Consider the following 72089-nt stretch of genomic DNA (forward strand, 5'->3'; position numbering starts at 1 on the left):
TTCTTGCCATAGCAAGCTTGTCTCCCTGAATAACTTCTTTCCAAATATAATTTCTTTCTATTTGAAGTTGTAGTTGTCGTTACTCTTTCTGGATAAGGAAATTCATCGTCAGAGTCTGAGTTACTCTGTTAATCTGAGATCTTTGAGATGTGACATCAGAGCTTCTGATAGTCCTGGTCTTTTAGATCCTCAGCGTTGATTCAAGAGGAAGTTAGAACTTCTGATATTCTGCTATGCTGTTTTGCTTAGAGTCAGAACTTCTAGAGCGCGCTTCTTCTTCAGATGCTTCGGATCTTCTGATACTTTGTATCTGATTTGATTCTGTATCTGATAGACGATCAGATTCCTTTGTTCTTGTTTAGAGTCCTGCACACTTAGAGAAATTTCGTTAGAGTGCCATTTTTAGTTTCATCCTTTGTTATCATCAAAATCCTGGAATCTGTTGTAGAACAATTTTTGTTCTTACAATCTCCCCCTTTTTGATGATGACAAAACAAACTTAATTAATAGATGAAACATTCAGATATAAGAGTTTATCAGATCAGATAGAAGTGAGCTCCCCCTGAGATAAGCTAGGGAGTTCAGAAGTTCTTACCAGAGCTTCCAAGCAATGAAGTTTATAGATACCTTTCTGCAACTTTCTAAGTCAAAGGGTGTTAGATAGATTTTTATTGAATAGTATGTTTGCAGAGTACTTAAGGAATTAGACAATTTTTCATCAGAGCTGTTTGATTTCTCCCTCTTTTTGTCAGAATCAAAAAGACTAAATAAAAAAGATAAAGATATATATATATATATATATATATATATATATATATATATATATATATATATATATATATATATATATATATATATATATATATATATATATATATATATATATATATATATATATATATATATATATATATATATATATATATATATAAAATCCAGATAGAAAAAGAACATCAGAGACAAACAATAAACAAGCAGAAACAACAGGCAAAAGCAGGAAATAAGCCTAGGTGCCTAAGGGTTGGGAGGAGGAGGCATTCTCTGAAGCAGTTGAGTCAGCAGATTCTGGATGTTGGCGTTGACTGTGTCCTGTTGATCCAATCTGGCTCGGACTTCCTTCTACTCTTTCTGAAGCTCCTCAAGGCTCTTGAGAACCAAAGGGGCAAAAGTAGAGGACTCCCCCTGAGTCAGAGCATGCTGTTCTTCGGCACGGAGAGCTTCAGCTTCAGCGGCGGCTTTAGCTTTAGCTTCAGCAGCAGCAGCATCAGCTAGAGCTTTGGCTTCAGCTTCCTTTACCCTTTGAAGTTCTTCTTGTCTTGCTCTTTCTTCTACTTCCCTTCTGGCCTATTCCTCAGCTTCTCTGGCTAAGCGCTCCTGTAGTCTTGCCTCAGCGTCTCTGATGAAGTCGTTTCTGACTTGCTCAGAGAGGTTCTTCAGCTTAAAGGCCTCAGAGGTCATCCAGCCAATGACTCTGTTCCAGTGTGTCCTCACAAAGGAAGGATCATCACTGATGTCAGAGTTTATGGTCAGAGACTTGACCTTTTCCACTGATGCTCCTGCAAACAGCATAATTGCTTCTTCTAGGGTTGGCAGGGAGTGTTCAGGTTCAGATGGGGGAGGTGAGGAAGTGGGAGGGCTTAGGTTGAGAGTTTGAGGTTCAGCGAAAGTGTTTGGAGGGGTAATGTCAGAGGTAATGGGGTCAGAGGGTTGGACGTCAGAGGGAGTGATGGTTGGTTGTTCTGTGGGTGGTGTGGTTACTTCAGGTTCAGGTGGAGGTTGTTGTGGTTGTTGTGAAGCACGGTTTTGAGTCTAAAGTTGGGCTAGAGTAGGAGAAGCGGGGTCAGAGGGTTCTGTGTCAGAAGAAATGACAAAGTAGGGAGGTGATTCTGGGGCTGAGGATGAGGAAGTGGTTGCATTCATTTGTTCAGCTTCAGATATGGGTAAGGAGGTAGTGGCAAGGTTGAATTTTGGGAGTGGTTGAGATGTTCTGGTCGTTGAAGGAGGGGTTTCAGATAAGGTGTAAAGAGGTGTTGGTAGAGGAATAGAAGAAGCAAGTTGCTATACAGAAGGAGCAGGAGAGGCAGACTTACCAGAAGACTCATGCAGAGGTGCTGGTGGTCTTGAACCAAAGGATTCTCCTAGCTTCGCTTTCTTCGCCTTCGATGTCTGCTCAGATGGACCTCTTTTGTGCCTCATGAAGTTGGGAGCTTTATCTGGCAGTTCGCTCAACTTGAATTCTGAGATATCTACTCCTTCATCCTTTAGACGTTGGAGATAGTGGAGGATTGCCTCTTTGGGTTCTTCCTTGGAGAACAGATATAGACCATGGGGATTTTTCCTCTGATCTTTTAAGGCTTCCCAAGAGGTGTCCAGAGTAGGTCTAACGTTGACCTTCTCCAGAATCCCCATGCTCTTCAGATTCCTGGAGTTCAGAGGCTTTCCAGTGTCTATTGCCATGTCTTCCATGAGCCTGAGCTTTACCAGATGGTCCACGACACCACTTTCTATCAGTACATCTGAGATGAGTCTTCCCAGAGGAATGTAAGTTCTGGGCTTCATGTGATTTCTGGTTTCTCGTACTGAATCTCTGAGGTATTTGAAGAAAAGTGCAGGGAGGCATAGCTTCAGACCTTTACGAATGCAGTACAGAATACATTTCTGATCTGTATTGGTGTAATCTGATGAATTTGACGCTGGGCGATGATGGATTGTACCCAGAATGATTTTGAGCCAAACCCGGAGGTTCTGGTGTAGTTCCTTGTTCTTTGAGGGGTTGCCTTTTGCGTGTTGTTTGAAGATTGTTGGGTTGATTTCATGAGAAATGTATTTCGCCCTGGGATTGATGTTGTAAATTCTTCTTCCTCCATCTTTCTCCATGTTTAGAAGAGTAGCGATGGACTTCTCAGTTATCACCATCTTTACTCCCAACACATAGGAAACGATGAAGTGATCGTCAACGTCAGCAAATCTCCAAAATTCTTTAATGAGATTAGGGTAAATTGGACCGTAGAGGCGTTGAAAGTAGTTTCCCCAACCTTATTTGTGAAGTTCTTCAGTGAGGTCTACGCCATTTCTTCTCATGTTTTCAAAATCCACCAAGGATTCACATAGCACTTCCAGTTTGTCAAAGGGCGTTGCAAGATAAATGTGGGGCTCACGAACAAGAATGTGAGGCTCCTTGTATACTGGTGTTGTAACTACGCCTGTAACCGTTGGAGTAGGGTTGCTTGTGCTTGGAACTTAATTGCTTGAATCCATTTGCTGAGAGTAGTTGACACAGCTTTTTGTTAAGCATCCATGGTGTTGATGAGGAACTGAGATGAAGATGAACTGTTTGCAGGAATGCCTTGGGAGAACTGGGCTTAAAGAGTGAGTGAGAGTGAAATGTGTGCAAAGTGAGAAAAGAGTGTTTAAATACCCAAAAGGGCGCATGCAAAACGACACAGAAATCAGAGTTTTAGCACATAAACCAAGTTAGCACGTTTAGAGGGAGAAATGATTATGGCTCATAAATGATGTCTAATCCCAACAGTTCGCACACTGCTCGAGGAGATCTCAAGAGTCTGTTCCTTGATTACTGCAGGACAGCTGTCTAGAAGTTCCAAGGTTAGACGCAAGTCACTCCACATGTTTTGATTTATCTGATCTTCAGGAATACCAAACGATTGGTTCTTGGAGATTTCTGACTCAGATTGCTTCTAACTAGGTAGAAGTATCAGAGTCAGAGGCAGATTCTATTTGTTTATGCCAGAGTCGCATTTAACAACTTCAGAGGCACATTTTATTCAGGGTAGTTTTGAATGTTCAGATTTTCTAAGATAAAGAGGAATCTATCTTCAGCTAAGGGTTTAGTAAAGATATCTTCCCATTGATGATCTGTATCAATGAACTTCAATGTTACTATTCCTTTCTGAACATAGTCTCTAATAAAATGATGTTTTATTTCAATGTGCTTGGCTCTGGAGTGTAAAATGGGATTCTTACTTGGACAAATGGCAGCAGTGTTGTCACAAAAGATAGGAATGTTACTCTCGAAGATTTGCAGATCTTTTAACTGATTCTTCATCCAGAGCATCTGAGTCGTGCACAGTGATGCTGAAATGTATTCTGCTTCTGCAGTGGACAGGGCGATAGTTGATTGCCTTTTGCTTGCCCAGGATATCAGATTGTTTCCCAAGAGCTGACAATTTCCAGATGTGCTTTTTCGTTCCAATCTATCTCCTGCGTAATCTGCATCACAGTAACTAAAAAGTCTATACTCTGATGTTTTCTCATACATCAGGCCCAAGTTAGGAGTTCCTTTCAGATATTTGAGAATTCTCTTAACTGCAGTTAAGTGAGTTTCTCTAGGATCTGATTGGAATCTAGCACAGAGACAAACACTGAAGAGAATATCAGGTCGAGTAGCAGTCAGATAGAGAAGGGAGCCTATCATACCACGATAGAGCTTTTGACAAACCTTTTTACTGACTTCTTCCTTTTCAAGAATGCATGTTGGATGCATGGGAGTCTTTGCAGAGTTGCATTCAGCCATGTCAAATTTCTTCAGAACATCTTTTATGTATTTGTTTTGATGAACGTACGTGACTTCTGAAGTTTGGTTAATTTGAATTCCCAGAAAGAACTTTAGTTCTTGCATTAAGCTCATTTCAAATTCTGCCTGCATTAACTCAGAGAATTCTTGACAAACAGAGGCGTTAGCTGAACCAAAAATAATATCATCAACGTATATCTGGCATATCATGAGATCATTGTTAAGGTTTTTACAGAAGAGTGTGGAGTCAACTTTTCCTCTGATGAAATTATGTTCCAGAAGAAAGTTACTTAAACGTTCATACCAAGCTCTAGGAGCTTGTTTAAGTCCATATAAAGATTTTTTAAGTTTAAAAACATGTTCTGGATAATTTGGATTTTCAAAACCTGGAGGTTGGTTGACATACACTTCTTCTGATATATAACCATTAAGGAATGCGCTCTTGACATCCATTTGATACAATTTGATAGAATGATTTATAGCGAAAGATACAAGAAGACAAATAGATTCTAACCTGGCGACTGGAGCAAAGGTTTCATTGTAGTCAATACCTTCTTGTTGACTGTAACCTTGAGCCACTAGTCGAGCTTTGTTTCTGACGACTTCTCCTTTCTCATTCAGCTTGTTTCTGAATACCCATCTGGTTCCGATAACGTGAGTGCCTCTGGGCTTAGGAACAAGATCCCAGACATCGTTCTTTATGAATTGATCTAGCTCTTCTTGCATGGCTAGAACCCAGTCGTTATCTTGAAGTGCCTCATCACAGGACGTAGGCTCGATCAGAGATACTAGTCCCAGAGGAGTTTCTTCAGAGGTCTTGAAGGTAGACCTGGTTCTGACAGGTTCGTCCTTGTTACCCAGAATCAACTCTTCAGATATGTTGAGGCGATTTTTAGTTTTCTTTGGGATTAATGGAAGATTCATTTCCTCGGGATTTTGAATGGCAATTGCTTCTGGAGCTTTGTCAGATCCTGCAAGAGTGATTTCCAAATCTGCAAAATTCTCAACTAGCTTTGACTTTTCAGGGTCAAGCTTATCGTCAAATCTGACATGAATTGATTCTTCCATAATTTTGGTTTATGTATTGTATACTCTGTAGCCTTTAGAACGTTCTGAGTATCCTAACATAATACCTTTCTGTGCTTTGGAATCAAACTTGTTCAGATGTTCTTTAGTGTTTAAAATAAAGCAGGAACATCCAAAAGGATGAAAATATGAAATGTTTGGTTTTCTTCCTTTACACAGTTCATAGGGAGTCTTTTCCAGAATAGGTCTTATGGATATTCTATTCTGAATATAACACGCTGTATTTACAGCTTCGGCCCAAAAGTGCTTAGCCATATTGGTTTCATTGATCATAGTTCTGGCCATCTCTTGGAGTGTCATATTCTTCCTCTCTACAACTCCATTTTGTTGTGGAGTTCTAGGGCAGGAGAAATCATGGGATATTCCATTAGAGTCAAATAATTCCTCAAAGAAATTGTTTTCAAATTCCCCACCATGATCACTTCTGACTCTTACAATTTTAGAGTCAAATTCTCTTTGCACTTTGGAACAGAAGCTAGTGAATACAGAGTGAGACTCACTCTTGTGCTTTAGGAATTTCACCCATGTCCAGCGACTGAAATCATCAACAATGACTAGTCCATACTTCTTTCCATTGACTGATGCTGTTTTCACAGGACCAAATAAGTCAATGTGAAGAAGTTCTAGAGGCTTAGAGGTAGAAACAATATTTTTCTTTTTGAAAGATGTTTTTGAAAATTTTCCTTTCTGACATGCTTCACATAGAGCATCTGAAGAGAACTTCAGCTTAGGTAGGCCTCTGACTAACTCGAGTTTATTTAGCTGGGATAATTTCCTCATGCTAATGTGGCCCAAGCGTCTATGCCATACCCATTGCTCTTCGTGAACGGACATCAGACACTTCACATTTTGTTCTTTTAAATCAGAAAGATTTATTTTATAAATATTGTTTTTCCTCTTGCCTGTGAATAGAACAGAACCATTGTTTTGATTTATGGCTTTACATATTTTTTGATTAAAGATTACATCATAACCATTATCACTTAATTGACTTATGGATAACAAGTTATGCATTAATCCTTCTACGTAAAGGACATCAGATATAGAGGGAAGAGTACCATTACCGATAGTTCCGGAGCCTCTGATCCTTCCTTTCTGATCTCCTCCGAAACCTATGAATCCAGCGTCTTTAAGTTCCAGGCTTTGGAACATAGACTTTCTTCCCGTCATGTGTCGCGAGCATCCAGAGTCCAGGTACCATGACTGGTGTTTGAACTTTGCTGCATAAGATATCTGCAACATAAACAATCTTATCTTTTGGTACCCAGAGTCTCTTGGGTCCTTTATGATTAGTTTTCCCAGAGTTTCTTATTACTTTGGGTTTTCTAGCATTTTCAAATTTTTGCTCTTGTGTGTGTGTATAGTGATATGAAAATGGAGATTTAGGTTGGTCACTAGTGGAAGTTTTATCTTCTTTAGGATCATACCCAATTCCTCTTCTATTGTTCTGACTGACTCCATAAATCATGGATGCCATTACACTCCTTCCTATCCCATTTTTCAGAAACTTTTGAAAGGCTTTTTCGTATTTATAGATTATCGTGTTTGAGGTTTGTGGAGCTTGAGATAACGCTTCTTCTAGTTTTAAACAATTTTTCTTTGCTGCATCTCTTAGTGATGTTAAAACTTTGTTTTCATCTTTTAGTTCTAAAATTGTCATCTCAAGTTTGCCACATTCTTCAAATTTTTCTTCAAGACAGCCTTTTATTGCTTTAAATTTTTGTTTTAGTTTCTGATATGAGCTAAGAGTTTCAGACAAGCATGATTCTAGGTCAAATCGAGAGAGTTCAGAAAATACCTCTTCTGATTCAGATTCTTCATCTAAAGTGTTCCTGGATGTGGTAGCCATGAACGCCACATTGGCCTGTTCATCAGAGTCAGATTCTGATGAGTCAGATTCACTATCATCCCAGGTGGCCATCAATCCCTTCTTGGTTCTGAGGGAGTTTTTCTTGAAGCTCTCTTTTCTGGAGTTGTCTTTCTTTAGCTTTGGGCATTCGTTCCTGTAGTGACCTATTTCTTTACATTCATAACAAGTAACATCTTTGTTAGTTTTACCTTTTGAGGTTGATTCTGATCGATCCCCTCTGGGTCTTGGTCTCCTGAAGTTATTGTTCCTCTTTTTCCAGAGTTGTTTAACTCTTCTAGTTAGGAGGGACAATTCTTCTTCATCATCAGAATCTTCCTCTTCAGAGTCATCAGCATCTTCTGTTTCGGCCTGGAATGCTTTGTTTCTGTCAGATTTGCGTCTTTCAGATCTAGACTTTAATGCTACAGACTTGTTCTTCTTCTGAGGCTCATCTTCCTCTAGTTCTATCTCATGACTCCTGAGTGAACTGACAAGCTCTTCAAGACTGATGTTGTTCAGATCCTTTGAAAGCTTTAAGGCAGTGACCATGGGTCTCCACTTCTTTGGCAAGCTTCTGACTATCTTTTTGACATGGTCTGCAGTTGTGTATCCTTTGTCTAGAACTTTGAGACCTGCAATAAGAGTTTGGAATCTAGAGAACATTACCTCTATGGCTTCGTCATCCTCCATTTTGAAGGCTTCATATTTCTGGATTAGAGCCAGAGCCTTTGTTTCTTTGACCTGAGAGTTTCCTTCATGAGTCATCCTCAGGGAGTCGAGTATGTCTTTAGCTGTTTCTCTGTTGGTAATTTTTTCATACTCGTTGTAAGATATGGCATTGAGAAGTATCGTTCTGGCTTTGTGATGATTCTTGAATTCTCGCTTCTGATCGTCTGACATCTTACTTCTGGGAACTTCAACTCCAGCATCTGTTACAGAAGGTTTGTATCCATCTGTGACAATGTCCCAGTGATCAGCGTATAGCCTAGAAAGAAACTTTCAATTCTATCTTTCCAGTAATCGAATTTCTCTCCATCAAAGACAGGAGGCTTAGCATTGTAGCTGTCTCTTTCATTTGTGTGGGCCATAGTTTTTCTCGTTCTGGATCTCTCTACACTGTTAAGTGTTTGATTAGAAAATCAATAACAGAGCCGAAGCTCTGATACCAATTGAAGGTGAGAAAAACAAGAAAGGGGGGTTTGAATTGTTTTGGAAAATAAACGCTTTTTCAGAATAAGAACACACAGGATTTTATACTGGTTCGCTTATAACACAAAGCTACTCCAGTCCACCCGGCCTAGGTGATTTCTCCTTCAAAAAGGACTTAATCCACTAATCTTGAAAGATTATTACAACCAACGTTTAAGAGAAAGATCTCTTAGTCCTCCCAAGTATACAGACTGCGCAAAGTCACTTGAGGAATAAAAAACAATTTAGATAAAACAGTATTTGTAATCTAGAGTGCTTCTAGGATAAAGCAAATATTACAGCAATTTGAGCAAGTAAGAAGTTTCACGTTATGAGCAAAAGCTCGTGAAAGACTAAGAGAGAAGGTAGAGTGTTTCTGTGCGTTCAGGTGTATCTCTCGAAGAAGTTTGCCGTCCTTTATATAGAGGTGAAAGAACCGTTGTAGTGATGGCAGAATATTTGACTTTGATTAGAGTTTAATGCCATTACTTCTGTGTTTCTTGCCATAGCAAGCTTGTCTCCCTGAATAACTTCTTTCCAAATATAATTTCTTTCTATTTGAAGTTGTAGTTGCCGTTACTCTTTCTGGATAAGGAAATTCTTCGTCAGAGTCTGAGTTACTCTGTTAATCTGAGATCTTTGAGATGTGACATCAGAGCTTCTGATAGTCCTGGTCTTTTAGATCCTCGGCGTTGATTCAAGAGGAAGTTAGAACTTCTGATATTGTGCTATGCTGTTTTGCTTAGAGTCAGAACTTCTAGAGCGCGCTTCTTCTTCAGATGCTTCGGATCTTCTGATACTTTGTATCTGATTTGATTCTGTATCTGATAGACGATCAGATTCCTTTGTTCTTGTTTAGAGTCCTGCACACTTAGAGAAATTTCGTTAGAGTGCCATTTTTGGTTTCATCCTTTGTTATCATCAAAATCCTGGAATCTGTTGTAGAACAATTTTTGTTCTTACACCTCCCTCTCTTTTCGTTTTCTTTTCTTTCTTTTCCTTTTTTCTTTTGTTGGAGAGAGAGAGTGGAGAGAAAAAAGAGGTGATTTTTCTCTGTGATGTGGAGAGAGTGTGAGAGCCTTTTATTACTTTTTCTTTTCTTTTTTTAATATTAATTTTGTTACCGTCGGAAGACGAGAGTTTTCTTTTATTTTTATTTTTTTTTAATTATTATTCAATTTATTTCTAAATTCGGATTGGATAATAAAATGTACATGGATTGTGAACTTAGACCCTTGATTAATTTGAATCAACGATTCAGATTGAATCAAAGAAGCACACCAAGAAACACACATTATTTAAATAAATCAAAATGTATATAATGCATTTTTTAGATGACTTAATCGATTTAAAATAATTTTAATCAATTGAATCAAATAAAATTCACAACTTTTTAAATAACCTTGATAAAATTAAAATAATAACATGGAAAATTTTATTTATTCAATCTGACTATTTTGACGAAAGAACAAAATTAAAATGACTAAAAATGAATAAAATTCGAGCAAAAATTTGCTCGAAAAATTAAATCGGATGCATGAGAATGATCAGTGCAAAATATACTTATTTTAAAAATACAGCGTTTCTTCAAATTCTGAAATAAATTTTCACCGGTTAAAAGGCTCAGGCGGGCCAAAACACAACTGAAACAGCTGCTGAAAAATACAACGAGCACACCAGGTTAAACTACATGAACTGTAGATTAATAATACTGGTGTCTGTAATTTTAATTCTGAAACTTTTTACCCGCTGATTTTACATGTTCTTGAGAAATGATTTAACCAATTTGTCTGTATTTTCAATAAATTTATTCTGACTGATATTTTAGTTATTATTCATGATGGAATGCACGTCATGCTGTGCATATGATGCAAATTAAAAATGAAATAGATTTTACAAAAATTTAAATATGCCCGGACAAAATTGGGGTATGACACTACCTATACCAACAAGATGCATCTTCTTTTCGGTAACCTAACAGATAAGAACTCCATAGTTAAGCGTGTTTGGCTTGGAGTAGTATTTGGATGGGTGACCTTCTGGGAAGTTTTCTGGAAAGCGTGTGAGTGAGGACAAAGCATGCTGAAAAGACCTGTGTTGGTTTGTGGGGTCAGTCGGTAATCCTAAAAGAAATTTGAGGCATTACAAATGGTATCAGAGCCATACCTCTCCCAGTACGATGTGGTTCAGGGACGAACCAAGCGGAAGCTGGTGGACATGTAACACCCGAGGCCAGAGATGGCAGAGAATGGTTACATGTTACACCCGAGGGTGGAGGAGTGACGTCACTTTCAGTTTCGATGACAAATGCAAACAAGCGTTTGACTTCTTGAAGAAAGCATTGACCTCCGCTCCCATCATTCAGCCTCCTGATTGGACCCTCCCTTTTGAGATTATGTGTGATGCTTCTAATTATGCTGTTGGGACTGTCCTTGCACAAAGACTTGACAAGACTGCCCATGTTATTTATTATGCTTCTAGGACTTTAGATTCTGCACAGTCAAATTACACCACCACTGAAAAGGAACTTCTAGCTATTGTTTTTGCTCTTGATAAATTCAGATCATACTTGTTAGGTTCCAAGGTTGTTGTTTTTACTGACCATGCAACTTTAAAGTACTTGTTGAAGAAGCCGGAAGCAAAACCGAGATTGATTCGGTGGATGTTATTACTCCAAGAGTTTAATGTAGAGATTAAAGACAGAAGTGGAGCTGAGAACTTAGTGGCTGATCACTTGAGCAGAATAGAGAGAGATGAAGATCGTTTTCCCATCCAGGATGACTTTCCTGATGAGCAACTTTTACTTGTGCATGGTATTACTCCTTGGTTTGCTGATAGTGTTAATTATCTTGTTGCTGGTGTTTTTCCTACAGGTGCATCCAGGACACAAATCCACAAACTCAAGAGTGATGCCAAATATTATGTTTGGGATGATCCGTATCTTTGGAAGTTTGGTAGTGATCAGGTAATCAGGAGATGTGTCCCCGATTATGAGATTGCATCCATTTCGAATTTTTCTCATGCATCTCAAGTCGGCGGACATTTTAATCCTCAAAGGACTGCAAGAAAAGTCCTAGACTCGGGTTTTTATTGGCCCCACTATTTTTTAAAGATGCCTATGAGGTTTACCGCACTTGTAAAGAGTGCCAGATAGCAGGTACAAATGTCACTCGTAAGAGTGAAATGCCTCAGCATCCTATGCTTTTCTGTGAGGTATTTGATGTATGGGGAATCGACTTCATGGGTCCCTTTCCTATATCATTTGGTTTTTTGTACATTTTACTTGCTGTTGATTATGTTTCAAAGTGGGTGGAAGCTATCCCCACTAGGACTAATGATTCTAGAGTTGTTGCAGATTTTGTCAGGTCTAATATCTTTTGCAGGTTTGGAATACCGCGAGCTATCATAAGTGACCAAGGCACTCATTTCTGTAACCGCACCATGGAAGCTTTGCTCCGGAAGTATGGAGTTGTGCACATAATTTCTACTGCATATCACCCACAAACAAATGGGAAAGCTGAGATCTCCAACAGAGAGATCAAACAGGTTATAGAGAAAATGGTGCAACCAAACAGGAAGGATTGGAGTCGTCGTCTAGAAGACGCACTTTGGGCTCAAAGAACAGCTTTCAAGACACCCATTGGGATGTCTCCTTATCGACTTGTTTTTGGTAAGGCATGTCACCTTCCTATAGAGATAGAACACCGTGCCTATTGGGCGGTGAAAAGTTGTAATTTGGAGATGCAACAAGCAGGTATTGAAAGAAAACTCCAATTACAGCAGCTTGAAGAGCTTAGGCTAGAGGCTTATGAAAGCTCTAGGATTTATAAAGCGAAAACTAAGCACTTCCATGATAAGATGATTTCTAGGAAGGAATTCTCTGTGGGCCAACAAGTTTTACTCTTTAATTCCCGCCTTAAGCTTATGGCTGGGAAACTTCAATCCAAATGGATTGGCCCTTTTGTCGTTACTAACGTTTTCCCTCACGGTGCAATAGAAATTAAAAGTGCAGGTACTGACAAAGTTTTCAAGGTCAATTGGCAGCGCCTAAAGCTATTTCATGGGAGTTCAGCACCTTACAATGCAAGCATATAGGAGCTTTCTTTGGAAGCACCCAACTACACTGCAACTTGATCAGGGAGTTCTTATTCCTTTCTCTCAACTTCAATAACTATGTCCTTTCATTGAGGGCAATGCTTGTTTTAAGTGTGGGGGAGGGAATTCCTTTTTTTGTTTTGTTTTCTTTGCTTTTGTTTCATTGTTTTGTTTTCAATTATAAAAAAAAAATTAAAAAAAAATGCATCTTTTTGAATGTTCTAGGCTATAGATTAATCTGAGGTTAGTTGTGGAGACTTGAAAAAAGTTCACAAGATCGGTATCGTCTTAACACCGTAAGTCTCCTGAGTATGGAAATTGTTTTGAATACTTGTTATGACATAGCCTTGAACTTTCATTCTCTTATAGCTCTTGAGTAGTTTATCTTTGCAGTCGGCACCATCTCACACATGCTCTACGTAAGGAAGCCGATGAAAATAAGTGAGTGATCCAAGTTTCTTTTGAAAAAAAAAATTAAAAATTAAATTAGGGAATGCACCTTCTAAGTTGGGTGGCCCTCACCCGGTCACTTAACCCAACGGTTGTGGAACCTATAAAAATAAAATATAATAACTACCTATTGTTGGTTGGTTCAGAGGTTTCTGGTGCTGGACTTGGTAGGGCGGATTACGGTCTGATCCCCCACAACTGCAATTGGGTAAATAAGGGGTTACCAATTTTTGTACCAGAACCCCGTGTAAAAAGGATCAGAGTCACTAACTGGTTGCCTTATTATGAGTGTATGGAGATAACGGGCTTAATGTGATTGCGCAAGAATGAAAAAGAGTAAAAAGGAGACTGAGTAAGTTAGGTTTTGGCATAATAACATGATTCAGAATGGATTGTGTGTTCGGGAGGCTTATGACTGCATAATTATGGATTAGTGTTCCTACGATATCCTTAGTGTTCATGATTAGTACCTATCGATGCTATCTTAACCAAGGACGAGTTTGTAGCCTGGAATGAGTAACTGATGTTGTGTGTTTCTCGAGTTTTGATTTTGCTCGGAGTGCAAAAGTTCAAGTGTGGGGGAATTTGATCAGTGCATTTTAATGCAGGTTCTCCTATGTTTGTTCTTAAGCATTTCTTTGATTTCCTTTGCTTACTTTTATGTTTTATAATGTTTTTATATTTTAGTTTATTTTTATTGTTATTTGATTTTCGTGTTTAAATTTCAGCTTTAACAGTCTGCACTAAAACGATCATAACTGGAGCTCCGGGAATCCGATTGACGCGTTCTAATAATCGCCAAAAATTTCGTTTGAAGCTGCAACATTAGTTTTATTTTATTTTTGGGTCGTTAGTTTTGGGCATGGGTTATGTATTTGACCCAGTTGGGTTGTAAACGAATTGCCTTGGTTTTCCCCTAATACCTAGCAGTCGAAAACACAATTCACGGTTTTTTACTATTCACGAATTATTTTTCTTACGCTTGAAAGAACTGTAATGGAGAACTAATATATCCTGACGGATTTTCTATATTCAGGTTCACTACTTTGAGATTGTTATAATTTCAATTAGAATTCTATTCCTTTCAATAATATTATATGATTGTTGTTTTCTTAATCCGATTTCCATGTAATATTGTTGGTTAAATTTGAATGATATATGTTATTGACTTTTGATCACAATTCAACTCTGCTTAACCGTTAAATTTGTGATATCTATAACCGTATGCTTAATCCGGCAATAAGAATATATACCTTAGAGTGTCGATCACGCTTGTTTAATGATATTGTGTTCAAATAGGATAGAAGTCGTAGTTGTAGCAATCGATGATAAGTTGAACCTGACACAGTGAATCCGTTTGTTTTATAATCACCTATTTCATAACAACTTATTTCAATAATCACTTATTTAATAATCGTTTTTTTCCCTTAATCGATCCTGAATCCAACCCCCCTTAAATCAATTTACCTTTGGTTAGTAATAATCAAGAATCCTTGAGAGACGATTCGAGTCATTGTCGCTATACTACATTTTCAAAATAACTCGGTTTTGATCCGCACGCGACATCGGATCATCAACACAAAGGGAAATAAGTTTGGTGTTTATTGCACATCGAGTGTTTGATAAATTGTTTGCACATGAAGTATTCGATAAATTGTCTTTGTCAATTTTTGTTTTCTATTTCATTGGAAATTGATTATCATTATGTGATTTAGTTCAAACGTATTTTGTAAAACATATTGATTTACTTTCTCATCATTAGTATACGTTTGGTTACGATTTAAACACATATTTGATTCTTTCGATAACGGTTCGAGATAGACGAGTGTCGATCCGGAATAGCTTCTGCCTGCCATAGTAAATATTTTCAAAACAATTTTTTTAATCACATCAAGTTTATTGCGATCTATTCACCCCGTATAGATTGATGTCTTCGTTTAACAAAATTGACGTAGTAAGTGTTGGTTGATAGGTGTCATCATGTAAACTATTCGTCTCTCGTTGATTCACATTGTTTGTAATGGCGAGTACATTAGTATTCTCACGTAGTAGGAGGGTGTTATACGTCAAACTCCTTGGTATAAGTTAAGTCTAGTATGTACCTCATGTAATTAAGAAGAATCAATTGAAAGTCATCTATTGTGTAAATTGGGTTTGATATAGTATGCGCCAGTTAATAAATGCCTCCAAGTAAATCATTTGTTTCTCATTGGTGTATAAGGAACTAAATGGTTAATATGTTAGCACCTTTGCGTATCATGAGGTTGGTACACCTCGAGTATCCATTGGTTCAGGTTTGATTTTGTAAGGACTAGGACCGTAGTGTCGTGATACTTCAGGATAACTCTACATCTGAGTGGACTTATAGTTTTAGTAGGGAATCCACTAAGATTGTAAATCTCACCCGATGTTGTGGTTATATTTTTCAGATAAGCAGATGTTGGATAAAGAAAAAGGCAAGATGACTTAAGGAGCTAGAAGATTTTCCTTGTCTGCGTCTTTGTTCCGCAATGTATGTGAAATTGTGTACTCATGTAATCTTGTGTACATTTGTATTATGTTTTAGTATCGGTATTAACAGTCTAAACATGATAATTCTAGACATATCTCGTTTGGATTATTACCGTATGAACAACCAACATTTGAATTTGACCATGTTTGATGATATTTTAAAGAAAATTTTACTTCATACCCCTACGTTTAGCCTCATACCCCTATAATTTTTCAAAAATACCAATTTTACCCTTAACTGGTTTTAACCAATTTACCATTTCATTTTTACCATTCAGTTGAAACTTCCAAAAATTATACATTCCACCCTCGCATCGGAACTCCTGGAAAAAGACTTCTGGTATGTATTTTTTCCAAACCGGAATACTTCAAGAAAGAGTTCCGATTCTTTAATAAAAAAGACACGTTCCGGAACACTTATTGAAAGAGTTCTGATAAACAAAGTGACACATACCGGAACTCTTTGAAGAAGTCTTTCAGTTTGTGTTTTATGTATTCTAGAACTCTTTTTTGAAGACTTCCGGTATGCAATTTTTTTTTATTTAAAAAAAAAATTATTGTGCAGGAATGGAAAATCTTCCCCAAATATGTGTAGATACTTCTGATGCGTTTATAACGACTGAAAGATTTGATACATGAGAAGAGGTAATCAGATGGATTAAAGAGGTTGGAATCGATAATAAAATAACTGTTATTATCAGTCGTTCAGATACTGAAACAGGGAAGAGAGGAAGAAGTAACAAATTAATATTTGGTTGTGATAAAGGTGGGAACACACAAGAGTACTGATAGTGGAACCCAAAGTGCGTCCAAGAAATGTGGATGCCCATTTAAAATCAGGTCGACTCCGGCGAAAGATGGGTCTGGTTGTAAGATTGATGTAAAATATGGGTTACATAATCATGGTTTACCTGATAGATTAGAACGTCATTCCTTTATTGGAAGGTTGACCACAAATGAGAAGCAACATGTCGCTGATTTGACAAAGAGACATGTACCACCTAGACACATATTGCTTTCCTTGCAAGACCGGGATCCTGAGAATGTCACTCGGATTACGTAAGTATAGAAACATAAGAGTGTGATACAAAAAGAGATAAGAAGTCCTAGAAGTGAGATACAACATTTGTTTAAGCTTATTGAGGATGCAGGCTATGTGTATTGGAGTAGAAAAAAGGATGACTTGGAAGTTGTGAGAGGGATATTTTGGGCCCATCCTGATTCCGTTAAGTTGTTGAATATTTTTCCGATTGTGTTAGTTATGGATAGCACCTACAAGACAAACAAATATAGACAACCTTTGTTTGAAATTGTTGGCATGACATCAACCGAGTTGACTTTTGTTGTTGCATTTGCGTATATGGAGTCTGAGCAGACATAGAATTTTTACTGGGTATTGGAGAAACTAAAAGAGTTATTTGTGAAGAAAGATTTGTGTCTCCAAGTGATTTTGACAGATAGAGATCTTGCTTTGATGAAACCAATTGAAATTGTGTTTCCCAGGTCGATTAATTTGCTATGTAGATTTCACATTAACAAAAATGTTGGTGTCAAATGCAAACAACATGTGGTGAATGACCTGCAAAAGACGATAGACACATTATGGATGGAAGTTGTTTGGGCTAGTGATGAGGTTGAGTATGGTCAACGGTTGCATCAACTTGAGCAAGCATGTGTTGATTATAGTGGATTTATTAATTATGTGAAAGACACATGGTTGACTCCACATAGACATAGATTTGTTGGAGCATGGATTAATCGAGTGCTACATTTGGGTAACACAACGACTAATCGGTACGTGTTATAATTTTTTATGTGTTATTTTTATATGTGATATTTTTTCTATGTATTTTTTATGTGTTATTTTCAATATTTTTAGGGTTGAATCTGCTCATTGGAAGTTAAAGAAGATGTTAGGAAACAGTATAGGTGACATGGTCAAATGTTGGGAAGCTATGAATAACAACTTGAGGTTACAACTAGGAAACATTAGAGCTTCTTTTCAAAAGAGTTTTTACGAAGTTAAGCACGCGCACATAAGTCCTTTTTATGGTTATTTGTGTGGTTCCGTATCTCGAGCTGCTTTGAGACGTATTACTGAAGAGTTATTGAGAGTTGATTATGTTGGAACTAACAGGAAAATATGTGTTTGTAATATTAGAACATCTTATGGGTTACCTTGTGCTTGTGAGTTAGGAAGATACGCACTAGGTGGTATACCGATACCCATAGATGATGTTCATGTTCATTGGAGGAAACTAACTATGGAAGTTGAGTTAGAGGTAGGTGCAGATGATGGATCAGAGATGGATATGACTTGTGCAATAGATGAATTGTGGAAACGATTTAGGTCATTAGATGTTATTGGGAAAAGGGCATTAAAGAGTAGGGTATGTGAACTAGCATACCCAACAGTGACTCCATTGTGTCCACCACCCAAGAAACTAAAAACCAAAGGAGGAGTGAAGAAGAAAAGAAAAAAACTAGCAGAATATGACGTTTATAGGGACCCTTCGTATCATGAGTATCTTGATAAGGCATCTCAATCTTCACAAAGGCAATCTCAACCATCACAGACTTCGAAGAAGTTAAAATTATCAAAGAAGCAACCACAATTCACTCTTCAATTTCCTAATCATATTATGTCATACATTGAAGATGTAGTTAATGTTGAATCAGATGGTGATTGTGGATTTAGAGTCATTGCATCATTGCATGGATATGATGAGGATGGTTGGTCAATGGTTCGCAGAGAGTTGGGGTTGGAAATAATAGACAAGGATAGGTCAACTTTGTATGACAAGTTATTTTCTAATCAGTTGTCAGAAGTGAGAGAATCTTTGATGATAGAATCTTTTGGTTCACAGCCACCTGAAAAATGGTTGACTCTACCAGATATGGGTTACTTGATAGTGAATTGCTATAATGTTGTACTTGTCTGTTTAGGCAATCCGTGCATGACTTTCTTTCCTATGACAAGTTCACATTCACCAAATGTCTCTATTTATTGCATTGGTTTTGTTAACCAAAATCATTAGGTTCGGGTACGTATTTTGTATGACAAGTTATTTTACATGACTTAATATTTTAATTATTTTAATATTTTATATGACTTAATATTTTAATTATTTCACTTTATCAGGTTAACATGAAAGAGGGATTTCCGTTGCCACCGGTCACATTAGATTGGAAGAAGTTTCGTTCTCATACAACAACGTCTTGGATGTTAGGATTTGCAGGACGTCTACAACATTGGCAACTACTTACGCCTATATTAGCATGAATATGTACTCAAAACATGAATTTTATATTATGTCTATTATATTCAGTTCTAAAACTTAATACATAAATCAATGTGAACGAGAAATATGCATAGCTTCAAATAAATCAACAAACTGTGGATCTTCCTCTTCGGTATTAACCTGCCTCAGATAACGATGAATCAATGTAGATACACGAGCCCAATCAGGATCAGATGGTCCGGCGTCATACTGCTTGTACCCGAACTGACGTAAACATCTGTTAGGCAAGTATGGAACAACTGTGTCACCCCACTTCAAACACCCCCTGTAGAGACATAACTCACCAAACTGACGCAATGCTCTATGATCCTCAAATGGACGCCATATGACGTCGGCAGGTGTCAGCTCGTCCAAAATAGATCGTAAATCATCAACCTTCAGGACTCCTTGCCTATAGGACCATCTCATCGCTCGAGGAAGACCACAATTATCAGCTGGTTTCCAATTCTCCCCTCTTTTTCCAACAGTTGGAAAGTACTTGTGAATCCAGCACTGTTACAAAATAAAAACATAATAAACAAAATAAATTAAGTTAACATACTTTATAAAATGAATCCAACAGTTAATAAACAAAATTAAATTATATACTTGTAGGAGAGTAGGATATCCAGCGAGCTGTTTGCAACTGAACATGGACGCATCTCCAAGATATAGAGTAACTAGTACAGCTGCTCCCCAACTATATCTCGAACATCTATCTAAGTCCGTAAATAGTAAGAGGTATCATGCCTCGACAAGTGTAAAGGTCTTGTCGGCAAAAATGGTGGAACCCACCAACATCAATAGATATGCTCTAGTCGCATAAGCCTAGTTGGAAGCAGCTCTATGCTGTACGAATAAATCGTATAATCACCCCAACTTATAATACGAATCCCTGCAGCTACGAACATGTGATTGTGCCTCACCCTGTGACACTCCTAAGTAGTCAACAGCAAGTTCAACAGCTACCTCTTCCGTGACATCCTGAGGACTCTAGAAGACACCCCTGATGGGCAAGTGAAGCAGACATGAGACGTCATCCAAAGTAATGTTCATTTCACCAAACGGCATGTGAAATGAAGATGTCTCTAGATGCCATCTTTTCACAAATGCAGAGACAAGATTTGTGTCTATCTTGTTCAGACTAGTTCTCTGAAGTGAAGATAAACCAGATCTAGATACCCAACTCTCCACCTGTTGTGGAAGAGCTAGTGGAACCCTAGATGCCAGCTTTAGTCCATGTCCAGCAACCTTTAACTCTTTCTTTGGACCTCTTTCCTAAAAACAATTAAAATACATATTAGAAAACACAATATAAAATATTCAAATATTATTCATTTTCAAATATATCCCGTTTATTTACCTCACCAAACCATAAATGGCGAGCAACATGATGCTCGTACTTCACCAAAAGAGACGTGTCGTACGACCCTCCTAGATATCCAGCCGGCTCTACTGCAAATGAAGATGCGCCCCGGCCTAAACTGCGGTCTGCAATCCTACCATCTGCACCTCGTCTTCGAGCCACTACAAAAAAATATTATAACAAAATAATTAAAAATTAAAAAAAAACAAAAAAAAACCCACCGAAACACTTCAAAGAAGAGTTCCAGTGTGGAGAAAAACAAGGTTGACTACCGGAACACTTCTTAAAAGAGTTCCGGTTTAGTTCATCCAAATCGGAAGTCTTTAAGAAAGAGTTTCAGTACACAGCCAACCAAACCGGAAGACTTCCTAAAAGACTTCCAATTCAATGCCCCAAAAATGCAGCGAACCAGAAGACTTTTGATAAGTGTTCCGGTATACAATTTGTGAACCGAAAGACTCACTCTTAGTGTTCCGGTTTATAATGCCAAAAAATGCCAAAATTTCTCTTCCGAAAGTCTTTAAGCGCAAATGGAAAAAACTTCCATTTTTGAAAAATATACCCTTTTTATATGAGGGTATTTTGGTAAAAAAAAATATTTGTAGGAACATAGGTACAATTGTAAGAATACGAGGTAAACCTTTCGATTTTTAAAGAATGCAAATGCTTACTAGCCCGTTATTTTATGAAGTATCATGTAAAGTTCATTAAGAGACACACTACTAATGAAGTTGTTCATGATTTAACTAGAGCACTCCATTTCTTGCTACTTTCAATATTTTTTTACTGATATTTATTTCCAAGAGTTGCTTATTAATAAAATGAATTAGTTTTTTTTCCGTAAAAAAATCACTTGTGTTTTGGTTTTGGTTCGGTCCCTTTTTTTATAATCCTTCTTTTAATTCCATTTAAGGTTATGCAATCCCTTTACATCCCTTTCTTTGTTTTTTATTTTTTTTTAAAGTTATAAAATCGTTCTAAAATAAATATATATTTTTTGAAAACATTTTAAAATAAATATTTAAGAACGTAATTGATTAGTTTCAGGAGATTCGCAGAACTAATTCCAACCTTTGAAGCACATACACTTTTTAAATCTAAAGTCCTTTAATAATCCGTGATAAAACATGCTATATTAATTAATGTGTCTATATTATTAATCTTGAAATAGTGAAGTCTTAATAACTTATATTTGCCTTAATTCCCCACAAGATAAGAGTCTCTCCATTAAGACTACACTATCATCAAGTTAAAAGTGGACAAAAGTTCAATAAAACTCATTATACAACAAAATTGAGAAATGTACTTTGCAAACAAAATGTCTTCTACACTAGACAGTTAAATCGTAACATGATTGAAAAAAAACATGGCATCATGAAATACTATATCATATATGTGCTCAATTGAGATTTTTCTCTTTGAAAAAGGAAAAGGACATTGCCATGAAATGTATACACTCCGGTTGGTAAGTAGTCCGTCCACTCATATCCTGCAAGGTCGTGAGTTCAACTTTTACTACCGAACTTGAGAACTTGTTGATAGATAATCTGTAAGTACCTATTTCAGCACTCTCCGAGCTGAATTTGGAGCGGCCTTGATCCTGATGACTGAGAATGTATTACGACTGCGGCTGCTATTGCTGCTGGTCATGTATCTGTAGCTGTTGATCTGATTGTTGAGATTGCAGTGGTTGGTCACTTTGCCACACCCAAACAATATCCTGAAGAGCAGGCCTAATATCCTCTTTCAGAATTTTTTGATATTCTAATGTATCTCCATTTGATTTTTTCACCTCAACTAAATGGAAGTTAGGAGTAACCTCGAAGATCTCTGCGTCAATCGATAAAAACCCTTTCCTACCTTCATTCAATCCCTCCAATTTCAGCAAACCAGCAGCCTTTTTCTTAATTTTCATCCTCAGTTGCTTAGCAATGTCTCCCATCTTCGAGATGATGACTGATGCAGGTAGTTTCGAACTAAATCTTGCTTCTTTTTTCTGAACATCGTCTTTAAAGAATTTAGAAAGATCGAAACCAACTGAAAGGGAAATGATATCAAAGGCATTTATGCTGATTGGCACAAACGACTCTTCCTTTGCTTCTTCTGCTTCTGGACTGTCGTTTTCGTCCTTTTGATCAGACACAGCTGTACTCGAAGAAGAAACAGAAAGAGTGCTGTTTTGCACTTGTGGTTTTTTACTTCTAGCATTTGGTTCGCTTTTAAACCAACAATGTTCCTTAATCTCAGCTATGGAAATCCTAGTATCGGGTTTCGGATTCAATATATCGCCTAATAGCTTGCAAACTTCAGGCCGAAACCAACTAGGATACTTTAATTCCGCTTTGCTTATCTTCCTATACATTTCAATCAAATTTGAATCATGAAAAGGGAGATAACCTGCCAATAAAACAAATAGAACTATTCCACAAGACCAAATATCGGCTTTCGCACCATCATACCCTTTTCTTTTAATGACTTCAGGAGCAACATAGGCCGGAGTGCCACAAGGCGTACGTAGCATGCTATCCTCTTGATTTGATTCCACAAGAGCACTTAAGCCAAAATCAGAAACCTTTAGATTCCCATTTTCATCCAATAGAATGTTTTCGGGCTTAATGTCTCGATGATACACACCTCTACTATGACAAAAATCAACCGCGTTGATAAGCTGTTTAAAATATCTGTGCGCAACTTCTTCTTTGAGTTTTCCTTTCGAAACCTTGTTGAAAAGCTCACCACCTTTAGCATACTCCATAACAAAGTAAATCTTAGTCTTCGTCCCCATAACCTCAAAAAGCTGTATAATATTGGGATGTCGAGCCAATTTCATAACCGATATCTCACGCTTGATTCGATCCATAAGACCAGTTCTCATAACCTTATTTTTCTCGATCGCTTTAATCGCAACACTCTGGTTAGTCACCTTACTACGTGCATAGTAAACCTTCCCAAATGTCCCCTGACCAAGCAACCTTCCCAACTCGTATCTTTCCATTAAAACATTCGGTTCCATATCACCCTCCATACTAGACCATAAACCAGTATAATATTTTACACTAACTTCCTAACCCCACTTAAAATTCTATATCATTTACTACACTGTAGTGTACATATCTACATACATATAAGAAAAGCATGTATCGATTTTCGATTTCAACCATCTTCGCATCGATCAAGAATCAACATAACAGGCATTATGAAAAAACTTGTGTGCCAATTGTGCATCAAGGAATAGCTAATGTAAAATAGTGATTCACTCTTTTCAACCATTAAATAAGACAGTGAGAACAAGTATAACACCTTATAGATTTCAAACACAGAATTGGAATCAATAAGTTGCATCTTTTAGGCATTCCCAAAAGTGTCTTTTTCAGCAATATTTACTTGAATTTCAACAGATAGAATCTGAAAAACAAATAAAGAAACAACACTTCACAACTTCAATAATTGTTCAAAAATCATATCAAATTGATGAACATAAATCAGCAGCAGATTTTAGAATTGAGCTGAATCACATCAACGATTCTATTAATAATCAAGAAAAATAAGGAACATGCAAAAGTTGAAAACCATAAATTGAAGCAGAAGAAAAAAATAGTAATAATAAACTAACCTTAAGAATTTGGGGATGAATCGATCGGTAGTAACAAAGGGAAGATGCAGAAACGCAGAGAAATGTGTATATGATGAAGTGAAAGATTTTGACCAAGGATTAAGAAACCGAATGGATTAATCGGTTAATTAAAGTATAGTTAATTAAAAAAGCTACTTAGGACTTTAAACTATGTTTCTTTATTTTTATTTTTATTTTAGAAAAAGTGACAAAGACCACGACTAAATCAAATATATAAAAAAAAAATATTTTTTTAAAATATTGAATAATAAATGTATTCGGATAACATGTAGATCAAATTTACTAATTATTTAATAAATTTAAAAAGTAAAAAAAATTTATAAATAAAATATGATAAAATAATTATAAAATACAATTGAAAAAGTAACAATTATTTTTATATTAAAAAATAGAATGATAATCATTTTAAAATAATTTTTATTTATTAAAATAATAAAAATATATTTATTTATAGAATATGAAATTTCAGTTAATATTGTTATATTTATTATTATTATTATTATATTATTATTATTATTATTATTATTTTAAATTGTCTTGTTTTATTTATTAAAAAAATATTTTTCTAAATATTAAATAATTAATGTATTTAAACATATATAAACTAAATATATTATTTATTCAATAAACTTTAAAAAGTAAAGTTTTGTTTTATAAATAAGACCAAAGTATAATATACTTTTTTGATTTGATTGTGAGTCATCAAAATATTGTGGAAGTGTCTGTGGGCCCTACCCCTGTCCCAATTGCTTGCTTAACGTGTGGGGTGGATTTGCCATGGCTAAATGACAATTTTTTTTTTTTATCGACATTTTACACCGTATTATTTTTTATATTATATTGAAAAGGATTACTAATTTTGTATTGTTCCAAAGTACACATGGGCGTTTTTAAGAAATTCAAGGAGAGTTTCTTTTAGCGGAGTAATCTATTCTTTTTGGCTTGTTTATAGATCATTCACCTCTATACTTCTCCTCTAAAATTAAGGAAATATAGTACTGTCCTAAAACCAAAATTAACACACCTATATTTTAGACACGTGTTTTTCTACATGAGAGCAAAAAGAAAAATAAATAAAAACAAATACAATAATGATTATATTTTAATAAATAATTAAATCAACAACGGTGTGATTTACAGTTTTAAATTAGTTTATTTATTTTTATCTTTAAATATTTTAAAATTTTATTTTTTAATCAATAATTAGTGTATTAATCGATTTATAGATTAGATACATTAATTATTTAACGAATCTAAAAAGTAAGTTGTCTTTTATATAAAGATTATAATAATTTATTTTAAATTATAAATATAAAAATATATATTTTATCTTTAAAAACAATATATGTTTATAAATGACATTGATAATTTAGTTTTACAAATTTAAGTAATTATAAAATGATTTTTTTGTAATTGATATCAGTTGAAATATGAGTATTTATTCTTTTTTATATATAATATTATTCATGTTTTTATTATATTCTCTATAGTCACTCTTACAAAAGAAAAGTATATTATAATTCACTGTGAAAATACTCTATATTCTCGTAGATGAGAAATCTAGAATTTTGTTGTTTGTAATGTAATTTTTTTTTATGATTTCAAAGAAACAAAATTTTAGTTTTAGTGTTTAGATCCTAAATGAGAAAAATAGACCATTTTGTTTTAGTGTTTAGAGGAACATACATCATTAGAGGAATGTTTGTTTTGCTAGAATATTGTTTAAAATGAGATTTTTTTATCTTTGCAATAGTTTGAATTTGTGACATTCAATAGAGAAAAAGAAATTGTATTTGACATTTTGAGAAGTAAAAATGAGTTTTTGGAGGTGTCACATATGACTATGGGATAATGTGACACAAGTAAAGAAGAGGTGTTAGCCTGAGCATACACGTTTCTGTTTTAATATATTTAAAAAAAATACATATTTGTAAATTGAAAGTGAAATTGGTAATTTAGTTTTGCAAATTTAAATAACTATAAAGTGGGTTTTTGTCATTGAAATCAATTAAAATTTGTCACCTTTAGATCTTGACGTTCTATTAATTCTAATATAACACCACCAACACCTAATACTCTTTAAATAATGTCATCTTCTTCATCTTTGTCACCATTTTCACTAATCTTTATCAAAATTCAAGAAAATTCAGGAAAAAAAAATCACTTATTTAACTGTCATTTTTCTTTTAATTATATAAACTCGCTATGAAACCTAAAAAAGAAAAACAATTATCCAAAAGGTCCTTGAGAATATTTTTTCTTCACAAACAGTAGCAAAACATCCAAAAAGAATAAGTGGGATATTTTAAGACTCCGGAGAATAATACATAGAAATTGTGGAACTCTGTACTTGTAGGTACAATTAGAAATTGATCAAAACTCATAGATAAGCAAGATATGTTTGGACTTAATAATGTCATAGTTTTGATGATGACAACACCTGAAGTTGTAACAACTATTAAAGCAGTTTTGATGACAACAACACATGAAGACAAACAAGTAGTAAAGCTAGCGCCCAAAGATAATCAAGATGGTTGGTCAAGCTCTTCCTCCAAATCAAGCTAAAGAATTAGGGTTTTATGATCACCAGTGATATCCTATGGTTATGGTGTCTGACTTGAAGACATCTTAAGTCTCATCCACAAGAAGATTCAAGTGAAGTGCTTATATGATTGATATATCCAGCAAAAGGAATTAAACCTTCAAAGTGTGAAAGAGAGGACGTGTTAAAGCTCGTCCGACCGTGTTTGGTTGACTGATCAATATTTTGTAAAAATGAAAGACCACTTTCATAAGTAGTATGGCTAAATCACATACACACGTTTAAAAATATTTTTCAAGCCTATTTTTCTACAAATAAAATCACAAAAAAGTGTTTTTAGAACTGAGTCAGATTGATTAGGACAAGTTTTTGAAATGTCTAATCAATTAGAACAAATGTATAAACGATTTGATGAGGGTGAATATAGTCTATAATCGATTATGATAGTATCTTAATGAATGATAATGGATTTCTATCAAAACCTTTCAATTTGGGCAACAATAATCTATTATTACATGTGTTATCCTGGGAATTTTAGTCTAGCCTTTTTATATGAAAATGTGATACAAAGGCATGAGATTGTTGGCCAACAGTTAAGGCATGTGAATTACTTCAATTGAGGTGGTAAGTTTGACTCTCCGACCAATTATTGTTGGGACTTAGCATATTCTTGAGTTAAAGGATTAGACAACCTGGAGACCCGCGAAGCCTGGTTTGGAGAAATCTGAGAGACAGATCCATAAGATTTGGATCACCCTCTCTTCAAAACATGTCCAAAATATCGAAAAGGTTTGCAATGATTTGACATATTCGACAGGAATGGGGGTAATGGAATAAATACATATGTTATAACAAAAGAAGTTCAATCATGTTTCAACACCATGCTACAAGATTCGACCGGGAAGCTCATCGACAAGAGCAATAAGAAGACTTGAAGATGTTTTTTTTGGAAAGAGGTAGTTAAGAGATTTGAGAGCAGTTGTCGATATTAGTAGCAATTGAGAAGCGGATTAAAAGACCAACACATGGAAGCAAAGTAGAGGATAGAAGGTTACACAATAGTGTACATGTCGAGTACTGAAGCGTATACCATTATTGAGTGTTATGAAAATGTAGAATATAAGCAGATTTCATTCATGTTAGAGTGGTTCGCTAATTTTATCAGTATTCTCTACAAAACTCAAGTATCCAAGTCACAGAGAGAAATAAATTATGAGGAAACATGTATGAATATGCGTCCATGTCCTTAAGTTTTTAATCCAAGAACTTTATTTAATTTCATTAATGTGTTTTTCTTTATTCATTTTACATCGTCGAATAACTTTGTATTGTTCATACTAGAATTCTTATCCAATTTATTTACATTCAAACAGCAAATACCCAAGCATAAACATACTTTCTTAAAGCTTTTGCACAAAATATCCAGAGGAATTTTTCAAGTTTAATCCTCCAAGTGAACGAAAACTTGTGATTTGATTTGCTAAAAGTACCAGCAAACAAACCCATTTTGACCCTTTTGTGCGAAATTTAAATTTTTGGAGAAGAGTGTTTTATGTTCTTATTATCTGTTTTGTTCTTCATACATGAAATGTTTTCAATGTATGGGTGTGTATGTGTCTAAGGAGTTGTAAAACTCTTGTTGAAATGGCACGTCCAAAAAATTATTCCCTTCCCTAGAACGATGCTCTAGATACTAAAGAACAATCGATTGAAATGATGTTTGGTGGTGCATGAGCTTCAATTTCCGTTAGAGTAACCACTCATGTTATAAGCCAAATTTTAGTTTCGACATTACCAAAAATGATGGTTCCCCTACCATAAGTTACGAGTATTCCAACTAATCTTAGGGTCACATAAACCGTTATAGGAGACTATATGCCTTATTTTCTTCCAGTAGGGAATTCCCTTATGGAATGCCAACTGCAATGATGGAAGAACAACAAACTAGTGCATCTATATATGCAGATAATGCAATGACCATTGTATCTCCTTTAAGTCCATACTTAGCATCAGGATCTACTATAAGCAATCATAGTTGATTGGCGCAACCACAAGGAGTGTTAGGATATATCCCTGAAGTTATGCCACCCCTAACCACTAGTTCTCTCATGTATGTGAGGCAAAAAATGGATGAAAGTAACCATGAGATGGTCAATATACTAACCCAACAAATTAGTATTATGTTTAATCCTTTGATAAAAAACATAACCATACTAAAGCTAGCTGAAATATACCCGAACATATCGCACGCTCAAACGTACAACAGAGTCGCCATAGAACTTTATTTACTCCCGAAGGAAAGGAAAAATATCGATAAAGCCCGGGGGAAAGAGATATGTTGGGTAAGGAAGTCGGTTATGAAAGGGGAAGGTATTAGCACCCTTAACATCCATGGTACTCAATGGGAACCGTTTTGATTGTTCTTGCTCGAATATGTGTGATATCTAAGAATTACTCGCAAAAAAATGGAAAAAAGGAAAGAAATAGATAAAGTGCTCGGTGAGGATTGGGGACCTCATACCTATGTATCCTCATAGTGCAATGAGGAAGTCAAAGCTCCATAGTTCAAAGAACTAGTGGTAGGAGATGAAAAGAATTATGATAAAGGTATGGTCTGAACCAAATGATAATATTGTTTGAACTCCAAAAAGGGTGAAATATGAACCCAAGAGTAAAACTTGTGTTGACCGATATATGGACTAGCCGGCAGTGTCTGCCACTATATGGTATAGCCAAAAACAAAGAGAATTAAGTGTTTGGGTACGAGCCAAACAGCTCTTGGTTCACAAGGTGACACAAGATGGAGCTCAAAATGATAATGTATTATGCTCAAAGAATAAGGTATATCACATGAAGTGAATGAAGGTAGAATATGAATGCTTCATGGAGAGGAATTGAATGAATGACCAAAGTCACAGAAGTGAAGTGTTTGGTAACAAGTGACTGGATAGGTATAATTTGAAACCCAAAGTAGAGTGTATTGGAATCCATAGGAGAAATGGAATTTGTACCCTAGAGGAAAATGACGTCTTAGCAAAAAAAGAAGGAATTAAATGTCTGGGTATGAGCCAAACAACTCTAGGTACAAATGCAGAGTGTCACTATATGGTCCTAAAATGGTGTATATAGAATTCCAAGGGAAATGTATTTGGGTTGCAAAGAAACAATATGTCACTAGGATGAACGGTTTAATGATTGAAGGTAGATCATGGATCGCGAAAGATATGAATGGTTCCATAAGGAGGAAGGAGGAATAATTAGAAATATGTTCGCCAAGGATTCACATCCTCGTGCCTACATATTCTCATCGTGCAATGAGAAAATCAGAGCAATTGTTTCATGGAACCACGAGAACAAAGAGATAATTAAGTGATGGAAAGTATAACTTGCACCAACCGAATGGTATCAAGGGAACCCACAAAGGAAAAGTGAACTTGGATCCGAAGAGTAAACAAGCGTCTTAGCCAAAAAGAATGAATTAATTATCTGGGTACGAGCCAAACAACTTCTGATTCACAAGGTGGACTTCCGTTATATCGTCCTAAAAGGGTATACGTGGGGCCTAAAAGAAAGTATTGTTGAGTACAAGGAATATCATATCATTGGCTGGGGAACCAACAACTCAAGATCAAAGAAGAATAGTATCTTGGATCCATGAAGAAGATAAACTCTGAACCGAAGAGCAAACTGGCGTCTTAGCCAAGAAAAAGGTGAATTAAATGTTTGGGGACGATCTAAACAACTCTTGATTAATGAGGTAGACTGCCGTTATATCATCCTAAAAGGATGTACATGGAGTCTAAGGAGAAATGTTATTTTATCTCAAAAAGATGGTATTGATTGAATAAATGAAGAATGATTGATTAATAAATAAGGTAGTTCGCGAAGAATCTGAATTCTCCTGCCTATGTATTCTCATTGTGCAATGAGAAAATTCGATCTTTCGTAGTTCAACCCACTAGGGCTGACAATAAGATGATTGAGGAGGCAAAACAATTGATTGATTGATAATAGAATATGAAAAGACTTGATAGTTGATTGATAAGAATCACACTAGAGTCTATGAATAAGGGCGAATGCTTTGAATAACTAGGGCCTACGCCCTGTATGCAAAGTCACTCTAGACAAGGGTATGAGAAACTTTGTCTCATCATTCCTTATTACCTAAGGCTCATGGCGCATGATACTTCTCATGACTGACAAGTTTGTTGGAGAAGGATCCTCGGTGTTGCTCCTTGAGTTGATGTTGTTTTGTATGAAGAAGACTTGGTAGTTTACTCGATTCGTATTGCACTAAAGTCTATGGATACAGGTGAATGCTCTGAATATTTAGGGTCTACGCCCCGTACGCAGAGTCACTCTAAACAAGGGTAGGAGAAACTCTATCTTATCATTCCTTATTACTTAAGGCTCTATCGTCCAATTTAAATTGTATTTATCAAGTGTTGACCTTTGATTTATCTTGTATAATCTGTTGCTCAATGTGACTGAGATATCTTGCATGAAAGACTGGTCTTAAATCTTGGAGATCCACATCGTTAGAATTAATCCTATCAAGTGATCAAGTGACTTTTGATCACTTAAATGAATTGTGGGGTTATAATAACCAAAGGATTTAATTGATCAAAATTACTTTTGATCAATTTGAATCATAAGGTTTGAATTGGCTTGAAATCTATGACTAATCCTAATCTAAAGGTTAGAATTGAATTCACAAGCTATTCCATCAAGGATTGACTTAAACTGATTAAAAAATCTAAGTCAAAATTCCTAAGGGAGCATGCATTTGTTATATGACTAAAATAGCAAAACCAAACCCTTAAGGGAAAAAATGGTCATTTCATAAATATTGATAAACCTAATGGTCAAAATTTTAACCTAATATTTAGAAATTAACTAAATTCTAAAATTTTACCAAAATCTAATTACTCCTTAATTTCTAATTTGATTAAAACTATATTAAGATCTAATTAGAAAACTATACTAAAATCTAATTAAATCCTAAATCCTAATTAATCTAAATTTCTAAAGTTCTAAAATTCTAAATCTAGTTAACCCAAGATTCTAGTTAATTCCTAATATCCTAATTAATCTCTAAGTACCTAATCTAACCTAACATTCCAATCAAGAACTAATTAACAAAAAAAAGAAGAGAAAAAAGAGAAAAGAACATAAGTATAAAAAGATGAAATGTGGGCCTTGATGGAGGACCGAGGGTGTAGGCCCAACATGAGGAGTACAGATAGGGAATCTATGTGGGCCTTAGGCCCAAACCCGGATCCAAGTATCACATACACACTGCTCAACATCAAGGTCAAAAGAGAGTAGGAAACGCGCTTATTTAGAAAAGCCATTATCGTGAATGAAATGGAAGAATTCTTGAACCAAAAACGCTTATGCACAAGTCGGAGCAGCTACGTGTTTCACCACCAATCGTCGCTTTTGCGTTCACGTATTCACAACAACGTCGCATTTTGCAGCAGAGCTTCACGTTCATCGACAACTTCGTCTTATTCAAATCACAACGTACAAAATGAAGAAACACGGCTCCACCTCAATGATTCACGACTCAAAATCCTCAACAATACTCGATTCGATTTACTTGTGCACGCGCGAAAACAAGGAAAAACAGAATTGAAATCAAGAAACTCACCGAATTTGAAGCTTCGATTACAAACAGGTATGAATTCCCTTTCTCTGCTCGATTTTCGATTGCTTCCTCTTCTTCACCGGTTCGATTTCCGATTGCTTGTTGCGATATTTTCCTGTGTTGCATTGAGTGTGTATGAGATGTATGTGAATTGTTGCGTGAGAATCAGTGAGAGAGAAAGAGAGTACTCTGAGTCTTGGCGAGTTGAATCGAGATTGTGAAAAATGAATCTCTGAGTCAATGAATCGTGAGATCAATCCCTATTGAGGTGAAGGATGAATGATACTTATAGCTAATGGATTTAATAGAGATCAAACTCTGTTAAATTGTGATAGCTTGAAACGGTTGGAAATTAGCTCTGTTAATTGGCTCTGTTAGAAGTTAGTTGGAAAACTGATTTGTTAGTTTCACTAAACTTTCTGTTAAAATGGATTTACTTCCAGCTGTTATGAATGAGTGATAGTTAGTGTAGAGTGCAAGCTATATTGGAATTGTTAGTAATTGGAACCCTGTTATGAATGTGGGCACCATTATTTTGTGGGCGAATGCTAGTAATCGGTTAGACTTGTTAGTTGATGCTATGTCAGTATACGGAAGTTAGGTTATTATTAATGGCTCTTATATGTAAATGTTGATGAGGGAATGATGCTTAACAAAATGCAGGTCTGCAAGTGTAATTGATTAAGAGTCAATTCACTATATGTAATGAAATACTGAGCCAAGTTATTTAGTTTAGAAACGGAAGTCAGTGCCATTTTATGGAATGTATGCAACATGTTGTTATGATGCTTGAAATGAGTCTTGTATGAATTCTATTGGGCTGGTTTTATGCAGGTCTTGGTAGTTCAAACATGGGTAGTGCAAGCATGACATTTCGTAGACATTTGGACATGGAGACAAAATGGTCAAGATTTGAAGTTGTTTTCTAAAATGTGAAATCATTTTTCTACTTGAATTGTTAACTTGTATGAAGAGTTGGAATGTTTTATGGATTGGTTGCTTGCACTTGGAAGTCTTTGGAAATGGGAAGGTGAATAGGTCATGGCCATTGGTGAATGCTTGGAATGTATTGAATTTGGAATGGTGCAGTTGAAATGAACCTTGTGAATTGATTGTATGGAATTAAATGTAAAATGTATGGAAATTGAATGAATTGATGTAATTTGAATGATGTATTATGATTATGTGAATATTGATGTATGGTTGAAGTGGTTGTGTTCTATTGTTTGATCAATGAATTGCCTTCCACATGAGATGCTAGTTTGATGTATGATATGCTAGAAATTGTTTTGTGGTTTTGACAATGGTTTATGTTGGAATGGTTGGAATGTACGGTAGGAATTCTTGAAATATGGTGTGTTGTTCATAGAATGATAGTGTGATATGCTTTTAGTCATAGTTTGAAATGCTTGGTTAGGCATGCTTGAAATGCATATGCTTGGAATGACATATTGGTTTAATTTTTTTAAGGTAGGAAGAGGATGAATGAACCAATGTAAGGATGACTCTTTCTTGAAGAAACAAAGGACTTAAGGTTTAGGGGATGTAGAAATGGTGAGTTGACTTTGGTTAGGGTTTAGGGGATGTAGAAATGGTGAGTTGACTTTGGTCAACTGGTTGACCAAAAAGTCAACTCATGTAAAATATATGTAATTTCTTTGTAATTTTCAATGAACATGTATGGACAATGTAACAAATGACCTTTATGAATGAAATGTACTTTTTAGTCAAAAATGTTCCTATACATGAAACAACTTTAAATTCAAATGAAAACCATCTTGAAATCAATGCCTTAGATAAATTCTAGAACAAATTTGAATGAGTGAATGACATGGATGCTAGTGGACCAATGTAATGCCTTGACCGAGTGTTCAAAGAAATTGAATCAATGGAACTAGCTCACTTGTATGAGTCTTGACACATCAATATAACATGAGATCATGACTTGTCAATGCCCTAGGAGAATCAAGAAAAACCATGAATGGAATGTGGATGAAATGAGACTTGGAAAAAATGGGCCACGAGAGATGAATGTCAATGAAATGCAATCCATGATTTAAGGTTTTAGCTAGGTCAAAGATCTAAGTGCCAAGCAATAACCAAGAGTTTGAAACCAAGCAATAATCAACACCAGTAGTGTACCCATGCCATGAACCACAACTAGGGTTTTGGTGCATCCCCAATCCAAAGTTAACCAACATGGAACTCGTGTACCAACTATCCCTGATTAGGGTTTCAAACACAACACAGAGCTCCACCAGCTACACCTCAGATCATGGGCCCACAATTAGGGTTTAGAAGTCAATGTCAGATACCCACAAAGTCAAACACAAGATCCCTTAAGATCAAGAATTAGGGTTGGGTGTACAGATGAATGTCATGGCATAGACCTCAGGAGTTAAGGTCCCAAAGAATCAAGCAATTAGGGTTTCGACCCACATGATGAGCAATACCATAATCTTCAGGCCAAAACCCTAATTTTTGATTAGCCAAAAATCTTGAATCTATGATACTTGTTAGCAAATGTTAATCATGAATGAATGATGCACATGAATGAAATATGAATGAGCCTCAAGTCATAAGTCAGATGAAAAACACAAAGGGGTGGGGGATTTTGGGGTACAACACATACTTACAAACATTTGGCACATCAAATGGGTCGAATTGCTTGATTCTTTGGTGTTCCTCAAGCGCCTATTCAGCCAATCCCTCAAGTCCAAGCAGTTAGGGTAATTTAAAACCCAATAGTTGCAAACAATGAAGGTCTCCCTAATAATCAAGGGCAACAACAGATTATTCCCTAACTAGTCGAATAACCCTTGCCCAAGGTAGTCAAAGTAGACATAGGTCAGAATGGCCAAGAGTTTATATTGGTCAATATAATTCAGAATGCCGACCAAGTGATTAGGATAGTCCAACAAAATAATTTTGGGAAAAAAAATAACATAGCCAATGTCATCAAGGAGATCTTGGCCCAAAATGGCCTTAATATGGGTCTTCAGAGACCAAGCGTTGTTTTTACCTTGTTTGAGTATGTGTTGCAGACTGAACTCCCAAAGGGTTGGAAAATTAAGTGTCCTTGTAGGTGATACTAATGATTCCACAGTTGGGCATATTTCTTGATATTAGTCAGAGGCAGAAGATTTGGCCAATAATGAAAATTTGAAGATGAAATACTTCCCTAATTCTCTAACCAAAAATGCTTTCACATGGTTCACGACCCTCCATCCAAACTCCATATGTAATTGGAATCAACTATGAAAATTATGTTCTTGAGGAAACAAATGTTGGACACAATGTTGGAACAACTGGTCCAACTTGTTAAACTTGTACGACAACAACAACAATACAATGTGGAAATCAATAAAATAACATAAGAGATTAGTAAGCAAGATCATATAAAGTCGGCTTGTCCAAAACTCTCCAAGAAAGGTGGCTTTAAAAGTACAAAGGAGACTAAGAATAAAAAGGCCTACATTGCATGGGATGATAATGAGATAAGTTCTTCATCCGATTCGGAAAGTGACGAATGTGAAAATCTAGCATTGATGGCTTTACACTATTCCGATGATGAAAATGGTGAGGTTAGTAGTGGATTTTTCATTTGTGATAATGATGCACGAGGTGCTATAGATGAACTTCTCAATGAATGCAAAACATTGTAAAAGACTTTGTCAAATCAAAATAAACAAATTTCATCTCTTGAAGAAAAGATTGAAAATATGGAAAAAGATTTTGAAGTAGAAAAACAAAATGTTCTTAATGAACAAAAACAGAATTTTGTTTGCAAGAATTGTGAATCTCTTTCCTTCCAAATAGTTCAACTAAAAAGAGTCCTAGAAAGATATGAGAAAGGACAAGTTGGATTGGAGGATGTTCTTAGCCGCCAAAAAGCTTCTAATAACAAAGAAGGACTTGGTTATTCTAAGTTTGATAAACCAAGTTCTAGCAAAACTATTTTTATAAAGGCGGGTGAACAACCTATCAAGGAAAAAGTGAACAAAGTTCCTAATGTTCATCATAATCATAAAATGAAAAAATGTCCGAAAGAAATCATATGTTTCAAGATATAAAAGTAACTTTATTCCTACTTGCTTTTATTGTGGGTTGTTGGCCATACACCTAACACTTGCTATGTTAGATATTTTAGTGTGGAAAATGGGTATTATGTATGGGTAAAGAAAGGTACTAACTCTGAAGGACCCAAAGTCGTTTGGGTACCTAACAAAACCTATTTTTTTGTAGGTTTGCTTGAAGACCACTACCAACCTTTAGTATCTTAATAGTGGGTGCTCCAAGCATATGACGGGAGATATTAACAAATTTTCAAATCTAGCATTAAAGGCCAAGGGTTATGTCATTTATGGAGATAACAACAAAAGAAGAATACTTGGCATATGTAAAGTTGGTTCACCACCGTTCACTTGTATTGAAGGTGTTCTTTATGTTGAAGGACTGAAACACAATCTTCTAAGTATTATCCAACTTTGTGATAAAGGATTCAAAATCAAGTTCACCAAGGATGGATGCTTGATTGAAGATGAAGTCACACATGAGGTAAAACTTAAAGGTAAAAGAACTAATAATATTTTTATAATTTCCCTTGATGATTTGTCTTTAAAGGTAAAGTGTCTCATGGTGAACAACAATGACTCATGGAATTGGCATAAAAGAGTTACTCACATTCATATGGAACATCTAAACAAACTACTTAAACATGATCTTGTCATTGGATTGCCTAAGGTAAAATTTGTCAAGGATAATCTATGTGATGCTTGTCAAAAGGGAAATCAAACCAAATAAACTTTCAAACCTAAGAATGTGGTGTCCACTTCAAGGCCACTACAATTGTTGCACATGGATTTATTTGGTCCATCAAGAACAAAAAGCTTCGGAGGTAATGTATATGCTTTAGTTATTGTTGATGATTTCTCTAGATTTTCTTAGACATTCTTTTTAGTACATAAAAGTGATGCATTCAAGGAATTCAAGAAATATGCAAAGCAAATTCAAAATGAGAAGTCACTCAAAATTGCCTCCATAAGAAGCAATCACGGTGGAGAATTCCAAAATGCTCATTTTGATGAATTTTGAGAAGAACAAGGAATCTCTCATAATTTTTCAGCACCAAGGACTCCTCAACAAAATGGAGTGGTGGAAAGAAAGAATCGATCTTTAATAGAACTTGCAAGAACAATGCTTAGTGACTCAAATCTACCAAAATATTTTTGGGCGGCTGCGCTTAGTGCGGTATGTTACGTAAGTAATCGGGTGATTATAAGACATATCCTAAAGAAGACTCCTTATGAACTCTTCAACGGAAGGAAACCAAACATTGCTTATTTTCACATATTTGGATGCAAATTCTTTGTCCTCAACAATGACAAAGACAATCTAGGTAAGTTCGACGAGAAGTCTGATGAAGGTATATTTCTTGGCTATTCTCTTACTAGTAAAGCATATAGAATTTATAACAAAATAACTTTAACTATTGAAGGATCTATGCATGTTTCCTTTGATGAAACTAACCCCTCTAAGGAGGATAATGTTGTTTTATATGATGATGATGATGATGAAATAATAGAAGTTCCTAAGGAAGATACATCAAATGTCAACGATGATAATCAAGAAGAACAAATTCAACAAGAATCAAATAACAATGATCTACCTAAAGAATGGAGAACACATCGGGATCATCCCATTGATAAAGTCATTGGTGATATTAGTCAAGGTGTTGCAACAAGATTAAAACTCAATGATGCATGCTTAAATATGGCGTTTATCTCACAAATTGAACCTTCCAAAGTTGATGAAGCCTTAGAAGATGACTAATGGATACTTGCAATGCAAGAAGATTTAAACCAATTCGAAAGGAATCAAGTTTGGGAACTTTCTCCTAGGCCAAATAGAAAACACATCATAGGTACCGAATGGGTGTTTAAAAATAAGCTTGATGAAAATGGAATAATTGTTCGAAACAAAGCAAGCTTGGTGGCTCAAGGTTACAATCAAGAAGAAGGAATTGACTTCGAAGAAACTTTTGCTTCGGTTGCAAAGTTAGAAGCTATTCGCTTATTACTTGCTTATGCATGTTCATTAAACTTTTAGTTATTCCAAATGTATATCAAGAGCGCTTTATGGAATGGCTATATTAATGAAGAAGTCTATGTCAAACAACCCCCGGGCTTTGAAGACTTCAAGAAACCGTCATATGTTTTTAAATTGAAGAAAGCTCTTTATGGCTTAAAATAAGCACCAAGGGCATGGTATGATCATCTTAGAAACTTTCTTTGTGAAAAGGGTTTTGAAAAGGGTAAAGTTCACAAGACTTTGCTTGTTAAGAAAATAAAAGATATCACTTTATTAGTTCAAGTCTATGTCGACGACATCATTTTTGGTTCAACAAACAAAGAACTCTGTGAAGAATTTTCATTGATGATGCAAGGAGAATTCGAAATGTCCATGATGGGTAAAATGAACTATTTTTTTGGATTACAAATTAAGCAATTAAAGAATGGCATCTTCATAAACCAATCCAAATATTGTAAGGAATTATTAAAAAAAATGACATGGATCATTGCAAAGCTATGTCTACTCCAATGAGATCCGAAACTTATGTTGATCAAGATGAATCCAATGTGGAAATATATATTACAAAGTATCAAGGTATGATCAGTTAATTATTATATTTGACGGTAAACTGTCCTAACATAATGTTTAATGTGTGTCTTTGTGCTCGATTTCAAGTGAATCCTAAGGAATCACATATCACCGCCGTAAAGAGAATCGTGAAGTATCTCAAGGGAACTACCAATGTCGGCTTATGGTATCCAAAAGGTAGTATATGTGATTTGGTTGGATTTTCTAACTCGGATTATGCAGGTTGCAAAACTGATCCCAAAAGTGCAAGTGATACTTTTCACATTCTAGGAAATGCACTAGTATCATGGTCCTGCAAGAAACAAGTGTGTGTTGCACTTAGCACGACCGAAGCAGAATACATTATGGCAGGAAGTTGTTGCTGATCAGTCTTGTAGATGTTTTGATTGGCTGCATTTTGTGTTAAAACAGTTACTGTACTTAGATGTCTTGACTGATGTCATGACATGCCTAAGTAGTATGCTGCAGGATTAGCTAATACAGGATTTACTGAATGTCAAACTGGATGTTATGACATTCATCCCTGACAGCAGATACTGAATTATAGATTAATCAGTTTTTCTATTGTAGTTCAATATTTAGTCCAGGCTAATTTTCTGTTCTGTTATGACAGTCATTCATGACAGCATTCTCTGAATGTCAAACTGAATGTTATGACATTCATTCCTGACAGGCCAGTTAGTTTTTCTGTTATTTATCTCAGGCTGATTTTCAGGAAACTAACAGCAGGCTGATTTTCTGTTCTGTTATGACAGTCATTCAATACAGGACTTACTGAATGTCAAACTGGATGTTATGACATTCATCCCTGACAGCAGATACTGAACTATAGGCTAGTTGGTTTTTCTGTAATGGTTCAGTATTTATTTCAGGCTGTTTTTCAGGAGAATAACAGACCTAGCACATAGCCTATTGTCTGGATGTCAAACTGAATGTTATGACATTCATTCCTGACAGCAGATACTGACTTATAGGCAAGTTAGTTTATCTGGTATAGTCCAGTATTTATTACAGCTCAGTATTTCTTTCAGACTGGTTTTCAGGAGAATAACAGAGTTAGCATATGGCCTATGTTCTGGACGTCAAACTGAATGTTGTGACATTCATTCCTGACAGCATATGCTAAAGTGTAGGCTAGTTAGTTTTTCTGTTTCAGTATTTATCTCAGGCTGTTTTTCAGGAATCTAACAGCTATGCTAAAATCCAAGAAATTAACAGAAGAGCTAAATTCAAGAGCCCTAACAAATAGCCTATTTGTTAGCACCCTAATATGTGGGAATTAGGTTAACTTGCCTAACCTTAATTTTAGGAAATACAAGTACAAGGCCCAAATCCAGTTGGGTGTTTAGGTTATAAATAACAGATTGTAACCTAGGTTTTGCAAGCCTCAAACAATGTAAAAACTAGGGGTGTGTGTGAGGTAAACCTCCCAACCTGTGGGAAGGTTACCATGTGTTTCTCAGTGCTCAAAGCTGAGATTATTTGTAACTCAAAGCCTGTAGGTAAGAGTTGTTATGATCTTGAACGAAGCTGTGAAGCAAGTTCAAGTTGTTTAGCATTACATTGTATTTGTAGTGATAGGAATGGAAACTGGAGGTTTCTATCTAGGAGTTCCTAGGTATAGATTGCATTGGGTAGGGATTAAGTGAAGAGTTGTAAACGGGGGAGTTTAACTCTGAATTAATACTGCTGATAGTGGATCTTCTTCCTAGCTTGGTATACCCCCAGAGTAGGTGATGTTGCACCGAACTGGGTTAACAATTACTTGTGTTTTTACCTTCTGCACGGTATAATTCTGTCTGTTATAAAATAAGGTCAACCTGTAATGCTGTAACAGGTGATGTTCAAATCAATGTTGAGACATCATGTTGATAACTGTGCAGGCTCACACAAAAGTAAGTGCTATGTTTGATTTCTACTGTGTCTTTGTACTAGATGGACGAAACTGAGTGTTCTTCCATTCTATGGTGATATAGTAGCAGATGTCGTGACATCTGTGAATGTGTGCATATCAGTACTGGGTTTTAATTTGTATAACTGTCTTGCTGTATTAGTAACAATGTTGCATCAGATGTCATTACTTGGAGTAGAACATCTGAACTCTGACTACACCAGAATTTCAATTAGTATCAGAGCAGGCATCCTGTTCTGTTTCTGGATGAGATCCATGGGTGATACTTTCTGGTATCTTGCAAGGAGTTATGTTAGTACTGATGTTGGATCTTGTGGAAGGTTCTGTGATTTCCCTGAATGGTCCCTTGAAGTAGGTGGATGGACTATTCATGGAAGGAACTGTGTGTACCTGTCTCTAGAGGTTGGCAATTGGCCTTTGTGTGGGACAGTTATGCTAGTATTGAATCATATTCAAACTTGGTATGGTCTTGGGGGCTGATCTGGTGAAGTGTGTGTTCATAGGTTGAGTTGTATTATGATTTCCACTGCATAATACCTGGAAAAACTCAAACTCTGATGTAGTTTCCCCTCATATGGATGAAAGGCTGCTGTATTCAAGATTGCATCATAATCTACTAAAGATGTCAAAGATACTTGAGTCTCCTCAAGTCCACTCATCGTGACGTTCTCACTTCAGGATGGTACGAATCACCTGATCACTGATTCTTTTACTCTCTTGGGCAGTGTATATGAAGACCTTGAAGACTTTCAAGGTGGGTTTGTTCCAAGGAGGTGGAACTAATGTTCTATGTGATGTGAGAACATGTTGTTCAACAAGTATGCAGCTACTGGTTGAAGAGCAAATGTTTTTAGGTGTCAAACAAAGGGATACTTATGTTTGGAACCTACTTCTGACTTGGAAGCGGAGACATCTGCGTGTGCTAAGTTGACAAGGGTAGGGTCAACTGTGGGTATGCTCAAGAAGGTCACTTTTAGACGTCTGATCTCTAGAAGTGGAGCTGGTTGAGATGTGACATTGTGTTGTTTCCTGTTGTGTGTCTTATTCCTGTAGATTGATCAGGGTTGGATAGTTGTTCCCTGAAGTACTATGCTGTGTTGGAAGACAAGTCCCCTGGATGTTAGAAGTCAATAATGGGGTAACCTGATTGCTATTTCATTTAAGAGGATTGGGACCATGAATCTTGTTATTCAAGCACCACGCTCAGAAGTGTCAGTTCTTCCAAGGAGTGAGAATATGAAGATTCAGAGGTTAGTTGAGGTAGTATGCTCTGGAAATGCATATCTACTATTGACTGATGTTGTTTTTTCACTAGTACTTATGGTCAGCTGGAGTCTGATTGGTGTGGTTGGAGTATGTATAGGTATAACTCATAGAGTTAGTTGCCACTGGTAGGGATGGTGTATGTCATGTTGAGACATTTGTGTACAATGCCTGGATATTGGTGTGGAGTTTCCATGATTGTTAATTTGAGAGGGAGTTTTGGTTAACCTCTTCACGTTTGGTCAGCCTAGGGTCTGGTTGGCTGCTGACCTGTGTCACATGGGTTCTGGTTGTTGTGTGACACATTTGCAAGGAAGGATTCATCTCTCGCATTCCTAAGGGTGAATCTAATATGGAAAGATTCTCAAAACGGTCGAGGTGCTTGCAAGCAGAAGATGTTGACACAAGAAGAGTATTCTCAAAGTATTCTTATGGTGGAAGTATCTGAAAGGATAATTGGGAAATGATTTATGATCAATGTCTACTTGTGCCAAGTACAAGTATTTAATTGATTATCCTTGGAGCTCAAGATAACTGATGTTCTTAAAGATGTTGGAACATCTCTTCTTCAAGACCCTGTGCAGAATCACAGGAAGGATAATACATTGGTTTATGATCTATCACTTTGGTGGCAGCAAAAGCATATGATCTCTGAAAAGGTTTCCTGGCAAGAAACATGTTCAGCCTTAGTGTGTACAAGAAGAAGAAGACATCATAGTCTTGATGGTGGTTACTTGGATCAATTTACTTTTGATCGAGGTAAGGAAGTGCATTGGCTAATGCACACTATGGAGTTAAGAACAAGTGGTTGCATTCTTGACATCATGGAAACAACCTTGCTTTAGGAAGTGGAACCCTTGGTATAGCAGAAGGGTTAGTTTCTAACTGGTCCTTCTGAAGACTCATGCATCAGAGTGTCTGATGTCTTTGGAGAAGAAGCAGGGATTCATCAAGGTGTGAGCTTGGATGACTTAACTGCAAACCTGCGGGATGGAGGTTGTTTACTCAAACTTGGTTCCATAATCAAGTCTATGAGAGCGTTGAACTCTTGTTCTGTGTAGGGAGGAAATTCTTTCAAGTGGCAGAAGAAGGAGCTAAATTCAACAGCTAGATGTTAAAACACAATGTTGTGACATTTGGTTCAACATCAGAATCTTAGTTGGTGAAGTGGCACATCAACTTAAGATAGAAGGGCCTACAGAGTTGTAGATTGGGTACTTCAAAAAGATCGTTCTCATTGCAGTTCTTTGGAGTTGCTGGATGGAGAGGATGTTACATGTTCATGTCTTAGAGAATCTAAGTTTTGTTTAACTTGTAGCTTGAAGTTCAAGTCTCACTTGGACGGTCAGAATATCTTTGGGAGAAGTCTGATAAATGTGGAGAGGTCAAAAAGTGGCATTTGACTTTTTCATATGAGGATTCATGAAGGAGGTAATCAACCAGTGGCATTTGGTCTATCTCAGAAGTGAGTTCGAAGAATCAAGATAATCAACATATGGCAGCTGATTATTCTTGAGGAAAGTCTGAGACAAATTACTTTTGAGCAGAAAAGTAGTAAGTTGAAGACAAAAGGAGGTGTTTTCTATTCATCTCTTGGAGCTTATGGTAGGAGTTCTGAGCTATCTATGGAAGATTATCTCTTGTAATGGGATGAGAATGTATATGTCCCAATTTGTGTCTGGTTTCTTTTGGATCAAGCTGGTGACTCAGTGATATCTGAAGATTATCAGATGGTGTTCTTTGTTATGTTGTGAAGGATGTCCTAACTTAGGTTAGAACATTTTGTGAAGTGGTTTTCTGTTCTGGTTAGAAGAGAGATTGACACAGAGTGTGGATGTGTTTAGCCAAGAGGGTTGAACAGAGGGTGTGCTCTTGAAGACATAAAGATGTGTCTTATGTTTTCCATTCATCAAGTGGTCTGGGTTCTCTTTGAATCAGGAAGTATGTGCAGGTCCAACTTTGGGGTGTTGGATATGTTCATGTGTGATCTCCAAGTTTCAAGAGGAGAGTTGGTTGTTCATGACAGGGGGAGTTCTGTCTTTAAGCTGCAAGTAATCATCAAGCTTGTGGTCTATGAGTTCTCAGATAACAAGGTATGGCACCTTGTTAGTTATTGGGATGATGTGGTGTGTGTCAAGGCTGAGTGAGCAGAAGAATGTCTGGCCGGATGTCATGACATTGCCTTGGACAATATTGTTATTTCCTTCTGAAACTTACAGTCATAAGGAAATATGGATGTGGTGTGTCTCATTATGATATATTAGAATGAGCCTGTGTGTTACAGTTGTGTGGTACAGGTGCTAAAGTTACTGTTATTTGATGTATGCACAGATTTAGGGGGAGGAGGAGTACCCTTGTGCATTTGTGTGTCTTACTAGTTGCATCCTTAACTAGCAATTCTGTTTTTGTTGCATAGATTTAGGGGGAGGAAAAGTACCCTTGTGCATGTGTGTATTACTAGTAACCAGAAAGCTAGTAATTGTGTTGCTTCTGTTGCTGTTTAAACTACTGTTATGTTGTTTAACTGCTGATAGTTTACCTTGTGAACAAAAAGGAAAGATATATGTTTCAGCCAAAATTTGCCAAAGGGGGAGCAATTTTGGTAAAACAAAGAGTGTTCACAAGATGTTATGTGTGATGTCTTAACATAAGATATCCTATGTACCTGCTGGAGTTAAAAATCATGTTCATGCAGTATTTGTTTCAGAATGTCATACACAAGGTCATGGCATCTGATATGATTGTACCTGCTGGAAGTTATAAAAGGAATTATGGAATTATGTAGGAATTTTCCAGGATGTCAGACCCGATGTCATGACACCCTATACACAGAACATTCAGTGTGAATGTATGGTGTTGTGTGATTGCACAATTAATGGCAATCTGTGTTTGATTGAAGATCTGATTTGTGGATGAAATTCGTCACTCTAAAGCTGTGAAGCAAGAGTGTGTGTCTACTTGATCAAAGCTGTGAAGCAAGATCAAGTGGGTGTAGTCTTGATCAAAGCTGTAAAGCAAGATCAAGAGTGTGTATTCTTGATTGAAACTGTGAAGTAAAATCAAGTGTGTGTTTCTGAAATTTGCTTGTAATTTTATTTTTGTTGGTCTGTAAGATTAAGTGTTGCTTTGGCAACATTTTTGACAAAAAGGGGGAGTAACAAATGTACCCCAGGACAACAGATTTCATTGAAGGTCCTCTAAACAAGAGGTTATGGTGTTGTGTGCATTCTACTTGTGATGCTGCTGTGTGAAGTTTATCTTCGGTGTGTGATTAGTGTATCGGCTAACTTGATTCTCTGCTTGGATGTGTGCTTTCCGCTGCTGTGAACTCTGTTGTGATGCCAAGGTGTTTTAGCCAAAAATTTGCCAAAGGGGGAGTTTGTGGATGTTTTGATTGGCTGCATTTTGTGTTAAAACAGTTACTGTACTTAGATGTCTTAACTGATGTCATGACATGCCTAAGTAGTATGCTGCAGGATTAGCTAATACAGGATTTACTGAATGTCAAACTGGATGTTATGACATTCATCCCTGACAGCAGATACTGAATTATAGATTAATCAGTTTTTTTGTTGTAGTTCAATATTTAGTTCAGGCTGATTTTCTGTTCTGTTATGACAGTCATTCATGACAGCATTCTCTGAATGTCAAACTGAATGTTATGACATTCATTCCTGACAGGCCAGTTAGTTTTTCTGTTATTTATCTCAGGCTGATTTTCAGGAAACTAACAGCAGGCTGATTTTCTGTTCTGTTATGACAGTCATTCAATACAGGACTTACTGAATGTCAAACTGGATGTTATGACATTCATCCCTGACAGCAGATATTGAACTATAGGCTAGTTGGTTTTTCTGTTATGGTTCAGTATTTATTTCAGGCTGTTTTTCAGGAGAATAACAGACCTAGCACACAGCCTATTGTCTGGATGTCAAACTGAATGTTATGACATTCATTCCTGACAGCAGATACTGACTTATAGGCCAGTTAGTTTATCTGGTATAGTCCAGTATTTATTACAGCTCAGTATTTATTTCAGACTGGTTTTCAGGAGAATAACAGAGTTAGCATATGGCCTATGTTCTGGACGTCAAACTGAATGTTGTGACATTCATTCCTGACAGTGTAACACCCCAAATAAAGTAAAAGAATTATTTAATTAAGTTGATAATATTATTTTATTAATTTAATTAAATAAAATGGAATTATTGGATTATTTTTATTATTATTAATTGGAATAATAATTATTGGAAAATATATAAGTTGGGATAAGAGAAAGATTCTCATTTTGGAACAGAAGAGTTTCACGTGAAGTTGGAAAGAGCTGTAGAGCGAAGGTCGAAGAACGGAAAAGCTGAAGCTTGGAGAGTGCTCAGAACTTCCTTCAATCCAAAGAGGTAAGGGGTCTGAACCTTATTAAACGATAATATGCGAGCAATTCCATGATATATGTTAGATTGTTGATAAATTTGGGGATTTTAGGGAGATTGGGAAAATTGGGGTTTTTGGATGGAATCTGTCCGATCTGTGAGTTTTGTAGAGTTATACGCCTTATAATCAAAGTATGTTGTGTATATATGACTGTTGAATGTCGAGATTTGGTTGGTTGCCGGGGAGTGTGAATCGTAGCGAGTGGAGGAGCAAAGCTGCGCTGGTTTTCGTAGCAGAGGAGTTCTGTTCGCGCGCGTTCGCGGCGCGAAGCTCAGTTCGCGGCGCGAACTGAGCAGAATCCAGAGGGGTTCTGTAACGCGTTATTCGCGACGCGATCCTTCGTTCGCGGCGCGTCCTGAAGTAATTGAGAAGTTCGCGGCGCGAACCTAGGTTGGCGGCGCGAACTGGGAAATACAGAAGCTGATGTTGGTGAGTTCTGAGTACGTTGAGTTGCGAGACTCTTAGTAAGTCGCTGTAATTGTATTATAAACAATTAATAGTGATTATATGATTGTGTATGAAGTGTTGATGATGATGAGATGTTGAATTTACATGTTTAATTATAAATGTGTTATGTAATGATGTGAAATCGATGAAATATTGTTGTTGTTTTGTTGAGTTGTATGTCATGCGATTAATGATGATGATAACATGACTATATGATGTTGTTGTTGCTATGTTGATTTTGATGCATGTTTGAGGTGCATGCATTCATAAAAGGCCGATGCCTAGTGATGAACGGACTGAGTTCCAATGATGTTGTTGACTCCGGGCTTGTTGAGAGGCTTGGTTCCTTACGGGGAACTTAGATTCTATGGTGACGAATCTGGGAGTGGTGATCCTGTAGTGGTCACAAAATGGGTATACCGAGTCGTGTTGAGTCATACATGGGTGTGTGCATTGCATTTGATGTGTTGTTTTGTTGATGTTCATGAGTTTGTTGATTATAATGATGATTTTGATGAGCTGTGTTGACATGTGTGCAATATATTTATATTATATTCTGTCGTTATATTATTATTTAATAATGTAATTCTCACCCCTTCTGCATGTGTTTATGCTCATCTATGATGAGCAATGTGCAGATAAAGAGGAGTAGCTTTGTTGAGGTCTGAAGAATAAGTGTAGAGTTATTCTACAGAGTCGAGTCAAATGCTCTGGTCATGTGACACCGGGGTTATGGGATTCGATAGATAATTAGTTATTATTTACGTTGTTTATGATGACTAGTATGTTGAGATAATGTTGAAACATTACTATGAATTATTATATGATGAAAAATTATATTTGTGTTGTTGTCCGCTGCGAAGTTTTATTAAAATCAATAATATGTTTTATAATGAGATGTGATAAATGTTGAATTGAAAGAAATGTAAACTCTTCTACATGTCGTACTCTGATAAATTATTTAAATATGTCGTTTGGGTAGAAGGGTGTTACATTAGTGGTATCAGAGCATGGTCAGTCCAGTCGAGTCGTAGTGTGAGGTTTTCCCTGTTGGTCGATTAGTGTGGATGACACTGTCGATATTTAACGGTTGTGGTTGTGTTGTGCAGAGTATGGCTGGAGAAAATGATCGTGCGATTGCTGAAGCTTTGACTGCTATGGCGCAGGCTATGCAGGCGCAACAGAATCCGCCGGTCGACGAGTTTAGGAATTTGGGAAGGTTTCTGAAGAATAACCCTCCTACATTCAAAGGGCGCTATGATCCAGATGGTGCTCAGATTTGGCTGAAGGAAATTGAGAAGATTTTCCGGGTGATGACGTGTACTGAAGCACAGAAGGTGCAGTTTGGTACGCATATGTTATCCGAAGAGGCTGAAAATTGGTGGGATAACACTCGCCAGAGAATTGCAGTACCAGGTGCTGAGATAACTTGGGAAAGGTTCAAGACGGCCTTTCTGGAGAAATATTTTCCTGCTGATGTGCGATGTAAGAAGGAGATGGAATTTCTAGAACTGAAGCAGGGTAACATGTCTGTTGCTGATTACGCTTCGAAGTTTGAGGGGCTGGTGCAGTATTGTCCTCATTATAATAATGCTGATGCGGAGGAATCCAAGTGTGTCAAGTTTGAGAACGGGTTACGTCCCGAGATCAAACAAGGCATTGGTTACCAGGAGATTCGTAGGTTTCCTACACTGGTTAATAAGTGCAGGATATTTGACGAAGATAGCAAGGCTAGGACTGCTCACTACAAGAGTCTTAGTGAGAAGAAGAATAAGGATCGTGGTAGTCCTTATGCATCTCCGAATGGTAAAGGTAAGCAGAAAGTGGTAGATGCGAAGAAGCCAAGTGGGGGAGGATCTCCCATAGCTGGTAAATGTTTCAAGTGTGGTGAGCCAGGCCACCGTGCTGATAGCTGTACCAAGAAAGTGCTGAGATGTTTCCGATGCGGTCAGGCTGGTCATAGAGTTACGGAATGTAAGGATGCTGGTCCGACATGTTTTAATTGTGGCGAGAAAGGCCATATCAGTTTGCAGTGCTCGAAACCGAAGAAGGCGGCTACTGCAGCTCATACTACTGGTAGGGTGTTTGCTCTGAGTGGGACTGAAGCTCCTAAAGGAGATAATCTGATTAAAGGTACTTGCTTGATTAATAATGTTGAATTGCTTGCTATTGTTGACACTGGTGCTACGCATTCGTTTATTTCGTATGAGTGTGCGACCAGGATTGGTGTGAGTATGTCGTCCCTAGGCGGAAGTATGGTGATAGATACTCCTGCTAATGGTTCTGTGAAGACTTCTGTTGTCTGTCGAGGTTGTCATTTGACGATCTTTGGGAGAGAGTTCGTGGTTGATTTGGTGTGCTTACCCTTGCACCAAATTGATATCATTCTGGGAATGAATTGGCTAGAATTCTATGGCGTGTTTATCAACTGCTATAGTAAGACGGTGAGGTTTTCTGAAGTTGGCGAGAATGATGAGGCAAGATTTCTATCTGCTAGGCAGGTGGGGGAATTTGTGAAAGATGAAGCTCAGGTATTCGCTTTATTTGCGTCTCTGCAAGCGGATAAGAAAGTGGTGAGTGTAGATTTGCCTATTGTCTGTGAATTTCAGGATGTGTTTCCGGGGGATGTAAGTGAATTACCTCCAGAACGTGAAGTTGAATTTGCCATTGACTTAGTACCAGGTACGAGTCCAGTGTCGATGTCTCCTTATAGAATGTCGGCAACTGAATTGGTTGAATTGAAGAAGCAACTTGAGGAATTGCTTGAGAAGAAGTTTGTGCGTCCAAGTGTTTCTCCTTGGGGTGCACCAGTATTGTTAGTGAAGAAGAAAGAAGGTACGATGAGGTTGTGTGTCGATTATCGGCAGTTGAATAAGGTGACTATCAAGAATCGGTATCCATTGCCGAGGATTGATGATTTGATGGACCAGTTGGTTGGAGCTCATGTCTTCAGTAAGATTGATTTGCGGTCGGGTTATCACCAGATCCGAGTAAAGTCAGATGATATTGCGAAGACTGCTTTCCGTACGAGGTATGGTCATTATGAATACACTGTGATGCCGTTCGGTGTGTCTAATGCTCCAGGTGTGTTTATGGAATATATGAATCGTATATTTCATCCGTACCTTGATAATTTTGTTGTGGTGTTCATAGATGATATATTGATATATTCTAAGACGGAAGAAGAGCATGCAGGACATCTGAGAATTGTTTTGCAGGTGTTAAGAGAAAAGAAATTATACGCAAAGTTATCTAAATGTGAGTTCTGGTTGAAAGAAGTGAGTTTCCTTGGCCATGTGATTTCGAGTGGTGGGATTTCTGTTGATCCTGCTAAAGTTGATGCTGTATTACAGTGGGAGACTCCGAAGTCTGCTACTGAGATACGCAGTTTTCTGGGGTTAGCTGGTTATTATCGCAGATTTATTGAGGGCTTCTCTAAGTTGGCATTGCCGTTGACGCAGTTGACTAAGAAGGGTCAAGTGTATGTGTGGGATGCAGCTTGTGAAGCGAGTTTTGTTGAGTTGAAGAAGCGGTTGACCAGTGCTCCAGTGTTGATCTTGCCTAATCCTGGTGAGTCCTTCGTTGTTTATTGTGATGCTTCTTTGATGGGTCTTGGTGGTGTTTTGATGCAGAACGGTAAAGTTGTAGCTTATGCTTCTAGACAGTTGAGAGTTCATGAGAGGAATTATCCTACGCATGATCTAGAACTTGCAGCTGTTGTATTTGTGTTGAAAATGTGGAGGCATTATCTGTATGGTTCCAGATTCGAAGTGTTCAGTGATCACAAGAGTCTGAAGTATCTGTTTGATCAGAAAGAGTTAAATATGAGGCAGAGAAGATGGTTAGAATTACTGAAGGATTTTGACTTTGAATTGAATTATCATCCCGGTAAGGCTAATGTAGTTGCAGATGCGCTAAGTAGGAAGTCTCTACATATGTCTATGATGATGGTTCGGGAGCTTGAGTTAATTGAACAGTTCCGTGATATGAGTTTGGGTTGTGAAGTTTCCGCCAATAGTGTAAAGTTGGGCATGCTGAAGTTGACTAGTGGAATTATGGAAGATATTCGGAATGGCCAGCAAGTTGATGTCGCTCTAGTTGATCATATTACTATGGTTAACCAGGGTAATGGTGGTAATTTTGAGATTGATGGGAATGGCATCCTGCGATTTAAAGGTAGAGTTTGTGTTCCTGAGGTGTCTGAATTGAAAAAGAGTATTCTTGAAGAGGGCCATAGGAGTGGATTGAGTATCCATCCAGGTGCAACTAAAATGTATCAAGATTTGAAGAAGTTGTTTTGGTGGGCTGGTATGAAAAGAGATGTTGCTAAGTTTGTGTATGCCTGTTTGACTTGTCAGAAGTCAAAGATTGAACATCAGAAACCGGCAGGTGTGATGCAACCTTTGAAGATTCCTGAATGGAAGTGGGATAGCATTTCCATGGATTTTGTGACGGGATTGCCGAGGACAGTGAAAGGTAATGATTCTATTTGGGTGATTGTGGATCGATTGACTAAGTCGGCGCATTTCTTGCCAATGAAGATTAATCACTCTTTAGAGAAGTTAGCAGAGTTGTATATTGAGGAGATAGTGAGGCTGCATGGTATTCCATCAAGTATTGTGTCTGATAGAGATCCCAGATTTACTTCTAGATTTTGGGAAAGTTTGCAGAAAGCGTTGGGGACTAAGTTGAGGTTGAGTTCAGCTTATCATCCTCAGACTGATGGTCAAACTGAAAGAACTATCCAATCCTTGGAGGATTTGTTGAGAGCTTGTGTGTTGGAGCAGAGTGGTTCTTGGGATAGTTATTTGCCGTTGGTGGAGTTTACTTATAATAATAGTTTTCATGCTAGTATCGGTATGGCTCCATATGAAGCATTGTATGGTCGGAGGTGTAGAACTCCATTGTGTTGGTATGAATCAGGTGAGAGTGTTGTACTCGGACCTGAGATTGTGCAGCAGACGACTGAAAAGGTTAAGATGATTCAGGAGAAGATGAAGATTTCTCAGAGTCGTCAGAAGAGTTATCATGATAAGAGAAGAAAGGCACTTGAGTTCCAAGAGGGAGATCACGTGTTCTTGAGAGTTACTCCGACGACAGGTGTGGGTAGGGCTTTAAAGTCTAAAAAGCTTACTCCGAGGTTTGTGGGTCCGTATCAGATTTTGAAGAGGGTTGGGGAAGTGGCGTATCGGATAGCTTTACCGCCGTCGCTTTCTAATCTGCATGATGTGTTTCATGTATCTCAGTTGAGAAAATATATTGCGGATCCTTCGCATGTTGTTCAGTTGGATGATATCCAGGTGAGGGATAATTTGACCGTTGATGTGTTGCCAATTCGGATAGATGACCGAGAAGAGAAGACCCTGAGAGGTAAGAAGATTGCTCTAGTGAAAGTTGTTTGGGGAGGTCCAGCTAGTGAGAGCTTGACTTGGGAGCGTGAAGATCAGATGAAGGAGTCGTATCCGGCTCTATTTGCTTGAGGTATGTTTTCGAGGACGAAAACTTCTAAAGTGGGGGAGAGTTGTAACACCCCAAATAAAGTAAAAGAATTATTTAATTAAGTTGATAATATTATTTTATTAATTTAATTAAATAAAATGGAATTATTGGATTATTTTTATTATTATTAATTGGAATAATAATTATTGGAAAATATATAAGTTGGGATAAGAGAAAGATTCTCATTTTGGAACAGAAGAGTTTCACGTGAAGTTGGAAAGAGCTGTAGAGCGAAGGTCGAAGAACGGAAAAGCTGAAGCTTGGAGAGTGCTCAGAACTTCCTTCAATCCAAAGAGGTAAGGGGTCTGAACCTTATTAAACGATAATATGCGAGCAATTCCATGATATATGTTAGATTGTTGATAAATTTGGGGATTTTAGGGAGATTGGGAAAATTGGGGTTTTTGGATGGAATCTGTCCGATCTGTGAGTTTTGTAGAGTTATACGCCTTATAATCAAAGTATGTTGTGTATATATGACTGTTGAATGTCGAGATTTGGTTGGTTGCCGGGGAGTGTGAATCGTAGCGAGTGGAGGAGCAAAGCTGCGCTGGTTTTCGTAGCAGAGGAGTTCTGTTCGCGCGCGTTCGCGGCGCGAAGCTCAGTTCGCGGCGCGAACTGAGCAGAATCCAGAGGGGTTCTGTAACGCGTTATTCGCGACGCGATCCTTCGTTCGCGGCGCGTCCTGAAGTAATTGAGAAGTTCGCGGCGCGAACCTAGGTTGGCGGCGCGAACTGGGAAATACAGAAGCTGATGTTGGTGAGTTCTGAGTACGTTGAGTTGCGAGACTCTTAGTAAGTCGCTGTAATTGTATTATAAACAATTAATAGTGATTATATGATTGCGTATGAAGTGTTGATGATGATGAGATGTTGAATTTACATGTTTAATTATAAATGTGTTATGTAATGATGTGAAATCGATGAAATATTGTTGTTGTTTTGTTGAGTTGTATGTCATGCGATTAATGATGATGATAACATGACTATATGATGTTGTTGTTGCTATGTTGATTTTGATGCATGTTTGAGGTGCATGCATTCATAAAAGGCCGATGCCTAGTGATGAACGGACTGAGTTCCAATGATGTTGTTGACTCCGGGCTTGTTGAGAGGCTTGGTTCCTTACGGGGAACTCAGATTCTATGGTGACGAATCTGGGAGTGGTGATCCTGTAGTGGTCACAAAATGGGTATACCGAGTCGTGTTGAGTCATACATGGGTGTGTGCATTGCATTTGATGTGTTGTTTTGTTGATGTTCATGAGTTTGTTGATTATAATGATGATTTTGATGAGCTGTGTTGACATGTGTGCAATATATTTATATTATATTCTGTCGTTATATTATTATTTAATAATGTAATTCTCACCCCTTCTGCATGTGTTTATGCTCATCTATGATGAGCAATGTGCAGATAAAGAGGAGTAGCTTTGTTGAGGTCTGAAGAATAAGTGTAGAGTTATTCTACAGAGTCGAGTCAAATGCTCTGGTCATGTGACACCGGGGTTATGGGATTCGATAGATAATTAGTTATTATTTACGTTGTTTATGATGACTAGTATGTTGAGATAATGTTGAAACATTACTATGAATTATTATATGATGAAAAATTATATTTGTGTTGTTGTCCGCTGCGAAGTTTTATTAAAATCAATAATATGTTTTATAATGAGATGTGATAAATGTTGAATTGAAAGAAATGTAAACTCTTCTACATGTCGTACTCTGATAAATTATTTAAATATGTCGTTTGGGTAGAAGGGTGTTACAGACAGCATATGCTAAAGTGTAGGCTAGTTAGTTTTTCTGTTTCAGTATTTATCTCAGGCTGTTTTTCAGGAATCTAACAGCTGTGCTAAAATCCAGGAAATTAACAGAAGAGCTAAATTCAAGAGCCCTAACAAATAGCCTATTTGCTAGCATCCTAATATGTGGAAATTAGGTTAACTTGTCTAACCTTAATTTTAGGAAATACAAGTACAAGGCCCAAATCCAGTTGGGTGTTTAGGTTATAAATAGCAGATTGTAACCTAGGTTTTGCAAGCCTCAAACAATGTAAAAATTAGGGGTGTGTGTGAGGTAAACCTCCCAACCTGTGGGAAGGTTACCATGTGTTTCTCAGTGCTCAAAGCTGAGATTATTTGTAACTCAAAGCCTGTAGGTAAGAGTTGTTATGATCTTGAACGAAGTTGTGAAGCAAGTTCAAGTTGTTTAGCATTACATTGTATTTGTAGTGATAGGAATGGAAACTGGAGGTTTCTATCTAGGAGTTTCTAGGTATAGATTGCATTGGGTAGGGATTAAGTGAAAAGTTGTAAATGGGGGAGTTTAACTCTGAATTAATACTACTGATAGTGGATCTTCTTCCTGGCTTGGTATGCCCCCAGAGTAGGTGATGTTGCACCGAACTGGGTTAACAATTACTTGTGTTTTTACCTTCTGCACGGTATAATTCTGTCTGTTATAAAATAAGGTCAACCTGTAATGCTGTAACAGGTGATGTTCAAATCAATGTTGAGACATCATGTTGATAGCTGTGCAGGCTCAACAAAAGTAAGTGATATGTTTGATTTCTGCTGTGTCTTTGTACCAGATGGAAAAAACTGGGTGTTCTTCCATTCTATGGTGATATAGTAGCAGATGTCGTGACATCTGTGAATGTGTGCATATCAGTACTGGGTTTTAATTTGTATAACTGTCTTGCTGTATTAGTAACAATGTTGGATCAGATGTCATTACTTGGAGTAGAACATCTGAACTCTGACTACACCAGAATTTCAAGTCTCCAATTCTCCTTGTGTTCTGACACTCATTTGGCACCTTTGTAAGAAGTCGGTAAGACATTAGTCCACTTATTTTATTGTTTTGTTTAGTTATTTAGATGTTTGGTATTGTTGTTTCCATTTGTTGATTACATGTTATATGCATCATCATACTCCATTTTATGTCCTTTTGTGGTAGTTCTTTTGGTTTTAGGTATAAACAAGTGTACCGGAGGGATAAACAAGCAAATCATACATTCCGGGCTCGTCGGAAGAAGAAAATTGGACCTACAGTAGCCCTGACACGGCCGTCCGTGTTGCCCAACACGGGCCGTGTCAGGAGAAGTGTCATGGAAGAGAAAAATAGGGAGCTGGCACGGGTGCCCGTGTCAGCCTCCCTGAGCAGGCGTGTCAAGGCCTTGTGCTCCAGAAGCCCAACACGGCCTGGCGTGTTGCCTGACACGGCCAATGTTGGCTTGGGCACTCGATTTTCCAGTTTTGTGTTGTTTTTGGCACAGCTTATCCCGGAGGGCATTTTGGACTTTTACAAGAGAAAAATTGTCATCATGAACTATTTACAAGAGATTTGAATATGGAGAGAGTGACTTTTTACACGATCGAAAATTAGAGACGATCAAGATTGAAGCAGTGGAAAGCAAAGAAGAACGGAGATCCTTCAAGAGCAGACGCGATTGAAGATCAACAGAATTCCGAACTTTTTATAATGTCTCAATTTTATGTTGTATCTAATTTGAATAATATGATAGGCTAACCCCCTCCCCCCCCCCCCCCCCCAATGCGAAGGGGGTGTCCCTGAATTGATCATGTAATGACTCTGATGTTAGATTTTCCTTAATATATGTTATTTGTTATCAATTTCACTGTATGATTCGCGTAATGCTTTCTTTATCGCAAAAAATAAGATTGATGTATGGTTAAGTATTAGCAAGACTGCAATTGTTAAGGTTTTTATACAGTGAAACCATAGTAGATATCACTTAGGACTAGGGATACCCTATGATTACCGGATTATTCTTGTTAAATTAAAATGCTTGGTTTCATCATAATCACCTAAGAACTTAGAGGTTAGATTGAATACCAAAGGTTTCCCTCCGAGGTCTTAGGGGGAAACAATCTTAAGACCCGGTAATTGAAACAATGTTCAGTATTAAGGAGATATACACTCAAGGGTCATTACAGGAGATTTTTATACACCTTCCTTGGCATATCAAATTAATCTGTGAAAATATTTATTTGTTTTATTTTTTCTTACAGTGAATTTTACCAAACCCAAACTCTTACTTTTGTTCAATTGAGTGATTGTTCACTCTTATATTATTGCGCAATCCTCTAGATCGATCTTTGGGAAACATCCCTCTTATTATTACATCGGTAAAAGTAGTACACTTGTTATTTTTCCGATCAGTTGCGCTCAAATTATTTGGTTGAAACAACAACTTAGCGACTTCGGTGTGAACCTTGGATGCATTTCGTTACATTGTGACAAGACAAGTGCCATAAACATTACAAAAAATCCAGCCATGCATTCAAGGACAAAACATATCGATATTCGACATCATTTTCTTCGTGATCATGTCCTCAAAGGCGATGTTGAAGTTATGATTGTAGATTCTCACAGTCAACTCGCATATATATTCATGAAACCTCTTGCAAAAGAACCGTTCTATAAATTCGAAGGGAACTCGGCATCTTAGATGAGGTTGATGTATGATTCTTCTCTGTTATTATCTATCGGTAAAATGCAACCAAGGTACACTTAATTTTCATATCTCTTTGTTTATTCACGTTTATGTTACTATGTGAAATTTATGTGTTTTGTGTAAAATAATTATTTATACCTTTAATAATTTTATTATGACATGCATACATAGTTTATATATTAATTTTTGTGTACACAAAAAATTTGTTATTATTTCTTTCCTACATGCTGTCCAGTTTCAGTATTTTTGAAAAATTGCAGTATATAACCGCTTACCCTATTTCATATAACTGGTTTCCATTCATTTTTTTGCAGTCCCGGGTTCTGTTTCAAGACTGTAACCGGTTACCCATATTTGTGTAACCAGTTACAGCGGTCCAAATCTTCAAAATTAAATTATTTTTATGAGGTTTTATTTTAGTGGGTCAAACTTACTCACTCTTACATATTCCTTGCATTGGAACTCATCAGATTCTCTTCACCTATCTTTTCACCTACTTTCATCTTTTCCAAGCCATTACATCAAAAACTCAAATGTATCTGTCATACGGTGAACTGGACCTTATTGGATTTATAATCGCAATGTCGCGGTTAGCAAGAGTCGCCACCGACTTTTCTTTTATCCCATAAGGAAAGGCGGAAAAGAACAGGAAAGACCTTAATTTAGATTCTTAGGTTCGGGAGGTACTTTATACAAAGGGAAGGGGTAAGCACCCTTTATATCCATGGTTATCCATGGGCTCTTAATTGCTCAATCATTTATGTTTTCTAGTTTGAAAAGGTGGTTGAGAAAGGTGTGAAAAATGTTTTGCAAAATGAGAATTTAACTTTGTAATGATTCTTGCATGAATGTATACAAAGTGGTTATCTCGTTTTAATTTAGAAAATAGTTTAGAAAAATATAACTCGGCAATGATCCTAGTGCGGATGTATGCTAAGTGGTGATTTTCCAAAAAAGATGTTTGAAAGGTGTGAGGTGAAAAGTATATTTTTTGGTTATGAATGAGCAATTAAGGTTATACCTGTCCGAGGTCTTTCCGGGCGTTTCCTATCCTTATGAGGGTAAAACTGTCCTTACTATTGAGAAGTAAGTAGTTTTATCCTTGGGATGTCAAAGGGTCATCGTAGGGTCATCGATAGGTCATCGAAGGCAACAGTTGTGAGGATACCTTAGCATTCGAAGGGACTATCATCATTTAACCGTAGGCTACACCGAAGGGTCATCGAGGGACAAAGTCGTATTTTCGAAGGCAACGTCCGAGGGACTATGATGATTTTACCGAAGGGTCTTTGCTAAGGATATCCCCCATTCGCGGGGCATGACCGTATTACGTGATCGTGGGGTAATAAAGAGAGGTCCGATGTTATTTATTTAAAGTCCGGATTTTAACAATTAATTAAATAGCCGTAATCAGTTAGATAATTAGGCCCACAGGAAATCAATGAAATCAATACATTAAAAATCAAGCTTGGTGATCCAAGATGAATCTATTAAACTTAGGTCATCCAAAAGCCATCTCCTCAAGAATGTCCACGCCTAAAGCGGCATGCCTAGCCGGTTATTTCTTTGGAAGTATGCTAGCCTTTACATTATGCAACACACGGATTAGAGCATTGAGGCAAAATACAATTGGAAATTGCCCCATAAAATAAATATAACAATCAGGAAGTTAAGCCAAATAATGCAGAATCATGATTAGATAAACATAAAAGGGGCAACAAAGAGACAAAGCAGCCCCTGTCCCGTTCGCCTCTGCTTCGCCTAGCGAAGGCTCAGCGAAGGCTCGCTGCGGGCTCGCCTAGCGAGGAGCTAGCGAGCGGCCACGGGTTTGAAATTTGAGAACATTAGGACCTCAACCTGCAGCATGGCTTATGGCATCCAACACATAATTATATGGTTCAGTTTCACAATATTCAAGCACATTTAAATTCTCATGCAAAACTCCAAAATATTTATGAATTCAATTATAATATCCTCCACAAATTAAGAACATGAAGTGATACCATATGCCAAATGAGAGTACAAAACGATATCATATGCAAATTAAGACACTAAAGTGGTACCACATGCAAAATAAGGACGCAAAGTGATAATCATGTGTAGATTAAGACCCTAAAGTGATATCATATGCCAATTAAGAAACTAAAGCGATAATAGTGAGGCAAACCTGTTTGCAAATCGAGTTGCAACCTTGAGTTGGCGAGCCGGATTGAGTTGGGTGACGGTAGCTTCGGAGCGGGTAAGCGGCCTTCAGGGTTTCCGCCTTCTGAACTCTTTGGATCAGCAGGGTTTCTGTGTTTCTCCCTCTGGATGCGTGTTTCCGTCCGTCTTCGTCCGTCTCTGTCCGTCTGTGTGTCTTTATGTGTGTCCTTTTTCGTGGCAGAGGAGCAGGTATTTATAGTAGTGGTAATGGTGACCTAGTGGGCTTAAAATGAGGTCCAAAGATTCAAATTCTCGCAAGCTTCGCTAGGCGAAGGAATTGCTCGCCTAGCGAGCAAACTAGGTCTGGGCTTTTTCCTGGATCCAACGCTTCGCTGGGCGAGTGGCATGATGCAATGTTCGCTAGGCGAAGAAGCTGCTCGCCTAGCGAGCCAGCTGTTTTGGGCCGCCTGTGGATTGGGCCTGTTGTGAGTGGGCTTTTGTCCATTTGATATCAGTGCCTTGCAAAACAAGTCAGAGGGTCTTGGAAAATGCTTTGTAATATCAACGGGCAAATTTTGGGGTATGACAGCTGCCCCTGTTCAATATTCTTGCACCGAGAGAGTTAGAATGGCGAGTATGCCGTTCGTGGTTTGGAGGTGAAAGATTATTGAACACTAGAATGCCCCAAAAATTTGCGCTTGTCCATTAGTCTTGATGGAGATGGGCTTAAAGATGCCATCCAGGAGGTTCGATGACGAGATTTCCAGATTGTGTCGTACGTTAGGCGATATCTGGAGACATGGGTGTCACACCGGGTCATACGCTAGACCGTATAGTGAGTCATCCATCATGCTATTGATTTCGCTGGGGAGTCAGAGTATGCTATACTGCTGGGGATAAGGGATCAGAATGGATCATACGTTAGACCGTGTCTGAATACCAGAGTGAGCTGTTCATTAGGCGGATGACTTTGCTGGGGATGAAAGATCAGAATGGATCATACGCTAGATCGTATCTGAGTAACAGAATGAGCCGTACGTTAGGCTGAGGCTGCTGAAAAGGGAGTAGCCGTATACTAGACTACCATTCAGGAATGTACCTGTCCGAAGGTAGCACCTGAGAGAGGGAGTAGCCGTATACTAGACTACCATTCAGGAATGTACCTGTCCGAAGGTAGCACCTGAGCAAGGGAGTAGCCATATACTAGACTACCATTCAGGAATGTACCTGTCCGAAGGTAGCACCTGAGCAAGGGAGTAGTCGTATACTAGACTACCATTCAGGAATGTACCTGTCCGAAGGTAGCACCTGAGCAAGGGAGTAGCCGTATACTAGACTACCATTCAGGAATGTACCTGTCTGAAGGTAGCACCTGAGCAAGGGAGTAGCCGTATATTAGACTACCATTCAGGAATGTACCTGTCCGAAGGTAGCACCTGAGCAAGGGAGTAGCCGTATACTAGACTACCATTCAGGAATGTACCTGTCCGAAGGTAGCACCTGAGAAAGGGAGTAGCCATATACTAGACTACCATTCAGGAATGTACCTGTCCGAAGGTAGCACCTGAGCAAGGGAGTAGCCGTATACTAGACTACCATTCAGGAATGTACCTGTCCGAAGGTAGCACCTGAGCAAGGGAGTAGCCGTATACTAGACTACCATTCAGGAATGTACCTGTCCGAAGGTAGCACCTGAGAAAGGGAGTAGCCGTATACTAGACTACCATTCAGGAATGTACCTGTCCGAAGGTAGCACCTGAGCAAGGGAGTAGCCATATACTAGACTACCATTCAGGAATGTACCTGTCCGAAGGTAGCACCTGAGCAAGGGAGTAGCCGTATACTAGACTACCATTCAGGAATGTACCTGTCCGAAGGTAGCACCTGAGCAAGGGAGTAGCCGTATACTAGACTACCATTCAGGAATGTACCTGTCCGAAGGTAGCACCTGAGAAAGGGAGTAGCCGTATACTAGACTACCATTCAGGAATGTACCTGTCCGAAGGTAGCACCTGAGAAAGGGAGTAGCCATATACTAGACTACCATTCAGGAATGTACCTGTCCGACGGTAGCACCTGAGAAGATGAAGGTTTAACTTGGTCGTACATTAAACCATATCTGAGCAGAATCTGGTCTAACTTGGTCGTACATTAGACTGTATTTGATGACTGGAAGGTCAGAATGGATCGTACGCTAGATCGTATCTGAGTTGAAGGAGTCATATGTTGAGATGAATCAGAATGAACCGTATGCTAGGCTATATCTGGTAGTATTTGTATATGTTGTATTTGCAATGAATATTTGGGATGGCTTATAGATGCCATCGTTAGGAGGATGTCAGAATGGATGTTGACATGGAGCAGATCTGGAAGATGTATCTGAAGAAGAAAGTAGTCGTACGCTAGACTACACCTCGGAATGTACCATATGCTAGGCAGTATCTGAGGGATATAGTTGAATCTTGAATGTAATTGATAAAGATGTCCGTCTGAATGGACCTTTGTGTTGGTTGTATCAAGAGGATAATTAACCTGAAAAATAAAGTTAGCTTCATGCCATGTCATGATGCATGAGATGCAAATGTTGTATGCATGCATGTGCTGTGAAGTGATGTAATGAGTGAATTATGCGTCTGGAATGAATGCGAGCTTTGTATGCATGTATATGTTATAAAATGATGTAATGTATATGATGCGGAATGAAAATTGTATGTAGGTATGTGATGTGAACTGATATAATGAATGCACTATGTGTCCGAAACGTTCTTCCAGGGAATTCTACTGGGGGAATACATCTCAGTCTTTTGTCCGGAGGTATTGGTATTGATGGCCCTTCCTTAGCTGGGGGATTTGGGTTCTGTCCAACGGGGCCTGGCTGGGGATAGAAGAGATGACCTTTCGGTAGGGCGGTGCCGACCTCTTCTGGGGAATAATTGGCGTTGCCGGGGAATCGAATTAGTAACGGATCCATTGGAAAGCGTGATTAGACCTTCTCCTCGATCCTAAAGTCTTTTCGTAATTGCTATTGCCATTTTAGGCATGCATTTTTTTTGTAAACATTGATCATATTCAAATGCATATATCAATTCAAGTTAAATCAATGGACGTTTACGCAAACAAAACAGAAAAGGTGAAACAAAAGCGTCTTTTTGGAAATGAAATTGTATTGATTTTGAAAGAGGGCCTATAAACAGGCAATTTGTGTACAAGGAGACAGAAATCCTAGTAAGAGGAAATCGTCAAGAAACGAAGACAAAGCTATGCAGAAAAAGTCCTGTTGATTTTAATCCCACTACTGTCATTATGTCTTCAAGCATCTCATCTTCTGCTATCGGATAGAGGTGATTGGCTTGTTCAGTCCCTTGAACTTGGTTGAAGCTGACAGAGAACGGGACATAGTCATACGCTTGAATCCCTAATTTTTGCCTGGACCGCCTTTTCAGGTTTTCAGTCCACCAGGATACCCGTTTTTGCCCAAGCCGCCTTCTCAGGTTTTCGACTTGCCGGGTGTACATTTTTATAGGTTTATCCCTAATTTTTGCCCGAACCCTTTTGGTTCGCCGGGATGCCCTTACTTTTGCCTAGGTACGTCGACCTAGCAGGTCTCTTTTATGCGTAGTATTTTTTTAACTATGTCCGCGTTCACAGGATGCGGGAAATCTTCGCCATCCATTGTAGCAAGTATCATGGCTCCACCAGAGAATACCTTCTTAACTACAAATGGCCCTTCGTATGTGGGAGTTCATTTGCCCCTGGGATCACCTTGTGGTAGGACGATACACTTGATCATCAAGGCGCCAAGTTGGTACACTCGTCTCTTGACCTTTTTGTTGAATGCCTGGGTCATGCATTTCTGATATATCTGCCCATGACAAACAGCCGCAAGTCTCTTCCCATCAATCAGATTTATCTGATCGAGTCGAGTCTGAATCCATTCATCTTCATCTAAGCCCGCCTCTTTCATGATTCTTAGAGAGGGAATCTGGACTTCCACTGGTAAAACAGCTTCCGTTCCATAGACTAAAGAGAAAGGGGTTGCCCCATAGACTAAAGAGAAAGGGGTTGCCCCTGTCGAAGTGCGGTAACCATGAAGAGCAAAAGGTAACATCTCTTGCCGATCTTTATATGTTACTGTTATATTCTTGATATTGTTAGCAGCCTCCACGGCGCCGTTCGTCTTTGGCCAGTACGGAGAAGAGTTATGGTGCTTTATTTTGAACTGCGTGTAGAGTTCAGTTTAGTACCATTATCAGTGATAACTCTCTCAGGAGACAGCAGGTTTCTCAGATGTATATTTGATAGAATCCATCTTAGAAATCAATAAAGTGGTATGATTCAACATATACTGTCTTAGTCGGCGAGCAGCCTAGGCCAAAGCGCAGCAAGCTTTCTCGAGCTGTGAGTATCTTGTTTCACAGTCGGTACCTTTTGCTAAGGCAGTATATGGCATGCTCTTTTCGACCAGACTCGTCATGTTGCCCCAGCACACCTTATTGAATTTTCTAACACGGCCAAATACATGATTAGAGGTCTTCCTTCAACTGGTGGTATCAGAACTGGAGGTTCTTGGAGATACTTCTTGATTTTGTCGTTCATCATTCCGTACCATCTCTTGATTTTTTTCTCAGTAATTTGAAGATGGGTTTGCAAGTTGCAGTCAAGTGTGGAATGACTTGGGCAATGTAATTCGAGTGCCCCAAGAAACCTCTGACTTCTTTCTTGTTTATTTCAGTACCCAGATTTACAATTTCAATTGATTACTCATGCGGCTGTATAGTCTTTTCTTCTTGCAGTAGTCGGGCAAGTTCTCCAGGGACTTAACAATCTTCCTCACTTCCATCCTCGGCTTGGTAGATCGGATTTTCAAAGTCATAATGAACAGTAGCAGAATTATTACCAACAGGATCCAGAGTGGATATGGATCGGCAAATTGTTACGTGCGTGTGTGCAAGAAGACATAGCTTGTTTGAAAAATGACAGGAAAAATAAAGAGCGCAATATTTGAATGCAAAAAGTCCATTGATTTATTGAATGTAAATATGCTTATGAAAATGACAAAACCCTTGAAAAATTAGCTATTATGCCCCGGGTATAAACATAATGCTTTGAAGCACTACAATAGCAATAACAATTACTCCTGACTAAAGGAAATCGGGATAGTGTCTTCAGCCTTCCGATTATTGAGTCCATCATCAATTATTGGGAGAATCCAGCTATCCAAGTCACAACCGCTATCCGTATCCTCCACAGCATTGACAGTCTTGTCATGATTAGGCAAAGGGGCAGTGATGACATTAGGAGTCTCCGGAGGCTCGAACTCAATTTCCCCAGCGTCGATCATATCCTGAATTTTGTTCTTCAACAACCAACAATCGTTTGTATCGTGCCCGGGGCTATCGGAGTGATATGCACACCTGGCATTGGGATTATAACGAGGCGAAGCAGTGTTGACATTTGCAGGAGGACCTCTGAGAGTGATTAAGTTTACCTTTAGCATGCTTTGCAGTGCTTGTGCTAAAGTCATATTGAGCTTGGTAAACTGTCTTCTTGGTCTGTCTTGTCTTTGCTGGAAGTTTTGAGCCGGCGGGGCTGCGATCGTCACTGCTCCAACGGCATGGCCACCATTTTTCTTATTATGATTCTTTTGACCATACACAGCATTCGATTCATTCTTCCCATGGTAGGACTTTTTACCGCCTGTAGAAGTAGCTGCCTGTAGCTTTCCACTTCGAATGCCGCTCTCCACCCGTTCACCTGTCAGTATAAGTTCAGTGAAACCTGACGAGGAACTTCCCAGTAGATGGTTGTAGAATGGGCCAGTCAGGGTACCCATGAACAGGTCCACTAATTCTCGGTCAGTCATAAGGGGTTTGACTCTGCCGGCCAAATCTCTCCATTTCTGAGCGTACTCTTTGAAGCTTTCTTTAGAGCCCATAGTCATATTTTGTAGCTGTAGCCGAGTAGGCGCTAACTCAGAATTATACTGGTAGTGCTTATAGAAAGCTGTTGCTAAATCAGTCCAGGTGCGGATGTCAGAGCTCTCGAGCTGATAATACCATTCCAACTGGGTGCCAGACAGACTTTCTTGGAAGAAATGGATCCACAGTTTCTTATCAGTGGTATGCGGCTGAATCTTTCTCACATAAGCCCTTAGATGCATCTGAGGACAAGACGCACCATCATACTTAGTGAAAGTGGGGATTTTGAATTTGCGAGGAATGGTCACATCGGAGACCAGACCCAAACTTTCGAAATCCAGACCAGGTGTCTTCTGACCCTCCATGGCTAGCATGCGTTCTTCCAGCAGTTTGTACTTATCATCTCTTGGAGAGTACTGTTCATTTTCATACTCTTCATCCTCATCCTCAGGGTTAGAGAAATCAGCATTCTCCTCCTCTGAATCATTTTCCGCCCCCTCTTCTGGGCCATTCGGGATTCCAAATTTGATTCCCGTAGCCTGTCCTTTACGCCTTCTGCCCGGGTTAATGAAGCTCACAGCTTTCTTGTCCTTCTTCTTTTCAGCCAAAAGGGCCTTCAGTTCCTCCTGCCCCCTGGATAAGCTTAGCATCATCTCCTTGAACTGAGCATTCTGAGTCTGGAGATCTTTGACAGTTTGTTCGAGATCCATTTTTCTGTTTAAGAGGCAGACCGTGAGAATATGGTCCTTTGGGATACCTGTTATGCAATGTTATGTTATGCGATGCAATGCATGAAATGTTTTCAAGGACTTTTGGAATTTAACTCTGCATAAATCCCCAACAAGAGGGAAATGTTTTATTGCTACTTTTTTTTTGATTCATGTTCATTACAAAAGGAATAATAGTAAAAATACAAAGCTCAAGTCTCCCAGGGGCGACTTCTTTTCGGGCGAAGATATGCATTGAGTCTTCGTTCCTCATTAAGCTGACTGGTGAGCTCTAACACTTTCTTCCTTTCTGTATTGAACTGGGCTTCGAAAGTATCTCTCTCTTCTCTCAACTGGGTCCAGGATCTTTTCAATTCCTCAACATCAGTAGGCATATCTAGATAAGGAATGATCTGGGAAGTAGCTCCTTCGGCCTCTGATTCAACAATCAATGGTCCGACTGCAAGATATGGCATGACAAGTTCGCGAGCTCTGGCGCGTACCCATCTGAGATAAGGCTCCATAGGAATAGAATTTTTCTTTCCTAAAGTGCTTCTTTTCACCATGCCCCAAGCTCGTACAAACCTTTGGCGGAGGTCTTGAGAGTCATTGTCATAGTCAAACACTGTACCTTGGATAATCATTTCACGTGGACCATCTCTTCGAGCATGACCAAACTGACGTAAGGCTAAGGCAGGATTATAAGTAATACCTCCTCTTATCCCCATGAGTGGTACATTAGGGAATTCTCCACAACGATCGATGATGATAACATTTTCTCTGAGGTTAGAACACCAACGGATGTCTAAATGGGAGAGTGCCATTATCCTTTGGGACCATTTCAGATTTTGATCATTCTTCAAGATTGATTGAGGAAGGTGCGAAATAAACCACCTAGACAACAAAGGTACGCAGCACATGAGAGTCCCTTGCTTCTTCATAGTACGAGTGTGAAGGGAATGCAAGACATCTCCAAGCAAGGTAGGCACAGGGTTATGAGTGAGGAATATCTTAATAGCATTCACATCTATGAACTGGTCCGGATTAGGGAATAGCACCAAACCATAGATTAGCAATGCTAGAACATCTTCAAAAGCATGGACATTCATAACTTTTAGGAATTCTCGGGCCTTACTTATCAGAAATTTGGCAAGTAAACCTTTAATTCCACTTCTTGTTACCCAATTAGTTTCAATGTCGGGCTTTGTCATGTGTAAAGCTGCGGCAACTTCTTCGGCCTTTGGCATCTTTTCTAAACCGCTGAAGGGTACTTGATCGAGGATAGGTATCGCAAGCAGCTTGGAAAACTCTTCCAATGTGGGTACCAACTGATAATCTGGGAAAGTGAAGCAATGATGCTTAGGATCGAAGAACTGGAATAGGACTCTCATCATATCTTCTTTGAAACCAGTGGTAACTAAGTTGAGAAGATGACCATGTTTCTTGTTGAACTGAGCATGATCGGGGAGTTCTGACACCAAATCCTTGAGTTGAGGAGAGATTGCTACAAGATTGATCCGAATAGTCTTCCTGGAAGCCATAACCTGTTCAACAGAGCAAAGCTAAATTCCTAAGTCCTTGAAATGGTTAGTATGATGATGTTATGATGTTATGATGTTATGATGTTATGATGTTATGCAAGCACAAGCATGTCACACAACAATTATTCCTGGGTTTTAAGGCTTGCATGAGTTCCATAGGTAAGTACCCTCCCCACTGAAGTTTGGTTGGTTCAACCTGTCCTAGAATAGTAACCGGGTTCTAGAAGGATCTCAGATCGTCGACCTTTCTTTAGGTCCACTTCAGTGCAACACCAAGTGGTTGACCGAAGCTTCCCTAAAGTCCGATCTCAAAGAGTGTAGCATCGAGTATCAACCAACCTCAGTCGGAACCGAAGCCAGTTATCTCACTACTTTCTAATGGCTAGGATAAGTCAATTAGGGTTCTAAAGGTCTGGTTAATGTTTTGATGACACCACGCGGAAGCCAAATTTTTCCTCAAGTGAACATGAGGAACATCAGGACATCCAAAGTGTCACATTAACCGTAGCCATCATTTTAACCATTCCAGTATACGCCGGATAGTCGCGATGATCTATTGCTACTTACCTAAGGTACACTAGATCCGGGTGTAGGATCTTTCACTCAAACAATCCCTTAAACGAAGGAACAATTTAAAACATAAATGATTTTTTTATTTTTTTTTTTATTTTTTTTTTTTTAAGATGGACCTCTCTTTTTATTCCCCAGCAGAGTCGCCAGTTCTGTCATACGGTGAACTGGACCTTATTGGATTTATAATCGCAATGTCGCGGTTAGCAAGAGTCGCCACCGACTTTTCTTTTATCCCATAAGGAAAGGCGGAAAAGAACAGGAAAGACCTTAATTTAGATTCTTAGGTTCGGGAGGTACTTTATACAAAGGGAAGGGGTAAGCACCCTTTATATCCATGGTTATCCATGGGCTCTTAATTGCTCAATCATTTATGTTTTCTAGTTTGAAAAGGTGGTTGAGAAAGGTGTGAAAAATGTTTTGCAAAATGAGAATTTAACTTTGTAATGATTCTTGCATGAATGTATACAAAGTGGTTATCTCGTTTTAATTTAGAAAATAGTTTAGAAAAATATAACTCGGCAATGATCCTAGTGCGGATGTATGCTAAGTGGTGATTTTCCAAAAAAGATGTTTGAAAGGTGTGAGGTGAAAAGTATATTTTTTGGTTATGAATGAGCAATTAAGGTTATACCTGTCCGAGGTCTTTCCGGACGTTTCCTATCCTTATGAGGGTAAAACTGTCCTTACTATTGAGAAGTAAGTAGTTTTATCCTTGGGATGTCAAAGGGTCATCGTAGGGTCATCGATAGGTCATCGAAGGCAACAGTTGTGAGGATACCTTAGCATTCGAAGGGACTATCATCATTTAACCGTAGGCTACACCGAAGGGTCATCGAGGGACAAAGTCGTATTTTCGAAGGCAACGTCCGAGGGACTATGATGATTTTACCGAAGGGTCTTTGCTAAGGATATCCCCCATTCGCGGGGCATGACCGTATTACGTGATCGTGGGGTAATAAAGAGAGGTCCGATGTTATTTATTTAAAGTCCGGATTTTAACAATTAATTAAATAGCCGTAATCAGTTAGATAATTAGGCCCACAGGAAATCAATGAAATCAATACATTAAAAATCAAGCTTGGTGATCCAAGATGAATCTATTAAACTTAGGTCATCCAAAAGCCATCTCCTCAAGAATGTCCACGCCTAAAGCGGCATGCCTAGCCGGTTATTTCTTTGGAAGTATGCTAGCCTTTACATTATGCAACACACGGATTAGAGCATTGAGGCAAAATACAATTGGAAATTGCCCCATAAAATAAATATAACAATCAGGAAGTTAAGCCAAATAATGCAGAATCATGATTAGATAAACATAAAAGGGGCAACAAAGAGACAAAGCAGCCCCTGTCCCGTTCGCCTCTGCTTCGCCTAGCGAAGGCTCAGCGAAGGCTCGCTGCGGGCTCGCCTAGCGAGGAGCTAGCGAGCGGCCACGGGTTTGAAATTTGAGAACATTAGGACCTCAACCTGCAGCATGGCTTATGGCATCCAACACATAATTATATGGTTCAGTTTCACAATATTCAAGCACATTTAAATTCTCATGCAAAACTCCAAAATATTTATGAATTCAATTATAATATCCTCCACAAATTAAGAACATGAAGTGATACCATATGCCAAATGAGAGTACAAAACGATATCATATGCAAATTAAGACACTAAAGTGGTACCACATGCAAAATAAGGACGCAAAGTGATAATCATGTGTAGATTAAGACCCTAAAGTGATATCATATGCCAATTAAGAAACTAAAGCGATAATAGTGAGGCAAACCTGTTTGCAAATCGAGTTGCAACCTTGAGTTGGCGAGCCGGATTGAGTTGGGTGACGGTAGCTTCGGAGCGGGTAAGCGGCCTTCAGGGTTTCCGCCTTCTGAACTCTTTGGATCAGCAGGGTTTCTGTGTTTCTCCCTCTGGATGCGTGTTTCCGTCCGTCTTCGTCCGTCTCTGTCCGTCTGTGTGTCTTTATGTGTGTCCTTTTTCGTGGCAGAGGAGCAGGTATTTATAGTAGTGGTAATGGTGACCTAGTGGGCTTAAAATGAGGTCCAAAGATTCAAATTCTCGCAAGCTTCGCTAGGCGAAGGAATTACTCGCCTAGCGAGCAAACTAGGTCTGGGCTTTTTCCTGGATCCAACGCTTCGCTGGGCGAGTGGCATGATGCAATGTTCGCTAGGCGAAGAAGCTGCTCGCCTAGCGAGCCAGCTGTTTTGGGCCGCCTATGGATTGGGCCTGTTGTGAGTGGGCTTTTGTCCATTTGATATCAGTGCCTTGCAGAACAAGTCAGAGGGTCTTGGAAAATGCTTTGTAATATCAACGGGCAAATTTTGGGGTATGACAGTAGCATTAAAATATTAAAACCCCACTCATTTCCTTATACTATATATCACTCTTCTCCCAAATCTCAACTCATCCATCTCTCACCTACTACAAAAACGAAAATCCCCTTCTAAACCCTAACTTTCACCTCCAAGTTTCATAAGTGGATCCTCCAAGGCAAGGAAAAGGAAAATAAAAAATAGATGAAGGAAGTTCAGCTCAAAATAATGAAACTTCTCTCAAATCAAGGAGGCTTACCTTTAACATCGGGAATCATACACTCATGCCTCCAAAATATGGTAAACTTGGCTCCTTTCCTCTCATAGCTTTGATTTTCATGAAGCTTTAAGTTATCAAGGAGTTGTAGAATTGATTTTCGACAATGGGTATGTTTTTTCGGATTTGGTCAAAGAATTATATGCAAACTTTTATGTTGGTGCTGATTTTGTTCTTATCTCTAAGATTAAGAACACTGAAATTGCTTTATCCTTAAAGGATTTAGGACAATGCTTGAATGTTCCATGTGTTGGTCAAAAAATTCAGCACAATTTTACTCCAGAATGGGCTAATTACAATAAGTTTAACTACTATGTTGAAATTTCAAGAATGTCTCAGGATGAGATAATGAGTAGGAAAAATCCATCTTTTTCGAGGTTCATTTACTATGCAAGTACCTTAACTGTAAGTGATAGAATGCTGCACTTTCTCATTGCTTACATTTTGCTACCAAATCGGAGATACTGATATGCAACCAATGTATGCCATCAAGAAACGGATTCGTGTGGATTGGGCTTACATTATTCTCTACCACATGCAACATCAACAATGCTTAACTAGAGGCCTTCCTTATGCAAGGTTGGCTACTAAGATTATGAGATTTTGTGGAGTGGACCTAAAGAGAGAACCAAAAGAAAAGATGAAAAGAGAATTTGAAATTAACATTGGGGTTGCATTAAAGAATACCGGAATTTATCAAGACACTAATGGCACTTAGAAGTATAAGGATGACCTTACCACACCCATTCCTCCTCCCGTAATCGCACCTCCACCTGCACCCAAAGGCGGCTACACCAATGAGGCAATATATAACAAAATTTGTTCAGTGGAAAATTTCATGATGACGGAATTTAGAGACCTCCGTTTAGAGTTTAACGCTTACCAAAACCGTCAACCCGTGAATGAGAATGTGGAAGAAGAGGATATGGAAGAAAGTGATTAAGTGGTCTTGATTTTCATGTGTTTTTCATGTTTCTTTTAAGTATTGTGTTAAGAATTTGCTATGTTAGTTTAAGTTACTATGTTTTATGTTTTTAAGTTCATGTATTTTCATTTGTATGCTATTTTAGTTATGTTGCACTATGAATTAATGATTTGATGTTTTTATTATGTGATATATCATGTTATCCATATATATATATATATATATATATATATATATATATATATATATATATATATATATATATATATATATATATACTGGTGTAATTTGTTTTAAGTCTTTTCCCATCTTTTTTGTAAATGACAAAGGGGGAGAAGAATCTATGTTAGTATGTATATATCTAACCCAATTTACAGCAAGAATATACATTGTCAAATTCTCTCAAACATAGATCAAGGGGGGGCATTCCTCAAGGGGGAGCATTGCTCAAGGGGGAGATACTCTTTTTGAAATAGCAAATTGCATCAATTCTTCCAAGAGGTTGTCATCATCAAAAAGGGGGATGATATGAAGATGAGCTTCTTCAGCAAGTGCTTTGATGAAGAAAATTCAACATGCAAATCTATATGATAAAAAGCAAATGGTTCAAGACTTCAAATTAGCGTAAGTCAAGTTTCAAGTTTTATGAAGTCTTGGAGCTTAATAGGATTGATCATGATTTTTAATGTATAAGCATTCAAACTTAATTTGATAGTATCAAGTACTCAAGAAATATATTCATTCATGTCACACATCATTAAATATATTTATGCATAAAACATTTGGCTACATGGTTTTCATTTAAG

At 37.9% G+C, this 72089-nt stretch overlaps 3 protein-coding genes across 4 annotated transcripts; 1 reads left to right on the top strand and 2 right to left on the bottom strand.

Moving 5' to 3' along the window:
- Positions 1 to 19050: 19050 nt before the first annotated feature.
- Positions 19051 to 20511, bottom strand: LOC127084426 (protein MAINTENANCE OF MERISTEMS-like). Its single transcript, XM_051024869.1, has 3 exons — positions 20358 to 20511; positions 19604 to 20272; positions 19051 to 19507 (listed from the first exon to the last, which is right to left on the bottom strand). Exons 2-3 carry the CDS (start codon positions 19646 to 19648, stop codon positions 19064 to 19066), a joined length of 489 nt encoding a protein of 162 aa, XP_050880826.1. The 5' UTR covers positions 19649 to 20272; positions 20358 to 20511; the 3' UTR covers positions 19051 to 19063.
- A 1095-nt stretch (positions 20512 to 21606) lies between these two features.
- LOC127084424 (CBL-interacting serine/threonine-protein kinase 10) lies at positions 21607 to 24130 on the bottom strand. Its single transcript, XM_051024868.1, has 2 exons — positions 23974 to 24130; positions 21607 to 23765 (listed from the first exon to the last, which is right to left on the bottom strand). The coding sequence occupies exon 2, from the start codon at positions 23383 to 23385 to the stop codon at positions 21994 to 21996; it is 1392 nt and encodes a 463-aa protein (XP_050880825.1). The 5' UTR covers positions 23386 to 23765; positions 23974 to 24130; the 3' UTR covers positions 21607 to 21993.
- Positions 24131 to 31851: 7721 nt separating this feature from the next.
- On the top strand, positions 31852 to 33899 carry LOC127084427 (uncharacterized). Of its 2 annotated transcripts, none has more exons than XM_051024870.1 (2): positions 31852 to 32216; positions 33021 to 33439. In XM_051024870.1, the coding sequence occupies exons 1-2, from the start codon at positions 31904 to 31906 to the stop codon at positions 33113 to 33115; spliced, it is 408 nt and encodes a 135-aa protein (XP_050880827.1). In that variant the 5' UTR covers positions 31852 to 31903; the 3' UTR covers positions 33116 to 33439. The 2 variants fall into 2 exon arrangements, with proteins under 2 accessions (XP_050880827.1, XP_050880828.1); XM_051024871.1 differs by lacking the exon at positions 33021 to 33439 and adding an exon at positions 33657 to 33899 and having other exon boundaries at positions 31860 to 32216.
- The last annotated feature ends 38190 nt before the right edge of the window (positions 33900 to 72089 follow it).

Source organism: Lathyrus oleraceus, chromosome 5 (genome assembly GCF_024323335.1).
Source record: "Lathyrus oleraceus cultivar Zhongwan6 chromosome 5, CAAS_Psat_ZW6_1.0, whole genome shotgun sequence".
In the NCBI taxonomy this organism is placed as follows: domain Eukaryota; kingdom Viridiplantae; phylum Streptophyta; class Magnoliopsida; order Fabales; family Fabaceae; genus Lathyrus; species Lathyrus oleraceus.

Excerpts from the sequence above, each read along its gene's own strand:
- LOC127084426 (XM_051024869.1), bottom strand. The coding sequence starts at position 19,648 with ATGTTCAGTTGCAAACAGCTCGCTGGATATCCTACTCTCCTACAA. Across the intron at positions 19,508-19,603 it reads GATATCCTACTCTCCTACAA|TGCTGGATTCACAAGTACTT; the intron begins GTATATAATTTA and ends ATTTTGTAACAG.
- LOC127084424 (XM_051024868.1), bottom strand. The coding sequence starts at position 23,385 with ATGGAGGGTGATATGGAACCGAATGTTTTAATGGAAAGATACGAGTTG.
- LOC127084427 (XM_051024870.1), top strand. The coding sequence starts at position 31,904 with ATGGAAGAATTCTTGAACCAAAAACGCTTATGCACAAGTCGGAGCAGC. Across the intron at positions 32,217-33,020 it reads GAAGCTTCGATTACAAACAG|GTCTTGGTAGTTCAAACATG; the intron begins GTATGAATTCCC and ends GGTTTTATGCAG.